This window comes from Apodemus sylvaticus, chromosome 7 (assembly GCF_947179515.1).
Source record: "Apodemus sylvaticus chromosome 7, mApoSyl1.1, whole genome shotgun sequence".
Taxonomy (NCBI): domain Eukaryota; kingdom Metazoa; phylum Chordata; class Mammalia; order Rodentia; family Muridae; genus Apodemus; species Apodemus sylvaticus.
Window position 1 is genome coordinate 14228530 of NC_067478.1, and position 53105 is coordinate 14281634.

The 53105-nt window shown below is 44.7% G+C and overlaps 1 protein-coding gene and 2 pseudogenes across 1 annotated transcript; 2 read left to right on the forward strand and 1 right to left on the reverse strand.

The window, feature by feature from the left end:
* The first annotated feature begins 2946 nt into the window (after positions 1-2946).
* On the forward strand, positions 2947-15592 carry LOC127689515 (F-box/WD repeat-containing protein 15-like). Its single transcript, XM_052189218.1, has 10 exons — positions 2947-3036; positions 4113-4150; positions 4351-4514; positions 5886-6004; positions 6824-7033; positions 8424-8582; positions 9438-9648; positions 11062-11240; positions 11540-11664; positions 15481-15592. The coding sequence occupies exons 1-10, from the start codon at positions 2947-2949 to the stop codon at positions 15590-15592; spliced, it is 1407 nt and encodes a 468-aa protein (XP_052045178.1).
* A 4123-nt stretch (positions 15593-19715) lies between these two features.
* LOC127689516 (F-box/WD repeat-containing protein 15-like) lies at positions 19716-31419 on the forward strand (annotated as a pseudogene).
* An 842-nt stretch (positions 31420-32261) lies between these two features.
* Positions 32262-48503, reverse strand: LOC127689517 (F-box/WD repeat-containing protein 15-like; annotated as a pseudogene).
* Positions 48504-53105: the final 4602 nt, after the last annotated feature.

Here is a 53105-nt window from a genome sequence, read left to right on the forward strand (position 1 = left end):
GAGATGGCTCAGCAGTGAAGTCCACTGGCTGTTCTTTCACAGGACCTGGTTTCAATTGCTAGCACACAGAGAGCAGCTAACACCTGTCTGTAACTCCAGTTCCAGAGGATATGGTATCCTTCAGACAGACATGCATGCACGCAAAATAGTATTACACATAAAAATATTTTTAAAAAGAGAAGAAAAAGGGAAATACTATTACTACTACTACTACTACTACTACTATAAGCCAGGCAATGACAGAGCACACCGTTAATCCCAGCACTGGAGTACATTTACAGCTGACCTAAAAAGAAAGACATTCATCCCAGCCAGGTGATGGTGGCAGTGGTGTCCCCCTTTAACCTCAGCACTCAGAGTCAGAAAGAAGCAAACAGATCTGAGTCTGGGGTCAGCCCATCCTACAGAGTGAGTTCCAGGACAGCCAGGGCTACACAGGGAAACACTATCTCAAAAACACAAAACAAAACAAAAGGCAAAGAAAGCAAAAATCATCTCAGCATGATGATATGCACCTTTAATCCCAGCACTCAGCAGCAGGCAGAGGCAGGTGGATCCCTGTGAGTTTAAGTCCAGCCTTGTCTACATAGTGAGCCTAGATCACCAGAGCTATAAAGTGAGATACAACACAACAGATAGGGATTTATACCATGATGAGAACAGGACTTGGGGCAGGGACAGAGAACGATGGATGTGATGCTCTCAAGGCCAGGGATGCCAGGGCAGCTGCTGTGTCCTGGCAGAGACGGGGGTTGGATTGTCTTCTTGTGCCTCTGCAGAGAACAGCGCCCTGCCAATGTTGGGTAAGCAATGAATAAGCCTGGGACAGAGTATTTTTCCCACATACCCCATCTCATCTACACTCATTGTTAATGGTCCTCAGGAAGCTACTGCGACCACCATCTTCAGCTCACACTGTGTGGGGAATCTCAGAGCCTCAGAAAATGTTTTTCAGCTCATCTTCCTACTGGTCACCTGATGGTCCCTTTGCCAGATGGCCATTATTACAACATTGGCTTAAATACAAGGAGAGGAAGTGTTTGTTTAGGGGCTAGAGCGATGGCTCTGTGGTTAAGAGTACTGGCCGCTTTTCCAGAGGACCTGGGTTTGATTTTCAGCACTCACATGGTGGCTCACAACTGCCTGTAACCTCAGAACCAGGAGGTCAAATGCCCTTTTCTAGCTTCTGCAGGCAAGAGGTTTCATGTTTGAGGCCAACATTAACTCTACAGTAAATTTTAGGGCAGCCTGGATCAAAGGATGATATTCACTCTCATTCAGTCACACACACACACACACACACACACACACACACACACAGTCACCTTAAACAATTACACCTTGTTAAAATAATCTGACCTCCATCATGAATGGAAAACATACATTGTTGAGGTCTCTGGGGTAGCAACATCTCATGTCTGTTATAAGGAGCTACAAAAGCTCTACATTTGAACATCTAATCAGTCACTTACAGAAAGAAGCCAGGGCCATCCTCTGCCTCAGCAAACATGCAAACAGAAAGTACAAATCCAGGCATTGTGGCACACATCTTTCATCCCAGCACTTGGGAGGCAGAGGCAGACAGAACTCTAAGTTTGAGACATGGAGTATAAATATCATGATCCAGGCTAGGCAGTCAGGGCTAGAGAGTGAGACCCTGTCTCAAAGTCAAATAAAGGAAAGAAAAATAAAAAGAAAGAAAGAAAATGAAAGAAAGAAAGAAGAAAGACCGAAATAAAGGAAGAAAGGAAGAAAGAGAGAGAAGGAAAGAAAGTAGAAAACTGAGGAAGTGTAGCCCAGGGAGGCCTCTGGCTCTTTCAGGGCCTGCACTGTGTCTGTCATCCTCTCCTCAGGCTGCTTTGGTTTTGCTGATCGCTTTACATTCCAACCTCCAACTCTGTGGTAGCGATGTTAAACCTCCAACTCTGTGGTAGTGATGCCAATGGTGGGATCTGCAGTCCTCAAAATATTTTCAGTCTGAATCAGTAGAGAGCATAGTTTAAAAAGTGTGTCTCTATGTGTATATAGAAGCACATCCATTTTGTATGCGTGTGTTTACGTATGTATACATGCACACGTCCATGGTGTATGTCTTTGTGCACTCTACATAGTGCTGGGTTCCTTGAGTTATTGTCTTAAAGTACAAAGAAGCACAGTTACGAAGTGTTCCGAACATAAGCTGTACCCTGTGGATTCTGAGGAGAAGGTAATTTTAGAATAAAAAATACAATTCGATTTCTAGTTAGTAATATAATCAGCATGAATAAATGCAACATGACCCGATTACTCTTTTCTGAAACACTGTCTCATTCTTTAGCCTAGGCTGGCACAGAATTTATGTACAGTACATGTAAAAGTGCCTACCTGCATGAGTGCATATGCGTGTGTATGGGCAGCGATCAGCAGCAAACATCAGGTGTCTTCTCTGACCAGCCATTTCTCTAGAAATCTAAGTACTCAACCAAATACTCTTAGAGGCTGTGGGGGCATGGAGAGGTGTTGATCTAATTCACTTCTCAAGGTAGACATAAACATGGAAACCAGATTCCCTACACCAGTAATTTGGAACAACCTAATGGGCTTCACCTAAACAATTAGTATGTAACTCGGTATTTTCTAGAAAGTTCTGACAAGTACATCATCAATCGGGGTTGCCCCAGATCATGGACTTTTGGTCTCCATAGTGCCAGGAAGGGGTTGATGAGCTCATCTATGCAATGAAAGACACTGTGGAGTGAGTTTAGGTGTGAGCACTCTCAGCTGAGTGTATCTGTCTCCAGTGAGTGGGGGCAGGGGCAGGCTGAGAGTCTACACACCTGCAGCTTGCTCCAATCAAAGCCTGATGAGCTGTGGGTGGCCATCCTGCTGACCCTTTGGCCAAGCCTTTAAAATGTGAGCAAGCTGGGGAGGAGAAAGAAGGGTCAGTGTGGACGTAGGCCACAGAAGATGGATATCCATTTGCCTCCTGAGCAAATGGTGGAAATCCTCTCCTATCTGGATGCCTTCAGTTTGCTACAGGTTGCCCAAGTGAACAAGGTAAAAGCTCCTGGGCTGAGTCCTCCATGGGGTGCATCCTACATAAGGCCGCTTTGACCTTTCCTGCTCAACATGGAGTCTCAGCTACCCCAGCATCACCCTCACACAGCCTGCCTGGCTGCCTGCGTACCTACCTTCCTTCTTTCTTTCCTTCTTTCCTTCTTTCCTTCTTTCCGTCTTTCCGTCTTTCTGTCTTTCCGTCTTTTCTTCTTTCCTTCTTTCCTTCTTTCCTTCTTTCCTTCTTTCCTTCTTCTTTCCTTCTTTCCTTCTTTCCTTCTTTCCTTCTTTCCTTCTTTCCTTCTTTCCTTCCTTCCTTCCTTCCTTCCTTCCTTCTTTCCTTCTTTCCTTCCTTCCTTCCTTCTTTCCTTCCTTCTTTCCTTCTTTCCTTCTTTCCTTCCTTCCTTCCTTCCTTCCTTCCTTCCTTCCTTCCTTCTTTCCTTCCTTCCTTCCTTCCTTCCTTCCTTCCTTCCTTCCTTCCTTCCTTCCTTCCTTCCTTCCTTCCCTCCCTCCTTAAACTTACCTTATTCAGACCTGTCTACTCAGCTCAGCTGCTTCTCTTGACCAACAGGCGCACCAGCCTACAGAATAGCAAACGGATATATCTAAGGCTGGTGGGTTAGCTTTATCCATTCTGAAGACCTCAAATCTGGTTCAATGAGGCAGGAGCGGTGGCTCACATCTGCAATTGAAGCACTTGGGAGGTGGCAGCAAGATGATCAGGAGTGTGGGTCAGACTCAATCACATGAACTTAAACCCAGCCCAGGCTACTAGACACCCTATCTCAGAACAGTAACAGTGATAACAAAATTCTGCTAAACGAGAAGAACCAGCTGCCCTGTGGAGATGTGCTGCTGACATGAATCCTTGAGATTCCTGTCAGACTTTTGGAGGCTGAACCTCCTTCCTCTGAGCCCTCAGAAGGTGACTTGTGTTTGCTGGGGTAGGTCTCTCCAGTCTGGGTGCTCCTGGAGATCTATGATTGTGTTTGATTAACCTGTGTAAGCCCAGCAAAGAACAAATTGAGAGCAGGAGAGGGAGGTGGTTGTTGGTTTAAGGATTCTTTTCTCTCCCATAGAGCTGGAATGCAGTTGCAAGCTGTGATGTCCTGTGGAGGTAAGGAGAGGGGCAGGGTGTGGTGGGAAGAGGGGACAACAAGAGGGGACAACAGGAAGGGAAGAAGAGGCCTCCTGATTGTGTACCTGGACCTCCACTGTGCAAGGATGGTTAGTGAATAAAAGTTTCACACACTGTAACTGTGGCTCTAAGGTGGGTGACTGGGTACGGCCTGATGGGATTGCAACTGTGCATTGCAGGAAGTTCTGTCGGAAGAGATGGCTCTTCTGTGACAAGGTCAACCTACAGCTCCTGGGCACAGAGACATGGAAGCAGTTCTTCACTTCTCGAACATGGCAAGAACATGCCAAGTCCCGGGCAAGGCCAGAATATTTTATTTACAGAGAAATTCCTTCAGAGTTTGGTATGGGCTTGGGTACCCCAGAAGAGATGCCCACTTTTTTCCCCATTCTTTGCAGTCCTACACTCTCATTTAATAACAGGCAGGGCATTGTAGCTTAACCATATGCGGCTGCTGTGCTAGCCTAGCCATGGAACCAATCTGTGATCTGCTGAGTTGTTGCTCCACATTGTAAAACCTGCCCTATCCCTCCCTTTCCCTGAAGGTTCAAACCCTTCCCATTGTGCAGAGAGAATTTAGTGGGAAAATTACTAAATTGACTTTAGTATTTATCTTTTTCAACAATCTACTTCTGAACAGTTTTCTGATGGAGAGATACTTTTAAATTTTTTATATTTATTATTTTTAGTATGTATATGTGATTTGTGTACATGGCGTATACACAGTTGTGTTATGTGATGTGTATACATGATGTACTGTGTATGTGTGTGTGTGTGTGTGTGTGTGTGTGTGAAGACAACTTTGTGGAATCTGTTATCTTTTCTGTTTGTTTTGAGATAAGGCCTTACTATATAGCCATGGTCAGCCTGGAACTTGCTCTGTAGACTAGGCTGGCCTCAAACTCAGGAGCTCCTGCTTGTCTTCTCTGGGACTGCGCTATCTTTCCACCTTTTTTTCCTTTCCTTTCCTTTCCTTTCCTTTCCTTTCCTTTCCTTTCCTTTCCTTTCCTTTCCTTTCCTTTCCTTTTCCTTTTCCTTTTCCTTTTCCTTTTCCTTTTCCTTTTCCTTTTCCTTTCTTTTCTTTTCTGTTCTTTCTTTTTTGTTCTCTCTCTGTCTCTCTCTGTCTCTCTGTCTCTGTCTCTGTCTCTCTCTCTCTCATTCTTTTTTTCTCTTTGTTTTTTTGATACAGGGCTCTTCTGTGTAACCCCGGTTTTCCTGGAACTCACCCTGTAGACCAGATGGGACTCCAACTCAGAAATTCACCTGCCTCTGCCTCCCAATTGCTTGAGATCAAAGGCATGCACAACACTTCCTTAGCTCTTTCTTTTCTTTCTTAAGACAGATCTCATGCACCACATGCTGACCTCAAACCCTTCATGTAACAAACTCAATGACCTGAACACTGGCTCCTTCTGCCTCCACATGAGTACTGGGTCACAGTCTATAGGCCTCTAGGAACAGAACTGAGCACCCTGCCCACTGAGTTACAGCCCCAGCCCCCAGCCCCCATTTTGAATTTATAGAAACAGATTAAAGAGGAAATGTCTCTGAACAAATGACCAGCCTGCAGCTTGCTTGGCTGCCTCTCACTTCATCCTTTCCACAGCTTTTATTCAAGCCTTCAACATGGCAGAGGGAAAGGAAACATAGCTCCTTCGGTTTGAGTGCCCCGTCAACTGTCTGGAGTCTAAACATTGTTGTGGTTTCCTTGCAGGATTTTGGGCATATGCATGTTATATCTCAGGGTGTGGCTTAACAAGAAAAGGACAAGGCAAGTCGGCTGTCTGTATTGTGACTTCCATGACCAAGATTTCCACTTGGGATATTCATAAGGTGAGTTTGGCCAATGAGTAGCAAAAGTTACCTGGATGCCCTAAGAGATGGATTGGGGGGGCAGTAGTACCATTTTATTTTTTATATCTATAGGAATTCTGTTTTCATGAATGTTTGTGTGAAGGTGTCAGGTACCCTGGAATTGGAATTAGAGACAGTTGTGAGCTGCCATGTGGGTGCTTGGAGTTGAACCCAGGTCCTTAGGTTAAGAACAACTGGTGGTCTTAACTGCTGAGCCATCTCTCCAGCCCAATGTTTCTGTCTTTCTGTCTTTCTTTCTGTTTCTCTCTCCCTCCCTCCTTTTCTCCCTCCCTCTTCCTCTTCCTCTTTCTTTCTTTCTTTCTTTCTTTCTTTCTTTCTTTCTTTCTTTCTTTCTTTCTTTCTTCCTTCCTTCCTTCCTTCCTTCCTTCCTTCCTTCCTTCCTTCCTTCCTTCCTTCCTTCCTTCTTTCTTTCTTTCTTTCTTTCTTTCTTTCTTTCTTTCTTTCTTTCTTTCTTTCTTTCTTTCTTTCTTTCTTTCTTCTTTCTTCCTTCCTTCCTTTCTTTCTGTTTTTTTGAGATAGTCTTGTAATCCGAACGGGCCTGTAACTTGATTGTTGTAGACTAGACTGGCCTCAACCTGCGAGTGACTTTCCTGCCTCTGCCTTTCTGGGCTGGGATTCTAGGAATGTGCTACCAACTGAGGGATGCTTAGATCGTTCATATTCTTTGCATGTAAGGAAGAAGGTGTTCCAGTCTGGACGGGGCTTCCAAATCAAGCTGGTGGGTGAAAGCAGTTGGAATTATCAGTGCTCAGACATGATGATGCTCTTGTTCCCCAGGGCGTTTTGACCTGGGTAAGCTCAGGACATCCCGCTGTTATCCAGCATTTGACTACCCTCCCTGAGATGCACATTGCGGTGACTGTAGATACAGAATCAACTATCAAACTGTGGGACTGTCAGAACAGGGATGCTCTGGCGACAAACAACCTGTTCTCTCCATGCCAATCACTGGAAGCTGTTGATACCCAGGATGGCGCAATTGTCTTGGTAAGTGACCCCCGAATCTGGAGTAGTCACACAGAACAAAACACTTGCCAGTTTGAGGTCTCATTAATATCAAATCTCAATTTGCCTTCTTGAAGTCTCTGCAAACCCTGAGAGTCAATCACAGTAAACCACAAAGATGGCCATCCCTTAGCCTTTGACCTATTTCATGTGCATTTCCTTAAGCCATTCTCTTAAAAATATGATTTCAAAATTCCTTTCTGGGATCTGGGGATAGATGGCTCAGTGGGTAGCAGTCTTTGCTGTGCAAGCATGAATGCTCAAGTTCAAATTCCTGACACTCACATAAAAAGTGTGATATGGCTAAATGTGCCTGTAACCCCAGTACTGGTGGGGATGGAAACACAAGGGTTACTGGGACTAGACTGCTGCTAGCCAAGCAGCCTAGCTCTATGTTCAATAAGAGACTCTGTCAGGAAATGAGAGAAGAGTGATCTAACAGGATACCTGGCATCCTTCCCTGGTTTCCATGTATGTACATGTGCATACATAAAAATACATATACCAGCACACACACCCAATTTTTTTAAAGTGATTTTACAGCTTCTTCTCTTTACATGTTTATTATTGCTGAATCCATGAAATCGGGTAGGGACAATAGAGAAAAATGTGAATTTTATCAGGTATTGAGAGAAAAGGATAATGATTATATCCCAGTGAGTCCTGCAGAAGAGTGTTTTATGGCTTGGAATATCTTTACACATACCATACCTCATGTGTTTGAGACAGAGTCGCATGATGTAGTCCTGCCTGGCCTAGATCTCACTGTGTAGACTGGGGTTGTAACTCACAGAGATCAGACTGTGCTGCCCATAGAGTGTTGGGATTAAAGATAATCATGCCCTACAAATGTTTCTTTAAAAACCTCCTGCAGGGCATGCTGGTGCATGGCACAGACAGGTGAATCTCTTGAGTTTGATGTCAGCCTGCTGTAAGAGTGAGTTCTAATACAGCCAGGGCTACAGAAATTCTGTCAGAAAAACCAAAAAGCCAAAAAATTATTTTGAGTGTGAATATTTTGCCTGCATGTGTGTCTATGTATTTTGAGCATGCTTGGGTGCTGGAAAAAGTCATTGGAGCCCCTGGAACATTCTGTCTTTGTCTCTCTCTCTCTCTCTCTCTCTCTCTCTCTCTCTCTCTTTCTCTCTCTCTCCCTCTCTCTCTCTCCCTCTCCCTCACTGAGTCATTCTCCCCAAGTCTAGAGAGTCTTATTCCATGGGATCAGCCCAGACACTCTGTGAGGCAGGCTGGTCAGAGCTTTGGATCTCATCACTGGACTTGAAGACTCAGTGGTGTATCTCAGAGCAGGTAGCACTGTTTCCTCCATGCTTAACCTTTTCCTGCTGACCAGGTGCCGGTGCTCTGATTTCAGGCAGGAGATACCTCGGGTAACCTCTCTGTCTTTAGGATTCCCGACTTACACCTCATTTCCAGAGTCAATGTATTCCCATACGGTATTGATGAAATCTACTGCTCTCCTCAGAAGAAATGGGTCTTTCTGAGGAAGAAATATTCACCTATCTTGCCAAAGGTAGGTCTGTTTTAGCAACTCCAGGGTGAAGGTGGGAGACAGTGGGAAGGTCCAGCCCTCAGAGAGGTCCAGGGAGACCCCTCCCCCTCTCCTAAGCCCTATCATAAGGAAAGCCATTTCTACAGTCAGGGAAGAATAATGTCTTGGAAGCAGTCAGGTGACCAGTCACAATGGCAGATGTCTAGTAGTGAACTGTTCTTGAATTGTGCACAGCCAAAGGATGACGGCAGGTGAAATAACAGTCCTCAGGAATCTTTGCTGGCTCTGAACTCAAAGCAATTTTCTATCACTGGCAGACATGACCACCAGAGGTGACATATTTCAGAGAAGTGCTGCCACACCCAGGACTCTATATAGTGCCTTCTCCCTTCACTGCCAGCTCTCTGGTGCTTGGTTCTTAGGTACCATGAGAGAGATGGTCCACTCAGAGGCCAAGTACTCCTCAGGGCCCAAACATATTTATTTAGTTTTATACATCGATATACCTTCAAAACAGCCTAGATTACAGTATGACAGTCTCAATGCCTCATTTACAGACAATGTTCAGAACAGCCCTGGACTAGTCCTCTACTTAACCAAGGTCTGTGTGTTGCATCCATTGTGGTAGGATGATGGTGGTGACCTAAGACCTGGGTCAGGGATTCCATACTGTCCCTGAATGTGATGAGATGGTCAGGAAGACTGTGAGTTATTCTGATCTTGAGTGGGAGCAATGGCTGCTCCTCCCTGTCCTTGGGTGGGGAACAGATGGGGCCAGTCCTGGGTTTCTTTATAAAGCTCCTTGTCAGGAGTGCGCATGTGCAAGACTGCAGAGATCTACTCTTCATTGATTCCACTGGGCAATCCTCTCTGCAGGTGTTCTACATGAGCAGTTTACTGAGGACATCTGAATTTCCTGCCCCTGTGTGTACCATCCTCCAGTTTTCTTTATGCCAAAGAGCCTTCTGGACCCCAAGAAGGGAGGACAGGATAACCCTGATGTCCAGAATTGGCCCCCAAAAATTCACAAAGTTTATCACATTTGATATGGAGCTGGAAAACACTGGGACAAAAACAACTGTTAAAGGTAAACCTTAGAAAACTCTCAAGGCAGACAAGATGGCTCATGCCCAAAATCAGGAGACTGAGTCAGGAGAGCTTCATAGAGGGTGCTGACTCACAAACAAAAACGATGAGGCTGACAAGATGGTGTAGCATGTATACATGTTACATACATACATGAAGACATGTACACAATTCAAAACACACACACACACACACACACACACACACACACACACGCACACTTATAATGTTAAAAAATAAAAACAAAAGACTATCCCTGGTAGTGCACACCTTTAATGCCAGCATTCAGGAGCAGAGACACATATATCTATCTTTCTGTGTTCCAGGCCAGCCTGATCTATGAAGTGGGTACCAGGTTGGCCAGGGATGCACAGTGAGACATTGTCTCAATAACAGAAAAGCTCAAATGAGAAGCAATAACAAACTATATTATGGGGTGGCAAAATACCTTAGGGCCCTGGTTCTCCACCTATGGGTCGTGACCCCCATGGCAAACTATTGTCTTCAAAAATACTTTAATCACAATTGATAACAGTAGCAAACTTACATTATGACCTAGCAAAGAAGGTAACTTTAGGACCAGGGTGACTCCCCAAGGCCACATGAAAACTGTGTTAAAGTTCAGTAGGCAGCATTAGGAAGGTGGAGAGGAGAGAGAGACACTTAACTACCAACCCTGGCAACCTAGTTCAATTCCTGGGGAACCACATGATGGAGGAGTGATCCAAATCCCTCAAGTTGTCCCCTGACCCTCCCATTTGTGCTGTGGCATGAATACCTACATAAACATAATGCTGTGAAAGCAATTTTTCAAAGAAATCCTGATTTCTCCTCTGTCTCTTGAAAGTGCTGATAGTAAGCTGTAAATACTTGTCATTGTTTTTCAGTTTTAGTCTCTGAAGACAGGGTTTCTCTGTGTAGCCATGGCTAACCTGGATCTTGCTCTGTAGACCAGGCTGGCCTTGACCTTGGAGATCCCTGGCCTGTGGAGGGATTGTGGATCTCCACACGATGCTGCTGCACATGATGTTTCTGTAAAGGGAGCAGGAGGCTCCTTGGCCAGATGTGAACTCAGGCCTGTTTGATGGTCCCTGCACTAGCGAACTATGGTTCTCTTGGGCAGACATGTTTCCATTTCTGTCTTGTACTAGATACTGGGCTCTACTGTCCTTTCTCAGTACAGTCATCTTTCCAATGTTTGAGCTATTGACTGTCCACACCATTCCTGTGTCATAGCCTGCCTTCCTGTGGCCAAGGACATGGGCTTGTCAGACCAGTGGACTGTGTTTGTTTTGTCTACGAGATTAACATGCTATGGAAGTAGGGATTTGCTTTGCACTGAGCATTAAGGATTTTGCTCTTGCTTCAACGATTGAAAAAAATTGCCTCTGCATTTTGTATTTGTTTGGAACAGGACATTTGTTTTCAACCTTCTCATTGCCAGAATATAAGGAGAACCCCAAATGTATGGGAGTCAGTGATAAGGATGTGATTGTTTGTTCAACTCTGTCCACTCTCCTGCTCTTCAGCATGAATGGTCTTCGTCTGCAGGCATTTCAGTACTACTCAGAAGAGATCTTGAGCCTGTGGGTGGTATGTTTAGAATGTTTGCTCTGTAGTGGGTTTTTTAAAAAATAAAATAGATTTACATATTTTGAAACTGCATACTGTTGGTGTGTGCGCATGTGCACTTGTACTTAGGAGAGCACTTGCAGAGGCCAGAGGCCGACTTCCTGGCATTAGTCTCTCTCTTTCCACCACCTTCACATGGGCTCAGAGCACCAGGCTCGCTCAGCAGGTGCCTCTACCTGATGAGCCATCTCCTAGGTCCTCTCCCTGTCTTTTGATCTGACATTGACTTCAGCCTGCTCACAGTTGGGCGTTCTTTGTAGGACCCCATTCATGTCATTGTCACCTTTTATGATGGCTCTTTGGATGTGTATGCGTGGGAGGAGAGAACCCAGCGGCTCAGGAGGTGTTATCGGCTGCAAAACAGGAGATGTCTGCCACCACAAAGGTGAGCTCTGCTTCTTGACTTCAACTGCACATTAATTTTCAAACATTTATGGTCTGGAGAGATGGCCATCAGTTAAGAGCACTGGCTGCTCTTCCAGAGGACTTGGCTTCAATCCCCAGCATCCACATGGTGACTCACAACTGTCTGTGACACCAGTTCCAGGGGATCTGACTGACTCCTTCACACCAATGCATTTAAAGGAAAGTTAAACATATTAAAAAGTTCTTTGTAAAACGGCATTTCTAAAAGAGAAATGAACTTTCTATAAAAAGACATGACCAAATTTATGATCTCTAGCATCACACAGAACAGACATGGTGCTGTGTATGTGTAATATTTAAGAAGTAGAAACAGGAGGACCCAGAAGTTCAAGGTCACCTCTGCTGTTTAGGAAGTTTGGCAGCCAATTGGCTTCATTGCAAAAGCATCACAAACAAATTAGGAACTGGCCAAGCATAGCACAGGCCTTAATTCCAGTATTCGGGAGGCAGAGTCAAGTGGCTATCTTGTCAGTTCTAGGCCAGCCTGGTCTACATAGTGAGTCCCAGCACAGCCACGGCTATAGAGAGATTATGTATTAGGAATGAAGGGAGGGAGGGAAAAGAAAGAATTGCTACTTCTTGGGACCTCAGCACACACAGTCATGTCGACAGTCTCAGTCCCACAGGAGAAGTGTGGGAATTGTGTCCTCATAGCTTGTCTTTAGTGTCAGGATTGGTTCTCGAGTGTGGCCCCCATTTGGTTGCTTCATCAGTGAGCTGTCATTATCTCCACTTGGCTAATTTTCCTTGGAGTTTTACTTGCCTTCATCCCAGTTATTTTCAGTGATCATGGTGTGGTGGCACAGGCCCCAATCCCTGCACCCAGGCTGCTGAAGCTCATGTTGCTTGACATTTAGCAAAACAGCCTGACCCTGTTTCCATAAAAAAGAAATCAAAAGCAAAAAGTTGGGTTCCCCCGTCTTACAGGCTTTTCTGTGTAGCCTCATCAGTCTTGGGCACAAGCTCACCTTGAACTCCACCTAGAGATCCACCTGTCTCTGCCTCCCGAGTGCTGGGAGTAAAGGTGTTCATCTAGAGTCCCTTTTCAACAAGAGTCAACAGTACACTACAATTTACCTATATAATTTATATTACATGTGTGACTTACCGATATTTCCCCCTGTGTACATAGAGGCACACGGGTATAATTCCAATATGCAGGAAACTAAGGCAGAAGAATTACCTCAAGTTTGAGGCTAGCCTATGCCACATTCAAATTCAATGCTAATGTGGGCTGTACAATGAAACCTTATTTCAATTTTTCCCCTCACTCTATGAAATTTCTATTCATTCTTTTGATATTTTTTTTGTTGTTTGTTTGGTTTTGGTGTCTTGTTTGTTTCTTCCACTGTGCTGTGGAGAGACTTTGTAGTTTGATTGTGTTACATTTCTCCCTTGTTGCTTAGGTTGCTGGTACTTGGGAGTCTCCAGCCAAGAACTCCTGCCTAGACGAGAGTCATGGAGCTTTTCCTACAGATTCTCTTAGTCATTTTTCCCATCTCAGATCTAGTCTTTCCTTCTATGTGCTATGAATTGATTATTGAATTATTCAGTAGTGGGAGGTAATAGAATGTGGTGACTTTTGAATCTTCCTGACATCATTTATAGGAGATCCTATTCCATGTACTTAAAAAAAAATGAAGAAACAATAATAGTGCAGGTCATCTCCTAGGCTCTGATGCATCTGTTTGATGGAATTATTCATACTGCTTAGATCACAGCAGCTTGCTGTGATGTATTTTAAAATCTGATCTTGTGATAGGTTCATTTTTCTTGTTTTGCACAAGAAAGCCTTGGCTATGTAAAGTCTCTGTGTGTGAGTGTGTGTTTGTGTGTGTTTGAGCACGTGTGTGTATGCAGTTGTTTTGAGACATCTTGTGTACCTCCAGACTGGCCTCAAACTTGCTACATAGTTAAGGATAGCCTAAAACTTTATGTATCCCAGGCTTGCCTTGAACTCCAGAACCTTCCCCCCTCTCCCTCAGTCTTGGCTGTTCTCATAGGTATTAGTTTCTTCTCCTTCAGGATTTGGAAATGGCTCTAGCGTGTCCTCCTGGTCTCTATGATGTGCTGAAAGATCTACTGCCATTGGGGTCTGTCACTCTATAGATGATCAGGTGTAATGTCCCTCTGAATTCAAGGTTTTGTTTTATTTTTTGTTTTGTTTTTTGTTTTTTGGTTTTTTTTGAGACAGGTTTTCTCTTTGTGGCCCTGACTGTCCTGGAATTCACTCTGAAGACCTCGAACTCAGAAATCTACCTGCCTCTGCCTCCCAAGTGCTGGGATTAAAGGCATGTGCCACCACTGCCCTGGTGATTTCAAGTTTTTTGTTTAATTTTTATAAACTTGTTCTCGGTGACTCTAGTTTAATGTGTTGGAGTTTAATATATTTGTCCTTGATCTGCTTTTGACTCTATAGACTATCTGGTAGACTTACCAATTTGGGGAAGGTATTTTGATTTTCCTGTGCTGGGGGAGTAAATCCAGGGTCTTGCACACGTAAAGGATAAACTCTCATAATGAACTTTACCCCAAAATTTCAGGGAGTTTTGATGTGTTATCTACATGCCAGGTGGAGGGAGATAGAGGGGCCATTTTCACCACCTCAGTGCAAAGGAGAATATGGGTGTGGTCGACAGGTTTTGGCTAGGGTCTGCACAGCCACAGGCAGAGGGCTGTGTACTTGCCCAGGGCAGGCCTGACACTTATGAGGCCCTGAATGATCTAATAGAGGTTTTGTTCAGTAGTAAGGAACAGAATGATTGACATGTGCCCCACCATCTCCACGCCCCCTGGTGGGGAGGGGATGCATTGCTGTATGCACTCTGAGTAGACCAAGTTTGGCTAAGGGTACACAACTCAATTAAAAAAAAAATTAAATTTATACATTAACATCTTTGTTTTTTTTGGGGGGGGGGGACAAGGTCTCACTATCTAGCCTAAACTAACCTCAAACTGCTTCAAACTCTGTCAATTCTCTGGCCTCAGCCTCCTGAGTTGAAGTGATTTATAGGTATGTGGCATCACAGTGGCTGCTCTCTCTGTTCTGTAATGTACTGACCAACAGAGAACTGAGAAATGTGGCAGACATCTACTGCAGAAGGCTGGGATTGGAACTCATGCTATGAATGACAGTCTTCCTTTGCCAATGTGCACAGTTACTCAGAATTAACCTGAGATGGCTCAGCAGTTTAGGCAACTGCCACCAAGTCTGACAAGTTCAGTCTCTGGAACCTGCTTGGTGAAAGGAGAGAACTAGGTCCCACAAGTTATTATCTACCCACTCCATGCATAGGAGCATATGCATGCACTCAGGACACACACACAGGCACATACAGCCACACACACCCATGAATGCAGTCACACATAATCACACAGGCATGCACACATAGGCACAGACACACACACACCAGCACTTCCCCCACAAGTGCACATATACACATACACACGTGACTAATAAGTATTTTTATTTATCTCATGTATAGGTGTACACTGTCTCTGTTTTCAGACACACGAGCAGCAGAAGAGGGCATCGAATCCCATGACAGATAGTTGTGAGCCAATGTGTGGTTGCTGGGAATTGAACTCAGGACCTCTAGCAGAGCAGTCAGTGTTCTAAACCACAGTGCTATCTCTACAGCCTCCAACAACTAAATATTTAAAGGTTTAATCTGATACAGGATGGTGATGAAAAGACAGTCATTTCTTCATCACTTGATAAACCTCACTCCCATTTGAGTACTGACATCTTTGTTTTTTTGTTTTCCTTTGGCAGCTCCATTGAGAAAACAGCATGTGACAATGTGAGCATAATTCAAGTGATAACAAATAGTTCTGTCCACAGTTTGATAATGGCACATTCCTTGAATTCTGATTTTGAAAACTGAGTGTGTTGTATGTCTTCTTCCTCAATGATAATAAAGGTATATTTCAAGCCTGGGCTGGTGATTTCAGTGTTGCTAAGAACTGAAGAGGCTAAATGTAGCCCTGCACACTTTTAATCCTGACTTTGGGAGGCAGAGGCAGGGGGAAGATCTGAGTTCTGAGGCCAGCCTGGTCTACAGAGCTAGTTCAGACCAATCAGGGGTACTTCATGAGAACCCATCCCTGAAACTAAGTTCGTGGCTAGATATACAACCAATTTGGCTGTGACGTCTGTCATTTCATTGCTATAGGGTTCAGTCTGATGACCAGGCCATGTGGGCAGCTTATCACAGCAGAAGATATGTACCAAAAACAAAAAAACAAAAAAACAACAACAACCTTTTTTGAGCCTATAATTATCCCTCCCCCTTCCTCCATTAAACCTTCCCATATACCTCTCCTCGCTGTTCTCCTTTGAATTCTTGATCTCTTTTGTTTTCCCTCAAAGCACTTTTGTAAATCCAGGGCATATGGGTTGGAGAGATGGCTCAGCAGTGAAGTCCACTGGCTGTTCTTTCACAGGACCTGGTTTCAATTGCTAGCACACAGAGAGCAGCTAACACCTGTCTGTAACTCCAGTTCCAGAGGATATGGTATCCTTCAGACAGACATGCATGCACGCAAAATAGTATTACACATAAAAATATTTTTAAAAAGAGAAGAAAAAGGGAAATACTATTACTACTACTACTACTACTACTATAAGCCAGGCAATGACAGAGCACACCGTTAATCCCAGCACTGGAGTACATTTACAGCTGACCTAAAAAGAAAGACATTCATCCCAGCCAGGTGATGGTGGCAGTGGTGTCCCCCTTTAACCTCAGCACTCAGAGTCAGAAAGAAGCAAACAGATCTGAGTCTGGGGTCAGCCCATCCTACAGAGTGAGTTCCAGGACAGCCAGGGCTACACAGGGAAACACTATCTCAAAAACACAAAACAAAACAAAAGGCAAAGAAAGCAAAAATCATCTCAGCATGATGATATGCACCTTTAATCCCAGCACTCAGCAGCAGGCAGAGGCAGGTGGATCCCTGTGAGTTTAAGTCCAGCCTTGTCTACATAGTGAGCCTAGATCACCAGAGCTATAAAGTGAGATACAACACAACAGATAGGGATTTATACCATGATGAGAACAGGACTTGGGGCAGGGACAGAGAACGATGGATGTGATGCTCTCAAGGCCAGGGATGCCAGGGCAGCTGCTGTGTCCTGGCAGAGACGGGGGTTGGATTGTCTTCTTGTGCCTCTGCAGAGAACAGCGCCCTGCCAATGTTGGGTAAGCAATGAATAAGCCTGGGACAGAGTATTTTTCCCACATACCCCATCTCATCTACACTCATTGTTAATGGTCCTCAGGAAGCTACTGCGACCACCATCTTCAGCTCACACTGTGTGGGGAATCTCAGAGCCTCAGAAAATGTTTTTCAGCTCATCTTCCTACTGGTCACCTGATGGTCCCTTTGCCAGATGGCCATTATTACAACATTGGCTTAAATACAAGGAGAGGAAGTGTTTGTTTAGGGGCTAGAGCGATGGCTCTGTGGTTAAGAGTACTGGCCGCTTTTCCAGAGGACCTGGGTTTGATTTTCAGCACTCACATGGTGGCTCACAACTGCCTGTAACCTCAGAACCAGGAGGTCAAATGCCCTTTTCTAGCTTCTGCAGGCAAGAGGTTTCATGTTTGAGGCTAACCTAAACTCCACAGTGATTTCTAGGCCAACCTGGATCATAGGATGATATTCTCTCTCATTCAAACACACACACACACACACACACACACACACACACACACACACACACACACAGAGAGAGAGAGAGAGAGAGAGAGAGAGAGAGAGAGAGAGAGAGAGAGATCTTAAACAATTACAGGTTGTAAAAACAATCTGATCTCTCATTAATGGAAAATATCCACTGTTAAGGTGTCTGGGGTAGATATGCCTCATGTCTGTTACAAGGAGTTACAAGAGATCTGCATTTGAACATCTAATCAGTCACTCAGGGACAGAAGCCAGGGCCATCCCCTGGCTCAGCAAACATGCAAACAGAAAGTACAAAGCCAGGCATTGGGGCACACATCTTTCATCCCAGCACATGGGAGGCAGAGGCAGACCGATCTCTAAGTTTAAGGCCTGGACTATATGTCACAATTCAGGCTATCCAGTCAGGGCTAGAGAGAGAGACCCTGTCTCAAAATCAAATAAAGGAAAGAAAAAAGAAAAAGTAAAAAAGAAGAAAACTGAGGAAGTGTAGCCCAGGGAGGCCTCTTCAGGCTGTAATCCCTTCTTCAGGCTGCTTTGGTTTTGCTGACCGATTCACATTCTAACCTGTAACTCCAATGGTAGCAAAGCCAATGGTGGGGTCTGCAGTCCTCAAAATATTTTCAATCTGAAACAGAGAGCATAGTTTAAAAAGTGTGTCTTTATGTGTATATAGACATACATCCATTTTGTATGTGTGTGTCTATGTATGTATACATGCACACATCCATGGTGTATGTCTGTGTGCACTCTACATAGTGCTGGGTTCCTTGAGTTATTGTCTTAAAGGACAAAGCAGCACAGTTACCATGGGTGCAGACCCTGTGGATTCACAGGAGAAGGTATTTTGGGAATAAAAATAGAATCCGATTTCTAGTTAGTAATATAATCAGCAACATGACTCTTTTACTCTTTTTAAAAACAAAGTCTCATTCTTTAGCCTAGTTTGACACGGAATTCATGTGCAGTACGTGTAAAAGTGCTTATCTGCACAAGTCCACATGCATGTGTGTGCACACAGACCAGCAGTAACCATCAGGTGTCTTCTCTGACCAGGCCTTTCTACTAGAAAGTGAAGTACACAACCACATACTCTCAGAGGCTGTGAGGGTATGGAGAGGTATGTCCTGTTGATCTAATTCAGTTCTCAAGGTAGACATAAACATGGAAACCAGATTCCCTACACAAGTAATTTGGAGCAACTTAATGGGCTTCACATAAGCAATTAGTGTGTTACTCTGGATTTTCTAGAAAATTCTGACAAGTACATCGTCATTTGAGGCTGCCTCAGATCATGTACTTTTGGTCTCCACAGTGCCAGGAAGGGGTTGTTGAGCTCATCTACACAACGAAAGACACTATTGCTGAGAGTGTCCCCCTCTGTATTTGTCATGCACTAGCAGAGCCTCCCAGGTGACAGCTATATCTGTCTCTAGTCAGCAAGTACTTGTGGGCATCAATCATAGTGTCTGGGTTTTGTAACTGTATATGGGATGGATCCCTAGGTGGGGTAGTCTCTCTGGATGGTCCTTCCCTCAGACTCTGCTCCACACTTTGTTTCTCCTTCTGTGGGAATTTTGTTCCCCTTTCTAAGATGGATCAGAGTATTCGTACATTGTTCTTCCTTCTTCTTGAGCATCATTTGATATGTGAATTGTGCCAGCCATTGAACTGAGCGCAGGGTCCCCAATGGGGGAGCTAGAGAAAGAATCCAGGGAGCTGAAGGGGTTTGAAGCACCATAGGAGGAACAACAATATGAGCCACCCAGTACTCCCAGAGCTCCCAGGGACAAAACCATCAACCAGAGAGTGCACATGGAGTTACCCATGGCTCCAGACACATAGACAGTTGAGGATAGTCTTGTTGGACATCAAAGGGAAGAGAGGCCCTTGGTCCTGAAAAGGCTCCAAGCTGCAGTGTGAGGGAATGCTGGGACAGGGAAGCAGGAGAGGGTTGATTGGGGAACAGGGGGAGGGGAGATGGGTCATGAGACTTTGCAAGGGGGGGGGAAGGTGACCAGGAAAGCAGACAACATTTGAAATGTAAATGAAGAATATATCCAATAAAAAAATGATCAAACTGACTAGCAAACAAAAAGAAAGACACTGTGGAGCGAATTTAGGTGTGAGCGCTCTCAGCTGAGTGTATCTGTCTCCAGTGAGTGGGGGCAGAGGTAGGCTGAGAGTCTACACACCTGCAGCTTGCTCCCTTCAAAGCCTGATGAGCTGTGGGTGGCCATCCTGCTGACCCTTTGGCCAAGCCTTTAAAATGTGAGCAAGCTGGGGAGGAGAAAGAAGAGTCAGTGTGGACGTAGGCCACAGAAGATGGAGATCCATTTGCCCCTTGAGCAAATGGTGGAAATCCTCTCCTATCTGGAGGCCTTCACTTTGCTACAGGTTGCCCAAGTGAACAAGGTAAAAGCTCCATGGCTGAAGTCCTCCATGGGGTGCATCCCACATAAGGCCGCTTTGACCTTTCCTTCTCAACATGGAGTCTCAGCTACCCCAGCATCACCCTCACACAGCCTGGTTTCCTTCTTTCCTTCCTTCCTTCCTTCCTTCCTTCCTTCCTTCCTTCCTTCCTTCCTTCCTTCCTTCCTTCCTTCCTTCCATCCCTCCTTAAACTTACCTTATTCAGACCTGTCTACTCAGCTCTGACACATTAGTGTTTGGGGGACTCAGCTGCTTCTCTTGATCAACAGAAGTGCCAGCCTACAGAATAACAAACGGACATATCTAGGGCTCACAGGTTAGCATTATCCATTCTGAAGACCTCAAATCCGGTTCAGTGAGGCAGGAGTGGTGGCTCACACCTGCAATTGAAGCACTTGGGAGGTGGAAGCAAGATGATCAGGAGTGTGGGTCAGACTCAATCACATAAACTTAAACCCAGCCTAGGCTACTTGACACCCTATCTCAGAACAGTAACAGTGATAACAAAATTTTGCTAAAGGAAAAGAGCCAGCTGCCCTGTGGAGATGCGCTGCTGACGCTTGACATCCTTGAGACTCCATGTCAGACCTTCAGAGGCTGGCCCTCCTTCCTCTGAGCCCTCAGAAGGTGACTTGTGTTTGCTGGGGTAGGTCTCTCCAGGCTGGCTGGGCCTGGAGAGCTAGGACTGTGTTTGATTAACCTGTGTAGGCCCAGCACAGAACAAATTGAGAGCAGGAGAGGGAGGCGGTTGTTGCTTTAAGGATTCTTTTCTCTCCCATAGAGCTGGAATGCAGTTGCAAGCAGTGATGTCCTGTGGAGGTAAGGAGAGGGGCAGGGTGGGATGGGAAGAGGGGACAAGATGGGGCAGGAAGGGAAGAAGAGGCCTTCTGATTCTGGACCTGGACCTCTGCTGCGGGAGGATGGTTAGAGAATAAATGATTTGAGCACTGTAATCATGCTCTAAGGTGAGCACTCTAAGAATGTAATCGCTCTAATGTGAGGTGACTGAGGTCAGCCTGATGCGAGTGCAACTGTGCATTGCAGGAAGTTCTGTCAGAAGAGATGGCTCTTCTATGACAAGGTCAACCTACGGCTCCTGGGCACGGCGACATGGAAGCAGTTCTATGTTTACCGAACATGGCAAGAACACACCAATCCCTGGCAAAGCCAGAAGATTTTACCTACAAGCAAATTCCTGCAGAGTATGTTATGGTCTTCGGTACCCTAGAAGAGATGCCCACTTGTTTTTTTCCCATTCTGTGCAGTCCTACATTCTCGTTTAATAACAGGCAGGGAATTGTAGCTTAACAGGATGGGGCTGCTGTGCTAGCCTAGCCATGGAACCAGTCTGTGATCTGCTGAGTGATTGCTCCACATTGTAAAACCTGCCCTATCCCTCCCTTTTCCTGAAGGTTCGAACCCTTCCTAGTGTGCAGAGAGAATTTAATGGGGAGATTAATACATAGGCTTTAGTATTTATCTTTTTCAAAAACTTCCTCAGAACAGGTTTCTGATGGAGAGATACTTTTAAAGTTTTTTACATTTATTACTTTTAGTGTGTAGGTGATTTAATTGGCACATTGTGTGTGTGTGTGTGTGTGTGTGTGTGTGTGTGTATGTGAAGACAACTTTGTGGATGTCTTAGTCAGGCTTTCTATTCCTGCACAAACATCATGACCAAGAAGCAAGTAGGGGAGGAAAAGGTTTATTCAGTTTACACTTCACCACCACCATTGGCTGTTCGTCACCAAAGGAGGTCAGGACTGGAACTCAGGCGGGTCAGGAAGAAGGAGCTGATGCAGAGGCCATGAAAGGAGGGATGTTTCTTACTGGCTTGCTTCCTCAGGCTTCCTCAGCCTGCTCTCTTATAGAACCCAAGAGCACCAGCCCAGGGATGGCACCACCCACAAGGGTCCCTCCCCCTTGATCACTAATTGAGAAAATGCCCCACAGTTGTATCTCATGGAGGCACTTCCCCAATGGAAGCACCTTTCTCTGTGATAACTCCAGCCTGTCAAGTTGACACACAAAACCAGCCAGTACAGTGGAATATGTTATCTTTTCTGTTTGTTTTGAGATAAGGCCTCACTATATAGCCATAGATAGCCTGGAACTTGATCTGTAGACTAGGCTGGCCTCAAACTCATGATCTATTGCTTTTCTTCTCTGGGACTGGTACATCTTTACACCTGACTTTTCTTTCTTTTTTTCTTTTTTCTTCCTTGTTTCTTTCTCTCTCTCTTGATTTTTTTTTTCTGAGACAGGATTCCTCTGTGTAGCCCCAGCTGTCCTGGAATTCACTCTGTAGACCAGGCTGGCCTCCAACTCAGATATCCACATGCCTCTGCCTCCCAAGTGCTTGGGATCAAAGTGTGCACCACCACTGCCCAGTTATCTCTCTCTCTCTCTCTCTCTCTCTCTCTCTCTCTCTCTCTCTCTCTCTCTCTCTCTCTCTCTCCCCTTATTTCTTAAGACAGGATCTCAGGTACCACAGGCTGACCTCAAACTTTCATGTAACAAACACCAATACCTTGAATTTCGGATCCTTCTGCCTCCACATGAGTACCGGGTCACAGTCCATAGGCCTCTAGGAACAGAACCAAGCACCCTGCCCCCTGAGTTACAGCCCCAGCCCCCAGCCCCCATTTTGAATCTATAGAAATAGATTAAAGAGGAAATGTCTCTGAACAAATGACCAGCCTGCAGCTTGCTTGGCTGCCTCTCACTTCATCCTTTCCATAGCTTTTATCCAAGCCTTCAACATGGCCGAGGGAAAGGAAACATAGTTCCTTGAGTCTGAGTCACACCCCAACTCTCTAGTGTTCAAATATTGTTGTGGTTTCCTTGCAGCAGTTCCAGCACATCCATGTTATATCTCAGGGCGTGGCTTAACAAGAAAAGGACAAGGCAAGTCAGCTGTCTGTATTGTGACTTCCATGACCAAGATTTTGACTCGGGACATTCATGAGGTGAGTCTGGCCAATGAGTAGCAAAAGTTACCTGGATGTGAATTCTTTTTTTTTTTTTTTTTTTTTTGAGACAGGGTTTCTTTGTATAGCCCTGGCTGTCTTGGAACTCACTCTGTAGACCAGGCTGGCCTGGAATTCAGAAGTTTGCCTGCCTGCCTCTGCCTCCCAACTGCTGGGATTACAGGCCTGTACCACCACTACCTGGCTCTCCCCCTCCCCCCAATGAATGTGAATTTTTATTTCATCTTTTTTGTTGGTGATGATGAGACAGGATCTCCCTGTACAGACCTGTCCTGGAAGTCCCCATGTAGATCTACCTACCTTGGCTTCCCATGTACTTAGGTTGAAGGTTTGCACCATCACACCTGAGTTTTCCCTCCTCTCTCTGTTATTTTTTTATTTTTTTTTTTAAGATTTCATTATTTTAGATGTGTGAGTGTTTTCTGTGCATGTATGTATGTGTTATACATGTGTGTCTGCTGCCTGTAGATGCCACAAGATGGTGTCAGGTCCCTTAAAAACTAGAGTTGCATATGATTGTAAGATGTGGGTCCTGGGGCTGTGGGCCCTGAACTCAGGTCCTCTGCTATGCCATCTCTCCAGGCCTGTCAATGTTTCAAAGTTTCCATCATAGAGATTGTTCTCATATAAAGTCAGGTTTACTCTTAGGTATGTTTTTTAAGATATATTTTTTATTTTATATGTGTGTGTGCCTGTGGTAATGCCGGCTGGCAGAGGCCAGAGGCTGTGAGGTGTTGTGTAGGCTTTGTGAACCCAACTAGGGTCCTCTGCAAGAGCACTAATTGCTCTGAACTTATGAACCATCACTCCTGCCCCTTACTCCAGGATTTGTTTGTTTGTTTGTTGTTGTTGTTGTTATTTTTATTTGAAACACGGATTTTCTGTGTAAGAGCCTTGGAGGAAACTTGCTCTGTAGACCAGGCTGGACTTGAAGTCTGAGATCTGCCAACCTCTGCCTGCTGGGATCATAAGCCTGTACCATGTCCACCAGCTCCCTTCAGGGTGGTGTTCGAGGCTGCTGTGAATGGGACAGCTTCCCTGATTCTTCTACTCTTTGTTTATTCCCATATAGGAAGGGCACTGATTTTTTCCATATAAACTTTGTAGCCTGTCAATTTGCTGGAAGTTTATCAGTTCTAAGAGGTTTCCAGAGCAGATTTGGGGTCTCTAAGTACAGGCTCATAGTGTCTGCAAATGAAGGAATTCTGACTTCTCTTTCCTATTGGCATTTCTTTTGTTTGATTCTCCTGTTTTATTGTTCTAGCTAAAATAATCAATACCATATTGCATGAGAGTAGAAAGTATGGATATACTTGTCTTGTCCCTGATTTTGCTGGAAATGGTTTGATTTCTTTTTTATTCTATTTGAAGGGGTACCGTAAAAAACCACTGTCATTATTGCTCATGATACGATTAAGGATTTTCATTGTGGCTATGAGAGAATGGCCAGAGGCATCTAGAAGAGTCCAGGGCAGAGGCATCTCTGGCTCTGAGGTACCAGACATACGATGGGCATAGTGTAGAATAGAGTTTATTTAGGGCCTGGTAAGGGCAATGGCGAAGGGAGTAGCGACAGAAAGATGGAGAGAGAGAGAGAAAGGGAGAAAAGAGGAGAGGCGAGGCCTGTCAGAAAATGTGGAGAGGGAGAGGGAAGGGAAAGAGGGATAAAGGGGTTAGGGAGAGAAAAGAGTCAGACAGAAGGGTCAGAGAGAGCGAGGAGGGGCCAAACAGTCCCCTTCATAGCACGCCAGGCTCACCTGCTGTTGCCCAGGCTGGAGCCTAGAAGGAATGCTGGCACTCCTCCATTTTGGTTTAGTTTTAGAAAGGGGATATTATAATGAAGTGGTAAAGCAGGGATAGGGTCATTTCGATCTTGAGCAGCTTCCCACTGACTTGGGGGTGTTGTGTGGTGGCATTGCATCACCTGGCACCAGCACACCTGTGTAGTAGACAATCTCTGTTCCCTATGGTTTTGTGAGTGCTAGGGATCCATATGATGCCCTAGGAGAGGGATGGTGGGAACACTATTACCAATTTATTTTTATGTCCATAGGTATTCACCATGCATGTATGACCATGTGAAAGTGTCAGATCCCCTGGAATTGGAATTACAGACAACTGTGAGTGACCCTATGTGTGCTTGGAGTTGAACCCAGGTCATTAGATTAAGAACAGCTGGTGGTCTTAACTGCTGAGTCATCTCTCCAGTCCTGTGTTTCTTTTTCTTTTTTGAGATAGTCTTGTAATAATAGTTCCAACTGGCCTGCAACTTGATGTTGTAGACCAGAATGGCCTCAATCTGCTAGTGACCTTCCTGCCTCTGATTTGAGGCATGTGCTACCATGTCCAGTGAAGGATGCTTAGATCTTTCATTATCTTTCCTTGTAGGGAAGAAGGTGTTCCAGTCTGGATGAGGCTTCCAAATCAAGCTGGTGGGTGAAAGCAGTCGCATTAGAGGTGCTCAGATATGACATTGTTCTTGTTCCCCAGGGTGTTATGACCTGGGTAATCCCAGGACAGCCTGCCTATATCCACCTGTTGACTATCCTCCCTGAGATGTACATTGCGGTCACTGAAGATATAAGATCAACTATCAAACTGTGGGATTGTCAGAACAAGGAAACTCTGGCAACTAACAACCTGTTCTCTCCTTGTCAATCACTGAAAGCTGTTGATACCCAGGATGGCCCGATTGTCTTGGAAAGTGACCCTCGAATCTGGAGTAGTCACACAGAAAAAAACACTTGCCAATTTGAGGTTTCATTAATGTGAAATCTCAAGTTGCTTTCTTGGAGTCTCTGCAACCCCTGAGAGTCAATCACAGTAAACTATAAACATGGCCATCCCTTAGCCTTTGACCTAATTCATGTACATTTCCTTTAGCCATTCTCTTTAAATTATCATTTTAAAATTCTTTCCTGGAATCTGAGGAGAGATGGCTCTGTGGGTAGCAGTCTTTGCTGTGTAAGCATGAAGACCATTCAAACTCCTGACACTCACATATATAATGGAATGTGGCTAAATGTGCCTGTAACCCCAGTGCTGTTGGGGATGGAAACACAAGGGTCACTGGGACTAGACGGCTGCTGGCCAAGCCAGCCTAGCTCCAGGCTCGATAGGAGACTCTCTCAGGAAATCAGGAGAAGAGAGTTTTAACATGATACCTGGCATCCTTCCCTGATTTCCATGTATGTAATCTACATACACATACATAAATATAACACTTACATGAACACACAAACCCAATTTTTCTAAGTGAATTTATAAATTCTTCTCTTTAGATGTTTATTATTGATAAGTCCATGAAATTGGGTAGGGACAAGAGAGGAAAAATGTGAATTTTATCAGTTATTGAGAGAAAAGAATAATGATCATATCCCAGTGAGTCCTGCAGAAGAATGTTTTAGGGTTTGGAAATCCTTTACACATATATGAATATTTTGTCTGCATGTGTGTCTATGTATTATGAGCATTTTCTCTCTCTCTCTGTTTCTCTCTCTCTGTTTCTCTCAGTCTCTCTGTCTCTCTCTTCTCTCTCTTCACAGTTACCCACCTAGTTATCCCCTCACCAGGTCTAGAGAGTCTTATTCCATGGGATCAGCCCAGACCCTCTGTGAGGCAGGCTGGTCAGAGCTTTGGATCTCGTCACTGGACTTGAAGACACAGTGGTGTATCTCAGAGCAGGTAACACTGCTTCCTCCATGCTTAACCTTTTCCCACTGACCAGGTGCCGGTGCTCTGATTTCAGGCAGGAGATACCTCGGGTAACCTCTATGTCTTTAGGATTCCCGACTTACACCTCATTTCCAGAGTCAATGTATTCCCTCACAGTATTAATGAACCCTACTGCTCTCCTCAGAAGAAATGGGTCTTTAGGAGTAAGAAACAGCCACATCTGGCCAAAGGTAGGTCTAGCAACTCAAGGGTGAAGGTGGGAGATAGTGGGAAGGTCCAGGCAGACCACTCCTCCTCTCCTAAGCCCTATCAAAAAGAAAGCCATTTCTATAGTCAGGAAAGAAGTCTTGGAAGCAGTCATGTGACCAGTCACAATGGCAAATGACTATTAGTTATTAGTGAACTGTCCTTGAATTGTGGCTCAGCCAAAGGATGAAGGCAGGTGAAATAACAGTTCCCAGGAATGTTTGCTGGTCCTGACTCAAAGCAATTTTCTATCACTGGCAGACATGACTACCAGAGGTGACATATTTCAGAGAAGTGCTACTATACCCAGTGCTGTATATACTGCCTTGTCTCTTCACTGCCAGTTCTCTGGTGCTTGGTTCTTAGGTACCATGAGAGAGATGGTCCACTCAGAGGCCAAGTACTCCTCAGGGCTCAAGCATATTTATTTAGTTTTATACATCAATATACTTTCAAAGCAGCCTGGGTTACAGTATGACAGTCTCAATGCCTCATTTAGAAAAAATGTCCAGAACAGCCCTGGACTAGTCCTCTACAAAGGGAAAAAGTACTTAACCAAGGTCTCCCTGATGTGTCCACTGTGGTAGGATGACTGTGGTGTCCTTAGACCTGGGTCAGGGACTGCCTTTTATCCCTGAATATGATGTGAGGGGCAGGAAGACTGTGAGTTATTCTGACCCTGAGCTGGAGAAATGACTGCTCTGCCCTGTCCTGGGTGAGGAACAGATGCAGCCACCCCTGGGTTTCTTTAGAAAGCTCCTTGTCAGGCGTGCACATGTGCCAGGCTAGAGAGAGTTACTCTTGATTCCACTGGGCAATCCTCTCTGCAGGTGTTTTACATGAGCAGCTTACTGAGGACATCAGAATTTCCTGCTCCTGTGTGTACTGTCCTCAAAATTTTTTTTATGCCTAATTGCCTCTGTGTTTTGTGTTTGTTTGGAACAGGACATTTGATTGCAAGATTCTCATTGTCAGATTACATGGAGAGCCCAGAATGGATGGGAGTCAGTGATCAGGATGTGATTGTTTGTTCAACTGTGTCCTCTCTGCTGCTCTTCAGCATGAATGGTCTCCGTCTGCAGACATTTCAGTACAACTCAGAAGAGGTCTTGAGCCTGGGGGTGATACATTTAGAATGTTTGCCCTGCAGTGGTTTCTTTTTTTTAAATAGATTTATATATTTTTTAAACTTAATAGAGTTGGTGTGTGCGCATGTGCACTTGTACTTGGGAGAGCACTTGCAGAGGCCAGAGGCCGACTTCCTGGCATTAGTCTCTCTTTCCACCTTCACATGGGCTCAGAGCACCAGGCTCGCTCAGCAGGTGCCTCTACCTGATGAGCCATCTCCTAGGTCCTCTCCCTGTCTTTTGATCTGACATTGACTCCAGCCTGCTCACAGTTGGGTGTTTTTTAAAGGACCCCATTCATGTCATCATTGCCTTTGATGATGGCTCTTTGGATGTGTATGCATGGGAGGAGAGAATCCTGCCATTCAGGAGGTGTTATCGGCTGCATAACAGATCTCTGCCACCACAAAGGTGAGCTCTGCTTCTTGACTTCAACTGCACATTAATTTTCAGACATTTCTGGGCTGGAGAGATGGCCCAGCAGTTAGGAGCACTGGCTGCTCTTCCAGAGGACTTGGGTTCAATCCCCAGCATCCACGTGATGACTCACATCTGTCTGTGACTCTAGTTCCCAGGGGTCTGACCGACTCCTTCACATCAATGCATTTGAAGTAAAGGTTAACTTTAAAAAGTTAACTATTAAAAACTTCTAAGTAAAAGTGCATTTTAAAAGAGAAATGAACTGTCTATGAAAAGATATGATCTCCAGCATCACACAGAACAGACACTGTGCTGTGTATGTGTAATATTTAAGAAGCAGAGGCAGGAGGACCCAGAAGTTCAAGGTCACCTTCTGCTGTTTAGCAAGTTTGGCAGCCAATTTGGTTCATTGCAAAACCATCACAAACAAATAAACTAGGAACTGGCCAAGCATAGCATAGGCCTTAATTCCAGCACACAGGAAGCAGAGTCAAGTGGCTATCTTTTCAGATCTAGGCCAGCCTGGTGTATGTAGTGAGTCCCAGCACATCCAGGGCTATAGAGAGAAATTGTGTATTAGGAATGATGGGAGGGAGGGAAAAGAAAGAATTGCTACTTCTTGGGATCTCAGCACACACAGTCATGTCGACAGTCTCAGGCCCACAGGAGAAGTGGGGGGACTGCGTCCTCATAGCTTGTCTTTAATGGCAGGATGGTTCCCCTGAGTGCAGCCCCCACTTGGTTGCTTCATCAGTGAGCTGTCATTATCTCCATTTGGCTAATTTTCCTTGGAGTTTTACTTGCCTTCATTTCAGTTATTTTCAGTGATCACGGTGGGGTGTGCACCCAGGCTGCTGAAGCAAATGTTGATTGACATTTGCCAAGACACCATGACCCTGTCTCCAAGTAAAAATAAGAAAGAAAAAGAAAAAAAAATTAGTTCCCCCTCTTACATGCTTTTCTGTGTAGCCTTGCCAGTCTTGTTCACAAGCTTGCCTTGAACTCCACCTGGAGATCCTCCAGAGTGCTGGGACTAAAGGTGTTCATCTAGAGTTCCTTTTTAACAATGGTCAACAGCAACTGACAATTTACCAATATAATTTATATTACATGATTTAATGTGATTTAATGATGTGATTTAATGATATTCCCCCCTCTTATCATAGAGGCACACAGCTGTAATTTCAGCATTCAGGAAACTAAGGCACAAGAATTACCTCAAGTTGAGGGTAGCCTAGGCTACATTCAAATTCAATGCTAATTTGGGCAATACAATGAAACCTTATTTCAATTTTTTTCCCTCCCTCTGTGAGGTTTCTATTCAGTCTTTTGATTTTTTTTGTTGTTGTTTGTTTGGTTTTGGTGTCTTGTTTGTTTCCTCTACTGTGCTGCAGAGAGACTTTGTAGTTTGATTCAGTCACATTTGTTACTTGTTGCTTTGGTTGCTGGAACTTGGGAGTTTCCAGCCAAGAACTCCTGCCTAGACCTGAGTCATGGAGCTTTTTGTACAGATTCTCTCTTAGTCATTTTCCAGTCTCAGATCTCTGCTTACTCAGCTACAACTGCCTGATGCCCATTAGTGTTGTTCCTTTGTGGAATACTGACCACACAGCGAAGGGGAAGGTTTGATTAATTGCCACTGAAAGGTGTCTACTGACAGGGCTGCTGTGACTGAGGAAAAACATGGGTCAGGCCCGGGCTAGTGAGGACAGATCAGAAGTGGACTGCATGGCCATGCTAGTCTACATAGAAGCTGGGATCACCCTACACTCAAGTGTGTGTGTGTGTGTGCGCGCGCATGCAAGAGTGCTCACACTCACACAAGAACATGCATGTGGAGCTCAGAGGCCAACTTCAGGATTAGATCTCTTTCTGCTGTGTGGGTTCCAGAGCCTGAACACGCGGACATCAGGCTCGCCTCAAGCTCCCTCACTCACTGAGCCAACTGGTTGGCACAGGTTTTGTTTTTAAAACCTTCCTTCAAAATTATCTTGTTCATAAAACCTTCCTCAAATTAATCTGTGAAACCCTATAACATGCTAGGACCTCAACTGACAGAAAGCCCAGCGCCAAGCATGGGCAGTGCTTCCATTTGGACCTTCTGGAAGATCATTTCTGTTTTCTGTCTCAGAGCCAACCATCACCCTCAACCTTCTCCAGTGGACACAGTCCCTTCCGTTGGTGTCCAAAAGCATTACTTTTCTGAGGGCCTGGGTTTTATTTATAATTCGTTTTCCAATTTTATAGGAACACTAAAGTCCATTATGAAATTTCTTAAAATTCTATGAAGACATTGTCTCTGTTTTGCCTGCTTTTTGCAGTTAGTAATATTTTCATTCCCCAACTCAGAAAAGTCCCTTCTTTTTGGCCATATAGCCTTATTTACCTACTTGACAAAGGGTTTTGTCACACAGTCTAAGCTACCTTGAACTCCCTGTGATCAGGCTCAGCCTCCTGAGTGCTGGGACTCCAGGCATACACTTCCCTTACCTAGACAGCAGGGAGCTTGTCATATATGCATATATGTATGTATGTATGCATATATGTGTGTATGCATGCATATATGTATGTATGTACTAGAAGCATGTGGTTTCCTCACAGGCCAGCAAAGGGTGTTGGATCCCTAGAACTGGATTGTCAGCTGTGAACTGTCCTATGGGTGCTAGGAATTGAACCTGGGTCATGTGGAGAAGCAGTTCTGGTCTTAAGTGCCAAGCCTTGTCTCTAGTCTCTTGGTTTTAGTTCTTTGTGAGGCAGTGTCCTGTAACCCAGGTTAGCCTTGAGCTCACCATATGGTGGAGGATTCCTTTGCTTTTGCCTCTCAGGTGTCTTAGCTGTGGGGCTTCTTTCTTTGCATGTTTCTGTGTGGTTTGCATGTGTGTGCATGTGTGGTAATCTGAACGAGAATGGCTCCCATAAGCTTGTCCCCTGGTTGGTGGAACTATTTTGGAAGGATCAGGAGGTGTGTCTCTGTTGGAGGGGTTGTGTCACTGTGGACAGGCTTTGAGGGTTAAAAAGTCTTGTTATTCCCATGGTTTCTCTTTGCTTCCTGTTTGCAGATGGAGATGTGCACGCTCCAGGGTTCCTGCCGCCATGACTTTGCTCCAACCTATTGACGCTAATCCTTTTAAACCATGAGCTCAATTGAATTTTAATTTCTCATTTTAAGGTTTTTCAAGACAGGGTTTCTCTGTGTACATATAAGTACATAGCCCTGACTGTCCTGGAAGTCACTCTGTAAACCTTAGTGGCCTTAAACTCAGTTCTGGCTGACTCTGTCTCCCAAGTGCTCTATCTCTCTAAGCGTGCTCTGCTACCACCTGGATTTTAATCATTTTTGTTTTTTTCTTTTTCTTTTTTTTTGTAAGAAAGATTTTATGTGTTTTTCTGTTTTGCCTGTATGTATGTATGTATGTGTGAAGGGTACCACATCCCCTGGAAGTAGAGTTACAGACAGTTGTTAGCTGCTGTCTCTGTGCTAGCAATTGCACCCAGGTGCTCTGGAACAGCAGCCAGTGGTCTTCACTGCTGAGCCATCTCTCTAATCCCTATGCCCTTGATTTAAAAAGTGGTTTGTGGTGGAAAAAAAGTCAAGGATTCAAAGGAGAACAATGAGGAAGGAAAGGGGTTAATGGAGGGGAGAAGGGATAATTATAGTCTCAAAAAAGTCTCCTATAGTGATAAGCTGCCCACATGGCCTGGTCATCTGACTGAATTCTATAGCAATGAAATGACAGATGTCACAGCCAAATGGCTTATGCATCTAGCCACAGGTTTTGTTTTAGAGATGGGTTCTCATGATGTAGCCCTGATTGGCTTGAAACTAGCTCTGTAGACCAGGCTGGCCTCAGAACTCAGATCTTCCCCCTGCCTCTGCCTCCCCAGTGTCAGGATTAAAAGTATGCACTGCCACATTTAGCTTCTTCAGTTCTTAGCAACACTGAAATCACCAGCCTGGGCTTGCAAATAGACCTTTATTATCATTGAGAGTTTTCAAGATCAGAATTCAAGGTATATGCCATCAGAATGCAGGGGCGGGGCTATTTCTCATCACTTGAATTATGCTCACATCGTCACATAGTGTGTTTTCAACGAAGCTGCCAAAGGGAAAACACCAAGATGTCAGCACTCAAATGGGAGTGGGGTTTATCAATGGATGATTAAAGGACGGTCTTTTCATCACAGTCCTGAATCTGTTTAAATCTTTTAAATACTTATTTGTCAGGGGCTGGAGAGATAGCTCAGTGATTTAGAGCACTGACTGATCTTCCAGAAGTCTTGAATTTCCAACAACCACATGTTGACTCACAACCATCTGTATTGGCATCCTATGCCCTCTCTGGTGCTGGTGTTTCTGAAAACATCTACCATATACTCATATACACAAGATAAACAAATAAAAATAGTCATTTGTTGTGTGTATGTGTGCACTCAAGCCTGTGCGTGCCTGTGTCTATCTGAGTGGGTATGTGTTTATGTGTGCATACCTGTGTGTGTGTATGTGTGACTGCATACATGTGTGAGTGTGCTTGTGTGTGTGCCTGTGTGTGTGTGTGTCCTGAGTGCATGCATGTGCTCCTATGCATGGAGTGGGTAGATAATAACTTGTGGGACCCAGTTCTCTCCTTTCACCAAGCAGGTTCCAGAGACTGAACTTGTCAGGCTTGGTGGCAGTTGCCTAAACTGCTGAGCCATCTCAGGTTAATTTTGAGTAACTGCGCACATTGGCAAAGGAAGGCTGTCATTCATAGCATGAGTTCCAGTCCCAGCCTTCTGCAGTAGACCTCTGCCACATTTCTCAATTCTCAGTTGTTCAGTACATTACCTAAGAACAGAGAGAGAAGTCGGGTGATTTATAGGTATGAGGCCACATACCTATAAATCACTTCAATGCAGGAGGCTGAGGCCAGAGAATTGACAGAGATTGAGGCAGTTTGAGGTTAGTCTGGGCTAGATAGTGAGCTCTTGTCTCAGAAAGCAACAAAGATGTTAATGTATAAATTTATTTCAAAATTGAGATGTGTTCCCTTAGCCAAACTTGGTCCACTCAGAGTGAATACAGTGATGCATCCCCTCCCCACTAGGGGGCGTGGAGATGGTGGGGCACATGTCAATCATTCTGCTCTTTCCCACTGAAGGAAACCTCTACCAGATCACTCAGGAGCTCATAAGTGTACGGCCTGTCCTGAGCAAGAACACAGCCCCCTGCCCCTGGCCTTGCAGACTCTAGCCAAAACCTGTCGTCCACACCATATTCTCCTTTACACTGAGGTGGTGAAAATGGCACCCTATCTCCCTCAACCTGGCATGTTAACAACACATCAAAACTCCCTGAAATTTTGGGGTAAAGTTCATTATCAGAGTTCATTCTTTACATGTGCAAGACCCTGGATTTACTCCCCACCCCAGCACAAGAAAGTCAAAGCACCTTCTCCAAATTGTAAATCTACTGGATAGTCTACAGAGTCAAAAGCAGATCAAGGCCAAACATATTAAGATCCAACACTTTATACTAGATTCACCAAGAAAGAGTTTCTAAAAATTAAACAGCTTGAACTCAGAGGGACATTATACCTGATCATCTATAGAATGACTCACACCAATGACAATAGATCTTTTAGCACATCATAGAGGCCAGGAGGATACCGTAGAGCCTTTTCCAAATCATGAAGGAGAAGAAACTAATACTTATGAAAACAACCAAGACTGAGTGAGAGGGAGAAGGTTCTGGAGTTCAGAGAAAGCCTTGGATACATAAAGTTTTAGGCTATCCTAAAGTACATAACAAGTTTGAGGTCAGTCTGGAGGTACACAAGATGTCTCAAAAAAAACTGCATACATGTACCTGCTCAAACACACACACACACACACACACACACACACACACACACACACACACACACACATACTTTACATAGCCAAGGACTTCTTGATCAAAATAAGAAAAACAAAACAAAAAAATACGAAGCTATCACTGTATCAGATTTTAAATTATGTCACATCAAGCTGTTGTGATCCAAGCAGGATGAAGGACACTTCCATCAGACAGGTGCATCAGAGCCTAGGAGAAGAACCTGGACTTTTATCTTTGGTGATTTTTTAATGACATAGAATAGGTTCTCCTATAAATGGTGTCAGGATGATTCAATAGCCAGCACATTCTTATACCTCCCACTGCTCAACAATTCAATACTCAACTCATAACACACGGAAGGAAAGACTAGATCTCAGATGGAAAATGACTAAGAGAGAATCTGTAGAAAAAGCTCCATGACTCGGGTCTAGGCAGGAGTTCTTGGCTGGAAACCCCCAAGTACCATCAACCAAAGCAAGAATTGACAAATGGGACCAAATCAAACTACAATGTCTTTCTTCAGTATAGTGGAAGAAACAAACAAAACAGTGAAACCTACCAAACAACAACAACACCACCACCAACAAAAATCAACGGAACAAAGAGAACCACCACAGTGAGTGGGAAAAAATTGAAATAAGGTTTCATTGTATAGCCCAGATTAGCATTGGATTTGAACTAGCATAGGCTACTCTCAAACTCTTTCAAAAGAAAGTAATTCTTCTGCTTTAGTTTCCTAAATGCCAGAAATATAGCTGTTTGTACAATCATGTTCAGAGGGATAAATATCTTTAAGTCATACATGTAATATAAATTATATTGGTAAATTGAAATGTGCTGTTGACCCTTGTTGTAAAGGAACTCTGGACAAACACCTTAGGTCCCAGCACTCTGGAGGCAGAGACAGATGCATTTCAAGGTGGAGTTCAAGGCCAGCCTGTTTCCAAGACTGCTGAGGCTACACAGAGAAATCCTGTAAGGGGAGGGGGTGGACTAATTTTTTCTTTTTCTTTTTCTTTTTGAGACAGGGTCAGGTTGTCTTGCTAAATATCATTCAACATTTGCTTCAGCAGCCTGGGTGCAGGGTTTGGGGCCTGTGCCACCACACCATGATCACTGGAAATAACTGCAATGAAGGCAAGTAAAACTCCAAGGAAAATTAGCCAAATGGTGGTAATGACAGCTCACTGATGAAGCAACCAAATGGGGGCCACACTCAGGGGAACCATCCTGCCATTAAAGACAAGCTATGAGGACACAGTGCCCACACTTCTACTGTGAGACTGAGATTCCTGACATAACTGTGTGTGCTGAGGTCCCAAGATCCCAAGAACTAGCGATTCTTTCTTTTCCCTCCCTCCCTTCATTCCTAATACACAGTCTCTCTCTATAGCCCTGGATGTGATGGGACTCACTACACCAGCCTGGACTTGAAATGACAAGATAGACAGTTGACTGTGCCTCCTGAGTACTAGGATTAAAGGCCTGTGCTATGTTTGGCCCGATCCTATTTTTTGTTTGTGATGCTTTTGCAATGAACCCAATTGGCTGCCAACCTTCCTAAACAGCAGAAGGTGACCTTGAACTTCTGGATCCTCCTGCCTCTGCTTCTTAAATATTACACATACACAGAACAGTGTGGGTTCTGTGTGATGCTGGATCATAAATTTAGTCATATCTTTTTACAGAAAGTTCATTTCTCTTTTACAAATGCATTTTTACTTAGAACTTTTTTAATATGTTTACCTTTTCTTTAAATGCATTGGTGTGAAGGAGTCAGTCAGATCCCCTGGAACTGGAGTCACAGACAGTTGTGAGTCACCATGTGGATGCTGGGGATTGAACCCAAGTCCTCTGGAAGAGCAGCCAGTGCTCTTAACTGCTGAGCCAGCTCTCCAGCCCAGAAATGCTTGAAAATTAATGTGCAGTTGAAGTCAAGAAGCAGAGCTCACCTTTGCGGTGGCAGAGATCTGTTATGCAGCCGATAACACCTCCTGAGCAGTGGGCCTCTCTCCTCCCATGCATACACCTCCAAAGAGCCATCATGAAGGGTGACAATGACATGAATGGGGTCCTACAAAGAACACCCAGCTGTGAGCAGGCTGGAGTCAATGTCAGATCAAAAGACAGGGAGAGGACCTAGGAGATGGCTCATCAGGTAGAGGCACCTGCTGAGTGAGCCTGGTGCTCTGAGCCCAGGTGAAGGTGGAAAGAGAGAGACTAAAGCCAAGAAGTCGGCCTCTGGCCTCTGCAAGTGCTCTCCCAAGTACAAGTGCACATGCGCACACACCAACAGTATGAAGTTTAAGAAATGTAAATCTATTTTTTCAAAAACCCCACTGGAGGGCACACATTCTAAACTTACCACCCAGAGTCTCAAAATCTCTTCAGGGTCATGTGGAAATGTCTGCAGACGGAGAGCTGCATTCATGCTGAAGAGCAGGAGAGAGGACAGAGTTGAACAATCACGTCCTTATCACCGACTCCCATCCATTCCGGGCTCTCCTCATATTCTGGCAAGGAGAAGCTTGAAGACAAATGTCCTATTCCAAACAAACATCCTTAATGCTCAGTGCAAAGCAAATCCCTACTTCCATGGCATGCTAGTCTCATAGAGACAACGAATACAGTCCATTGGTCTGACAAGTCCATGTCCTTGGTCACGGGAAGGCAGGTTGTGACACAGGGTCGGTGTGGACAGTCAATAGCTCAAACATTGGAAAGACAACTATACTCGGAAAGACAGCAGAACCCAGTCTCTAGTACAAGAAAGAAATGGAAACTTATCTGCCCGAGAGAACTGTAGTTTGCTAGTTCAGTGACCATCAAACAGGCCTGAGTTCACATCTGGCCAAGGAGCCTCCTGCTACCTTTACAGAAACATCATGTGCAGCAGCATCGTGTGGAGATCCACAATCCCTGCACAGGCCAGGGATCTCCAAGGTCTAGGCCAGCATGGTCTACAGAGCAAGTTCCAGGTTAGCCATGGCTACACAGAGAAACCCTGTCTTCAAAGCCTGAAAATACAAAACAATGACAGGCATTTATAGCTTACTATGAGCACTTGCGGGAGACACAGAGAAATTGGGATTTCTTTTAAAAATCACTTTCACAGTGTTACATATGTGTAGGTATTCATGCCACAGCACACATGTGGGCGTCAGGGGACAACTTGAGGGATTTGGATCTCTCCTCCATCATGTGGTCCCCAGTTATTGAACTAGGTTGCCAGGCTTGGTAGTTAAGTGTCTCTGCCCTCTAAGCCAGGGCTTCTCCTCCTTCCTAATGCTTCCTACTGAACTTTAACACAGTTCTCATGTGGCCTTGGGGAGTCACCCCAGCCATAAAGTTACCTTCTTTGCTACTTCATAATGGTAAGTTTGCTAGTTATCACTTGTGATTAAAGTATTTTGAAGAGAAGTTTACCACAGGGGTCATGACCCATAGGTAGAGAACCAGGGCCCTAAGACATTTTGCCACCCCACAATATAGTTCTTTATTATTTGTCTTTGGGGTTTCCTGTTATTGAGACAAGGTCTCACTGTGCATCCCTGGCTAACCTGGTACTCACTGCATAGATCAGGCTAGCCTGGAACATGGAGAGATAGAGTCTCTCCTCCTGAATGCTGGCATTGGAGGTGTGCACCACCAGGCATGGCCTTTTTTTACATTTTTTTTTTTTACTTTATCAGTGTGTGTGTGTGTGTGTGTGTGTGTGTATACATGTCTTCATGCATGTATGTATCATGTGTACGTGCTAAACTATCTTGTCAGCTTCATCTTTTTTGTTTGTGAGTCAGCATCCTCTATGAAGCTCTTGACTCACTTTTCTGATTTTCGGCATGAGCCATCGTATCTGGCTTGAGAATTTTCTGAGGTTTACCTTTAACAATTATTTCTGTCCCAGTCTTTTCCAGCTTCATATCAAATGTGACAAATTTTGTGTTTACTGGGGGGGGCACTCATGGACATCAGTGTTATCCTGTCTTCCCTTCTTGGGGTCCAGAAAGCTCTCTCACAAAATGAAAATTCAAGATTGGTAGACACAGGAGCAGAGAATTCTGATGTCCTCAGTAAGCTGCTCATGTAAAACACCTGCAGAGAGGATTGCCCAGTGGAATCAATGAAGAGTAAAACCTGTTTAGCCTGGCACATACGCACGCCAGTCAAGGGACTTCAAAAGAAACCCAGGAGTGCCCACATCTGTTTCTCACACAGGACAGGGCAGAGCAGCCATTGCTCCAGCTCAGGGTCAGAATAACTCAGTCTTCCTGCCCCTCCCATCATATTCAGAGACAGAATGGAGTCCCTGACCCAGGTCAGAGCACCTTGTCATCCTACTGCAGAGGACACATCAGGCAGAGCTTGGTTAAGTACATTTTCCCTGTGCAGAGGACTACTCCAGGGCTGTTATATACTTATTTTTTTATTTGGTTTTTTTGAGACAGGGTTTCTCTGTATAGCCTTGGCTGTCCTGGAACTCACTCTGTAGACCAGGCTGGCCTCAAACTCAGAAATCCGCCTGCCTCTGCCTCCCAGAATGCTGGGATTATAGCCGTGCACCACCACGTCCGGCTTATATACTTATTTTTTTAAATGAGGCATTGAGACTGTCATATTGTAACCTAGGCTGCTTTGAATGTATATCAATGTATAAAACCAACCAAATATGCTTGTGCACTGAGGAGTACTTGGCCTCTGAGCAGACTGTCTGTCTCATAGTACCTAAAACCAGGCACTAGAGAGCTGGCAGTTAAGAGAGAAGTCAGGATCTAAAGCACTGGTTATGGTAGCAATTATTGTGAAATCTGTCAGCCACTGGTGATCCTGTCAGTCATTGGTAGAAAATTACATTGAGTTCAGGACCAGTTAAGGTCTCTGGGGACTGTTATTTCACCTGATTTTTTCCTTTGGCTGAGCCACATGTCAAGGACACTTCACTAATAGACATTTGCCATTGTGACTGGTCACGTGACTGCTTCCAAGACATTATTCTTCCCTGACATCTGTAGGATGACTTTCCTTATGATAGGGCTTAGGAGAGGGGGAGGGGTCTACCTGGACCTCCCTGAGGGCTGGACCTTCCCACTGTCTCCCACCTTCACCCTGGAGTTGCTAGAACAGACCTACCTTTGGGAAGATATGTGGGTGTTTCTTATTCAGAAAGACCCATTTCTTCTGAGGAGAGCAGTAGATTCCATCAATACCGTATGGGAATACATTGACTCTGGAAATGAGGTGTAAGTCGGGAATCCTAAAGACATAGAGGTTACCCGAGGTATCGCCTGCCTGAAATCAGACCACCAGCACCTGGTCAGTGGGAAAAGGTTAAGCATGGAGGAAACAGTGTTACCTGCTCTGAGATACACCACTGTGTCTTCAAGTCCAGTGATGAGATCCAAAGCTCTGACCAGCCTGCCTCACAGAGTGTCTGGGCTGATCCCATGGAATAAGACTCTCTAGACCTGCGAGGGAAGACTCAGTGGGTAACTGTGTGCAGAGAGAGAGACAGACAGAGACAGAGACAGAGACAGAGACACAAACAGAGTGGATATATAGACCCACATGTAGGCAAAATATTCTCACAAAAAATAATTTTCCTTTTGGTTTTTTTTTTTTTTCACACAGGCTTTCTATGTGTAGCTCTGGCTATCCTGGAACTTACTATGTAGACCAGGATGGCCTCAAACTAAAGACATTCACCTGCCTCTGTGGCATGCACCCCCATGCTCTGCAGAATTTTCTTTAAAGAAACGTTTGTAGTACACGGTAGAATATATCTTTAATCCCAACACTCAGAAGTCAGTGGGAGTCTGATCTCTGTGTGTTGGAACACCCTAGTCTATACAGTGAGTTCTAGGCCATCTAGGACAAACTTCATCATGAGACTCTCTCTCAACCACATGATAAAGGGTATGTGTAAAGACTTTCAAGCCTTAAAACACTCTTCTCCAGAACTCAATGGGACACCAACATTATCCTTTTTCCTCAATATGTGATAAAATTCTCATTTTTTTCTGTATTGACTCTATCCAAATTCATGGATTCAACAATAATAAAATTTCAAAGACAAAGAGATGTAAAATCACATAGAAAAAGTGTGAGTGTGTGTGTCTGTGTCTATGTGTGTTATATGTATCTGTATGTATGTGTATATAGATCTACATACCTGGGCATACATGGAAACTGGGGAAGGATGCCAGGTATCCTGTTAGAACACTCTTCTCCTGATCTCCTGAGAGAGTCTCTTATTGAACCTGGAATTAGGCTGGCTTGGCCAGCAGCCGTCTAGTCCCAGTGACCCTTGTGTTTCCATCCCCAACAGCACTGGAGTTTCAGGCACATTTAGCCACATCCTACTTTATATGTGAGTGTCAGGGATTTGAACTTGAGCATTCATTCATGCACAGCAAAGACTGCTGCTCACTGAGCCATCTCTCCCCAGATCCAGAAAAGAATTTTAAAATCATATTTTTAAGAGAATGGCTTAAGGAAATGTATATGAAATAGGTCAAAGGCTAAGGGATGGCCATGTTTATGGTTTACTGTGATTGATTCTCAGAGTTTACAGAGACTCCAAGAATGCAGGTTGAGATTTGATATTAATGAGACCTCAAACTGGCAAATATTTTGTTCTGTGTGACTACTCCAGATTTGGGGGTCACTTACCAGAACAATCGGGCCATGCTTTGTTAAGACAGCTTTCAGTGATTGACAGGGAAAGAACAGGCTCTTACTCGCCAGAGCTTTCCTGTTCTGACAGTCCCACAGTTTGATAGTTGATTCTGAATCTACAGTGACCACTATGTACTCTCAGGGAGGGTAGTCAACAGGTAGATAGTGGTGGGATGCACTAGGCTTTCCCAGGTCCTAATGCCCTGGGGGACAAGAACATCGTCATGTCTGAGCACCTCTAGTTCAACTGCTTTTACCCATGACCTTTATTTGGAAGACTCATCCAGACCGGAACCCCTTCTTCCTTACAAGAAAAGATTATGAAAACTCTAAGCATCCCTCACTGGACATGGTAGCACATGCCTAGAATCCCAGCCCAGCGAGGCAGGGGCAGGAAGGTCACTAGCAGTTTGAGGCCAGTCTGGTATACCATGTCAAGTTGCAGGACAGCTGGGACTACTTTACAAGAGTATCTGAAAAAAGAAAAAGAAACACAGGGCTGGGGAGATGGCACAGCAGTTAAGACCATCAGCTGTCCTTAACCTAAGGGTATGGGTTCAATTCCCAGCACAAACATGGCAGCTCACAACTGTTTGTAATTGCAGTTCCAGGGGATCTGACACCTTCACATGGACATACGTGCACCCAGAGTATCTATGTATGTAAAAATAAAAAGAAACGCAGAGAGTAAAACAAACATCTAGATTATTTGGGGCAGGAGTGGGCAGGAAAACAGGACACATGCATTATGCTCAGAGGCGAGCACACACTCACTGTACAGACCAGAAAGAAGAACATGGCTGCCAAGATGGCTCAGCAGGGAAGGGCACCCACCACAGAACCTCATGACAGGAGGTCAATCCCCAGGGACCACATGGAAGAGAACCAACTCCCACAAACATGGATGAAGAACAATCATGGGCTCTGTGCTCAGAGTCAGTTCACCTTTTACTGACAGTGCAAGCAGGGAGGTCTACATATGTCCAGGCCAGCTAGGACTACAGGGGAAGACCTTCTTACAGACAAACAGAACCAACCAACCTCAAACCCTGGTAGACATTGTCAGAGAAAGAATCACGTGGAGGACAGCTGTGTCCATTGCCCCCCCCCCCCAAGAGAGCACAGTTCCACTGTGCGGCCCAGTCAAGGAACGGGTGTTCATTCTCCTAGTTCCACAGACAATGAGAGGGCAGGGCCGACTCGCCTGACTACCACAGATGATGAGTGGAGGAAGGGCATTACCCCCACATCCATGCCGGCTGATGGCCTCTAAGCACATCTGCAGAGTATTTCTCTAATTCATCATCAGTGTGGGAGGACTCAGCCCACTATAGGAGGTGCTACTGCCAGGCTGGGGTTGTGGGTGCTATGAGGAAGCTAACTGAGCAAGCCATGGAGAGCGAGCCAGAGAGAGTGACCAACCCTCCATGGCCCCTGCTACAGTTTCTGCCTCAGCCTCCTCTGGTGACTGTAACCTATGAGTCCTTTCCTCCAGGTTACTTTTTGGCCTTGGCCTTTTAACACTGCAACAGAAAGCACACTAACACACAAACTTGTAGCTAACGTATATTATGTGATAAATGTTAGCTCTCAAGACTCTCCAAATATCCAGAAATAAGGTCAAGGTGGATGATAGGATTTCTGACAGTTAGATTAAAGCCAATATTCCTCAGGAACTTCTGAAAGCAGTTCCCATCTACCAAAAGGTATCATTTACTACTGTCACAATGTTATAATGTACTCTCTTTATTTACAAGATATATTCTAGAACAAATCAAGATGGATTGTCTAACTCAGATATACTTAATAGATACTGGCTTTCAATTTTGTCAGAAATCTGCTAAATGCAATGGTAAGTATTTTAGCTTACTATAATAGAGACTCCCAAATTCTGACAGTGAATCCCCTGCCCCCCAAGATCTGAATGACATGGGCACAGGGACATTACTGCCCTGTGATATCTGTTGAGAAACCCTGTTCCATTACCTTGCCTGCTGCCAGGGCTTGGCCTAAACTGTGGAAAGAGAATACCCAGGGAGTTACATGTCTCATACTGCCTAAGACAAGTGAGTCATTTCTCCAATGTTCTTCCCCAACAAGGAAAAGCTTCTCATCTCCTGGGCCTTATGGCCAGACTACCTCTGCCCGAGTCAAGCTGGGATTCATCACTGCAGGTCCCACCAGATGGATGAATCTATTGTCCCCAAGGGAAACAACTGAGATGACAAGATAGCTAGACCTGTGGCCCTTAGGGGCCTAGACCCAACCCACCCACCATAGAACATTCTTAAACTCGTCCAAAATCATTACTTCCTTGACATTTGTCTCATAAATGACACTAACCTGTCATTTCTCTTTTCTTCTGCTTCAGACCTTGATCTCGGCCTACCAACAACTTAATGTCACAAAACCTGGCCATTTTAAAAATTGTTGACTATGTGTACCCCCAGGAACTAACTCACAACTGCCACTTACTTCTTCAATGACTCTGTCAAGAAACCTTACTTCACCTTTCAGCAGCTGCCCTGAATCTGGTGTTGAAATGACCCCACACCTTTTCTCTTATCATTCTTATAGACTTAAGGTGTTTCTTATATTAAACTATATAGTCAACTATCATATTCACATGGTCAAATTTTCAAGTTTCCTTTGTCTTTTAAACGTAAAGTTAAAATGTTTCTCATTATGTTATATATATATATATGTATGGATGTTCAGTCTCACAAATAGATGGGAAAAGCCTTTCTTGTTCCTTCTGCTCCAAAAAAGATTTTTGTCTTCCCTAAAGTCATCTTAAAGAGTGTTCCTGCTGTTAACAGATTTATCTCTTCTGTAAACTTATAAGTGCTAGGAAACCCACTCAGATCCACCCATGGACCAAACACACTCCATCAAGATAAGTACCTTGATAATCAATAGCCTAAGTTTCTACCTATTACCTATTCCAGAGGGTGGGATTCCTCTCCTGTTCCCTGGGACTGGGACTCCTCTCACCCCAACCACCAAGACCTAAGGGTTTCAAATGTACACTTAAGGCCTTTTTTAAAAAAAAAAAATCCCCAAACTACCTAACTTTATTCTCTACCTCTAATATATATAAGTGTTTCAGCATCTTGCTAAGTCCAGGTATTTACTCAAAATCTACATCCAGGAAAACTCCAGAGAAGCAACCCACAGATGTGCCAGTGCCTGCTCTCACAGACAGACGCTTCCACTGGATCTGCTCCTCCCTACCCACAGATGTTCTTACCCATTCTGGACAGCAAGGGAACAAGCAACTTTGCTAAGATGGGACGAGCATCCTCATCCCATTTCCTTAGGTTCCCCTGACAGGTCGCCCCAAAGTCAGTAGAAGGGAGCTAAAGATCACAATGACCCTGTCCCTTCTTCACCATGTCCTTATTATAGTTTCTGCCTTTTAAAAATTAAACCAAAATGGAGGGGTGTTAGAATTCCTTCTAGGCTCTACCCAACAGATACCTGGCAACAGCCAGGTAGGCCTGGCTTGCTCTAAAAGGAGCAGTTTGGCCCCTCTTTGCTCTCTGTCCCTCCTGTCTGACTTTTTTTCTCCCTAACCCCTTTTTCCCTCTTTCCCCTTCCCCTCCACATTTTCTGACCGGCCTCTGCTCTCCTCTCTTTGTCCCTTTCTCTCTCTCCATCTTTCTCTGTCTCTGCTCCCTCCTCCACTCCCCTTCCCATGCTCTAAATAAACTCGAGTCTACACTCTACCCATCCTATGTCTGGTACCTCAGGGCAAAGGCTGCCTCAGCCTGGGCCTGCCCGCCAAGGCGCCCTTCCCACCTCATCATCCTGTGCTCTACAAAACATATCCTGGCCTTTTAAAAACACTGCACAGTCTTCTTCTTACTCTGGCTGCTCTGGACTCTTCCAGATGCCTCTGGCCGTTCTCTCATATCTACAATTAAAAAAACCTTAATCATGTCATGGGGCAGTAAAGTCAGCAGTTTCTTTACTGTACCCCCTCATAGAGTGTAACAACAACAACAACAAAAACAACAAAATCAAAGCATTTCAAGCAGAATCAGGAAAAAGACAAGTAAATCCCCACTTTCTACTGTCATTCAATATGAATTTATCTACAACAATAAAACAAACCTAGCAAACAAAAAAGAACTCAATAGGAAAGAAAAACCAGAGTTTCCTCATTTGCAGACACTCTGAGCCTGCACTTAGAGATCCCAAGTCTCCTTTGGAAAACTCTTAGAACTGATAAATTTCCAGCAAATTGACAGGCTACAAAGTTAACATGGAAAAAAAAAATCAGTACCCTTCCTAAACACAGCGAAGAAGGATCAGGGAAGCCGTCCGATTCACAGCAGCCTCGAACACCACCCTGAAGGGGGCTGGTGGACATGGTACAGGCTTATGATCCCAGCAGGCAGAGGTTGGCAGATCTCAGACTTCAAGTCCAGCCTGGTCTACAGAGCAAATTTGCTCCAAGGCTCTTACACAGTAAATGCCGGTTTCAAAAAACAAACAGAAACAATGACAAAAAAAACAAACAAACCCTGGAGTAAGGAGCCAGAGTAATGGTTCATCAGTTCAGAGCAATTAGTGCTCTTGCAGAGGACCCTAATTGAGTTCCCAAAGCCTACACAACACCTCACAGCCTCTGGCCTCTGCCAGTCGTCACCAACCATAAACAAACACAGTCATACATATATATATATAAAGTAAAAACTACATCTTAAGAAAGAATACCTAGGAGTAAATCTGACATTGTTTGAGAACAATCTTTATGATGGAAACTTTGAAACACTGACAGGACTGCAAAGATGACTTAGCAGAGGACCTGAGTTCAGTGCTCACAGCCCCTGGCCCCACAGCATACAGTGCAACTCCAATATTTAAGGGACATGACACCCTCTTGTGATCTCCATGGGCAGCAGAGACAAATGTATTTCACACATTATATATATATATATATATATATATATATATATATATATATATGTATATATATGCACAGAAAACACTCATACATATAAAATCATTTAATCTAAATACACACACACACACATACACACATATATGAAGAAGGAAAAATCAGGTATGGTTTTGCTAACCTCTGAGCCCATGGGAAGTCAAGGTAGGTGGATCTATACAGGGATTTCCAACACAGCCAGGTCTGTACAGAGGGATCCTGTCTCATCATAACCTACAACAATAAGATGAAATCAGAATTCATATCCAGGTAACTTGCTACTCACCAGCCAGACTCACCGCGTGAATATCCCAGGTGGAAATCATGTTCGTGGAAGTTACCATACAGACAATTGACTTGCCTTGTCTGTTTCTTGTTAAGCCACGGCCAGACATATAACATGCATATCCTGGAACTCCTGCAAGGAAACCACAACAATATGTGGACACAAATAGTCGAGGCGGCACTCAAACAGAAGGAGGTATATTTCCTTTCCCTCTGTCATGTAGAAGGCTTATATAAAAGCTGTGGAAAGGATGAAGTAAGAGGCAGCCAAGCAAGCTGCAGGCTGGTCATTTGTTCAGAGACATTTCCTCTTTAATCTGTTTCTATAGATTCAAAATGGAGGCTGGGGGCTGGGACTGTAACTCAGTGGGCAGGGCGCTTGGTTGTGTTTCTAGAGGACTATGGACTGTAACGCAGTATTCATTTGGAGGTAGAAGGATCTGAAATTCAAGGTTATTGGTGTTTGTTACATGAAGGGTTTGAGGTCAGCCTGTGGTACATGTGATCCTGGCTTAAAGAGAGAGAAAGAAAAAAAGAAAAAAGAAAGAAAGAAAAGAAAGGAAGAGAGAAAGAAAGAGGAAGAAAGGAAGAGTAAAAGAAACAAAAGAAAAAGCCAGGTGTAGAGATGTACCAGTCCGAGCGAAGGCAAGGGGCAGATCTTGAGTTTGAGGCCAGCCTAGATCACGTTCCAGGCTAGCCACAGCTGTATAGTGAGGCCTTATCTCAAAACAAACAGAAAAGCTAAGATTTATCCTTTAGGAGAATGGATTCCACAAAGTTGTGTTCTGACACACACATACTGTGCCATTTACACACATTACACACACACACACACACACACACAAACACTAAAAATAATAAATGTAAAAAATTTAGTAATATCTCTCCATCAGAAAATTGTTCCAAGGAAGGTTTTTGAGAAGGATATATACTAAAGTCTAGGTATTAATTTCCCCATTAAATTCTCTCTACACACAAGCAAGGGTTCGACCCTTCAGGGAAAGGGAGGGATAGGGCAGGTTTACAATGTGGAGCAACCACTCAGCAGATCACAGATTAGTTCCATGGCTAGGCTAGCACAGCAGCCCCTTCCTGTTAACCTACAATTCCCTGCCTGTTATTAAATGAGAATGTAGGACTGCACAGAATGGGAAAAAACCAAGTGGACGTCTCTTCTAGGGTACCCAAGCCCATACCAAAATCCACAGGAATTTCCTTGTAAGTGAAATCTTCTGGCTTTGCCCGGGACTTGGCATGATCTTGCCATGTTTGGTAAACAAAGAATTGCTTCCATGTCACCATGCCCAGGAGCTGTACGTTGACCTTGTCACAGAAGAGCCATCTCTTCTGACAGAACTTCCTGCAATGCACAATTGCAATTCCATCAGGCTGAACCCAGTCACCCTACCTTAGAGCCAAGGTTACAGTGCTTAAAACTCTTATTCATTAACCATCCTCCCGCAGCAGAGGTCCAGGTCCAGTATCAGAAGGCCTCTTCCTCCCTTCCTGCCCCATCTTGTCCCCTCTTCCCATCCCACCCTGCCCCTCTCCTTACCTCCACAGGACATCACTGCTTGCAACTGCATTCCAGCTCTATGGGAGAGAAAAGAATCCTTAAAGCAACAACCGCCTCCCTCTCCTGCTCTCAATTTGTTCTGTGCTGGGCCTACACAGGTTAATCAAACACAGTCCTAGCTCTCCAGGCCCAGCCAGCCTGGAGAGACCTCTCCCAGCAAACACAAGTCACCTTGTGAGGGCTCAGAGGAAGGAGGGCCAGCCTTCAAAGGACTGACATGAAGTCTCAAGGATGACACGTGTCAGCAGCACATCTCCACAGGGCAGCTGGTTCTTTTCCTTTAGCAGAATTTTGTTATCTCTGTTACTGTTCTGAGATAGGGTGTCTAGTCGCCTGGGCTGGGTTTAAGTTTATGTGATTGAGTCTGACCCACACTCCTGATCATCTTGCTTCCACCTCCCAAGTGCTTCAATTGCAGGTGTGAGCCACCACTCCTGCCTCATTGAACCAGATTTGAGGTCTTCAGAGTGGATAATGCTAACCTGTGAGCTCTAGATATATCTGTTTGCTATTCTGTAGGCTGGTGCTCCTGTTGGTTCAGAGAAGCAACTGAGTCCCCAAGACACAGATATGTGTGAGAGCTCAGTAGACAGTTGTGAATGAGTTAAGTTTTAGGAAGGAAGGAATGGAGGGAGGAAGGAAGGAAGGAAGGAAGGAAGGAAAGAGGGAAGGAAGGAAGGAAGCCAGGCTGAGTGAGGGTGATGCTCAGCTGAGACTCCATGTTGAGCAGGAAAGGCCAAAGCGGCCTTATGTAGGATGCACCCCATGGAGGACTCAGCCCAAAAGTTTTTTTTTACCTTGTTCACTTGGGCAACCTGGAGCAAACTGAAGGCATCCAGATAGGAGAGGATTTTCATCATCGGCACACTGGGCAAATGGATCTCCATCTTCTGTGGCCTACGTCCACACTGACTCTTCTTTTTCCTCCCCAGCTTGCTCACATTTTAAAGGCTTGGCCAAAGGGTCAGCAGGATGGCCACCCACAGCTCATCAGGCTTTGATGGGAGCAAGCTGCAGGTGTGTAGACTCTCAGCCTGCCCCTGCCCCCACTCACTGGAGACAGAAACACTCAGCTGAGAGCGCTCACACCTAAACTACTCCACAGTGTCTTTCATTGCATACATGAGCTCAACAACCTCTTCCTAGTACTGTGGAAACCAAAAGTCCATGAACTGGGACAGCCCCGATTGATTATGTACTTTTCACAACTTTCTAGAAAATACTGAGTAATATACTAATTTTCTACAGGTTCAATTTCTTATGTGAAGCCCATTCTGTTGCTCCAAATTACTGGTGTAGGGAATATGGTTTCCAAGTCTATGTCTACCTTGAGAACTGAATTAGATCAGCAGAGTGACCTCTCCTGGCTGGTACAGCCTCTGAGAGTATGTGCTTGTGTTCTTAGCTTTCTAATAGAAAGGGGGGATCAAAGAAGACACCTGATGGTTACTGCTGGCGGATGCCCAAACACATGCATGTGCACTCATGCAGATAGGCACTTTTACATGTACTGCACACGAAGTCCAGGCTAGCTTATGCTAAAGAATGAGACTGTGTTTCCAAAAGTGTAAAAGGGTCATGCTGATTATATTACTAATCAGAAATCAGAATGTACTTTTGATTCTAAAATTACCTCCTGTGCATCCACAGGGTAGAGCTTACTGTCTTACCTGGGACTTTCCTTTGGCTATTTGGACTCAGAGAAGGACATCATGAGCACAGGGGTCTCTGGGTGGCTGACACTTAGCAAATGCTCTCCCCACAGCAAATGGTATGAGTTGGGTAACTCTGTGGTGTAAGACCTGTGCTGACCTTGGGCTTATTGAGCGGCTGTGGTACTGTGCAAAAAAGTTCCACTGAAGAAGCCATTTAATATAAAGCCAGATGTGCATTTGTGGGTTTGTGTGTGTTTTTGAGCCCGAAGAACCATGTGGCAGATGAGAACTGACTCTCTCAAGTTTTCCTCTGAACACAGGTTCACTGTGACAGACTGTGTCACATTCTGCTTAGAGCCTGACGGACCCAACCAGGTGAGGAACAAGATGGTGCATGGCAGAGAATTGCATTAATTGATGAGCTAGCTGGTCACAGAATGGCCAGTGAGAGGCCAACACTTCCAGGAAGACAAGTATGTTCTAGTAACAGGTGACTGGAGACAGGGTGGGTAGGTGCCTTGTCATGTGTGAAGTCAGCGGCCAGGTATGCAGAAGTGACCCTGATCACTGGTCATACATGTGTTTTTCAGTTCTGCACATCTCAAGAAAAAAAACAGTGATTATTCTTGTCAAAATGGTATTTCTTCGGGTTGTGCATAGTTCCAGGCACATTACACAATGGGCAGGTGAGCTCAGATCATTGCATAGAATCCTGTTCTTGGTCAGCAAACACAGTGATTTTAAAGAAGGACATGATGTCCTTCTCAGAGTGGTGTGTTCACCTTTGGTCCCAGCAGAGGCAAACAGATCTCTGAGTTTGAGGCCAGCCTGGTGTACAGAGCAAGTTCCAGGATAGCCAAGGCTACACAAAGAAACCCTGTCTCAAAAAGCCAATTAGCAACTACCCGACCAACCCCAACATGCACTTCACCTGATTAGTGAGGAACAAAAAGGCCAGGTGGAGTTTAATATGAAGTCAGACATATGGGGTGGGGGGGGGAGAGGGAGAGATACATAAAGACAGAGACACATGGAGAGACAGAGATAGAGACAGAAAGTCAGAGAGATATACAGAGACAGAGATAGATAGAGGAAGCAAAGAGAGGAGAAAGACAGAAAGAGAGAGAGAGAGAGAGAGAGAGAGAGAGAGAGAGATTGAGATTGGATTTTAATGTTTCAGTTACAAAGCCCACTTTCTATACTCTGAGTCCATGGGGCTTTTGACCGGGGCACACTTCCTTCAAGGGCAGAGCTTCTGTGTTACCCAAGCTCACAGGCCCACATCACACATACATGTGCCATTACATTCAAACACAAAGAGGAACCTGGGCTGGACTGGGAGCCAGGGGTCTCCAAATGTTGCCATGTCCCTCCTGGGTGTGAGGCAGGCAGGTATGCTGGCTGTTGCATCTCTGGAGTGGCCTATGCCTTGTTCTGACTGAAGTCTTTGGCCCTGAGATGAAGCACCTCATGGTACCTTCTCCAAAATTGACCATATAATTGGTCACAAGACAGACCTCAACAAATACAAGAAGATCGAACTACTCCCATGCCTCCTATCAGATCCCTATGTAGTTTCTATTGGGGACACTGAGTCCCAGCAAGGACCCAAGTCCTCTGGCTCCCAGTTTCTGCCTTCCCATCACCACCTTCCACCTCAGGAAGGGTGAGTGTGGAACTTATAGCTTCTGTTCTCTGCCCTTCCCCTTCTCCTCATCTTCCTAGAAACCTCTGTGGAGTGGATCATCAGAGCAGGCCTGGCCTCTGGGCATGAAAAACCAGCCGGTAAGCAGGGTCCCACACATGCAACAGCTTTCCTATGGTGACTTCTCTGGCAGGTAGTCAGGAAATGACTTATAGGAGAGGAAGCAGAGGGTGAGAAGTCTGTTCTCTCTGTGTGGGCACTGTGCAGTGAACGCCCACTTTTTATGCTCTGAGTCCACGGGGCTTTTGACCAGGGCACACTTCCTCCAAGGGCAGAGCTTCTGTGTGACCCAAGGTCACAGCCCCATATCACACATACATGTGCCATTACATTCCAACACAAAGAGGAACCTGGGCTGGACTGGGAGCCAGGGGTCTCCAAATGTTGCCATGTCCCTCCTGGGTGTGAGGCAGGCAGGTATGCTGGCTGTTGCATCTCTGGAGTGGCCTATGCCTTGTTCAGATTGAAGTCTTTGGCCCTGAGATGAAGCAATAGACAGAACTTGGTTTCCACAGCCTGAAGCTTGGTGTCACACTTGGATCCCAGCTTGGAGAGATGGCATAGACGCACTATTAGACTGAAAGTTGAAATGTCCCAGGTTCTCCAGGTAGAATGTAAGTCTCCTCCCAAGTCCCGGAAGCCAGGCGGCTTGGAGCCAATTCTTGCTCTGGCAGGAACTGGCTGTTTTCCCAGAGGACCTGTGTTTGATTTTCAGTACCCACATGGTGGCTTTAACCTCAGTACCAGCAGGACAAATGCCTTTTTTCTGGCATCTGCAGGCAAGAGAATTCATATTCGAGGCTAACCTAAACTCCACAGTGAATTCTAGGCCAGTCTGGATCATAGGATGATATTCTCTCTCATTCACACACACACACACACACACACACACACACACACACACACACACACACACATCTTAAACAATTACACATTGTAAAAACAATCTGATCTCTATCATGAATGGAAAATATCCACTGTTAAGGTGTCTGGGGTAGGAATGCCTCATGTCTGTTACAAGGAGTTATAAGAGATCTGCATTTGAACATCTAATCAGGCACTCAGAGACAGAAGCCAGGGCCATCCTCTGCCTCAGCAAACATGCAAACAGAAAGTTGAAAGCCAGGCATTGTGGCACACATCTTTCATCCCAGCACTTGAAGGGCAGAGGCAGAGAGATCTTTAAGTTTGAGTCATGGACTATTTATCACAATCCAGGATAGTCAGTCAGGGCTAGAGAGGGAGACCTGTCTCAAAGTCAAATAAAGGAAAGAAAAATGAAAAAGAAAGAAGAAAACTGAGGAAGTGTAGCCCAGGGAGGCCTCTGGCTCTTTCGGGGCCTGCACTGTGGCCTGCAGTCCTCTCTTCAGGCTGCTTTGGCTTTGATTACTGCTTCACATTCTAACCTCCATCTCTGTGGTAGCAAAGACAATGGTGGGGCCTGCAGTCCTCAAAATATTTACAATCTGAATCAGTTGAGAGCGTAGTTTCAAAAGTGTGTCTCTCCATGTAAACATATCCATTTTGTATGTGTGTGTGTCTGCTTATGTGTACATGCATATGTCCATGGTTTGTCTGTGTGCACTCTGTCTTGGTCCTGAGGTCCTTGACTTATTGTCTTAAAGTACAAAGGAGCACACTTACCAAGGGCCTGGGACATCAGCTCTACCCTGTGCATGCACAGGAGAAGGTACTTTTAGAATAAAAGTACATTTCAATTTATGGTTAGTAATATAATCATCATGAATAAAATCAGTATGAACCTTTTACTCTTTTTTGAAACAAAGTCTCATTCTTTAGACTGGGCTGGCACGGAATTCATGTGCAGTACATGTAAAAGTGCCTTTATGCATGAGTACACATGCATGTGCATACACACACAGACCAGCGATAACCATCAGGTGTCTATCTTTCTACTAGAAAGCTAAGTACACAAGCACATAGTCTCAGAGGCTGTGCGGGCACAGAGAGGTCGCTCTGCTGATCTAATTCAGTTCTCAAGGTAGACATAAACATGGAAACCAGATTCCCTACACAAGTAATTTGGAGCAACCTACTGGGCTTCACATAAGCAACTGAACCTGTAGAAAATTAGTGTGTTACTCAGTATTTTCTAGAAAGTACTGACG

What these genes read in the sequence shown, in the direction of transcription:
- LOC127689515 (XM_052189218.1), top strand. Translation starts at nt 2,947, where the DNA reads ATGGATATCCATTTGCCTCCTGAGCAAATGGTGGAAATCCTCTCCTAT. An exon ending in AGAAATTCCTTCAGAGTTTG is followed by an intron (nt 4,515 to 5,885) that starts GTATGGGCTTGG and finishes GTTTCCTTGCAG; the next exon opens with GATTTTGGGCATATGCATGT. An exon ending in CCACTTGGGATATTCATAAG is followed by an intron (nt 6,005 to 6,823) that starts GTGAGTTTGGCC and finishes CTTGTTCCCCAG; the next exon opens with GGCGTTTTGACCTGGGTAAG.